The sequence below is a fragment of the Echinococcus granulosus genome, assembly GCF_000524195.1.
Source record: "Echinococcus granulosus chromosome Unknown EG_S00007, whole genome shotgun sequence".
Taxonomy (NCBI): Eukaryota; Metazoa; Platyhelminthes; class Cestoda; order Cyclophyllidea; family Taeniidae; genus Echinococcus; species Echinococcus granulosus.
In genome coordinates this window covers 981248-1044445 of record NW_020170387.1, presented here as the reverse complement: position 1 = coordinate 1044445, position 63198 = coordinate 981248, and the positions used below count along the sequence as shown (strand labels likewise).

The 63198-nt window shown below is 40.5% G+C and overlaps 8 protein-coding genes across 8 annotated transcripts; 1 reads left to right on the top strand and 7 right to left on the bottom strand. All coding sequences in view use genetic code 11, as the record gives it.

Moving 5' to 3' along the window:
• Positions 1-4033: 4033 nt before the first annotated feature.
• Positions 4034-8250, top strand: EGR_01820 (hypothetical protein; the record flags this gene model as incomplete). Its single annotated transcript, XM_024491069.1, has 6 exons — positions 4034-4131; positions 4963-5017; positions 5213-5301; positions 6245-6421; positions 7905-7973; positions 8139-8250. The coding sequence occupies 6 exons, from the start codon at positions 4034-4036 to the stop codon at positions 8248-8250; spliced, it is 600 nt and encodes a 199-aa protein (XP_024354525.1).
• A 7034-nt stretch (positions 8251-15284) lies between these two features.
• Positions 15285-17498, bottom strand: EGR_01819 (hypothetical protein; the record flags this gene model as incomplete). Its single annotated transcript, XM_024491068.1, has 5 exons — positions 15285-15375; positions 15532-15691; positions 15763-15868; positions 15905-16032; positions 17354-17498. The coding sequence occupies 5 exons, from the start codon at positions 17496-17498 to the stop codon at positions 15285-15287; spliced, it is 630 nt and encodes a 209-aa protein (XP_024354524.1).
• Positions 17499-20551: 3053 nt separating this feature from the next.
• On the bottom strand, positions 20552-26835 carry EGR_01818 (Transcription factor IIIB subunit; the record flags this gene model as incomplete). The annotated part of the gene is made up of 10 exons (XM_024491067.1): positions 20552-21061; positions 21398-21453; positions 23172-23237; positions 24548-24973; positions 25273-25396; positions 25469-25620; positions 25694-25906; positions 25981-26259; positions 26332-26379; positions 26661-26835. 10 exons carry the CDS (start codon positions 26833-26835, stop codon positions 20552-20554), a joined length of 2049 nt encoding a protein of 682 aa, XP_024354523.1.
• A 2180-nt stretch (positions 26836-29015) lies between these two features.
• Positions 29016-33068, bottom strand: EGR_01817 (Mitochondrial thiamine pyrophosphate carrier; the record flags this gene model as incomplete). The annotated part of the gene is made up of 5 exons (XM_024491066.1): positions 29016-29252; positions 31516-31613; positions 32283-32479; positions 32541-32899; positions 32940-33068. The coding sequence occupies 5 exons, from the start codon at positions 33066-33068 to the stop codon at positions 29016-29018; spliced, it is 1020 nt and encodes a 339-aa protein (XP_024354522.1).
• Positions 33069-34119: 1051 nt separating this feature from the next.
• EGR_01816 (Adenosine 3'-phospho 5'-phosphosulfate transporter) lies at positions 34120-38718 on the bottom strand (the record flags this gene model as incomplete). The annotated part of the gene is made up of 7 exons (XM_024491065.1): positions 34120-34479; positions 34564-34742; positions 34946-35039; positions 35413-35673; positions 37282-37514; positions 37592-37797; positions 38711-38718. The coding sequence occupies 7 exons, from the start codon at positions 38716-38718 to the stop codon at positions 34120-34122; spliced, it is 1341 nt and encodes a 446-aa protein (XP_024354521.1).
• A 4098-nt stretch (positions 38719-42816) lies between these two features.
• EGR_01815 (F-box/LRR-repeat protein 20) lies at positions 42817-49468 on the bottom strand (the record flags this gene model as incomplete). The annotated part of the gene is made up of 9 exons (XM_024491064.1): positions 42817-42988; positions 43067-43246; positions 43515-43717; positions 43886-44112; positions 44449-44671; positions 44992-45035; positions 46108-46417; positions 48688-48864; positions 49373-49468. 9 exons carry the CDS (start codon positions 49466-49468, stop codon positions 42817-42819), a joined length of 1632 nt encoding a protein of 543 aa, XP_024354520.1.
• A 4639-nt stretch (positions 49469-54107) lies between these two features.
• EGR_01814 (hypothetical protein) lies at positions 54108-58380 on the bottom strand (the record flags this gene model as incomplete). Its single annotated transcript, XM_024491063.1, has 6 exons — positions 54108-54215; positions 54454-54570; positions 54607-54700; positions 56248-56484; positions 57574-57674; positions 58231-58380. 6 exons carry the CDS (start codon positions 58378-58380, stop codon positions 54108-54110), a joined length of 807 nt encoding a protein of 268 aa, XP_024354519.1.
• Positions 58381-58677: 297 nt separating this feature from the next.
• On the bottom strand, positions 58678-59850 carry EGR_01813 (hypothetical protein; the record flags this gene model as incomplete). Its single annotated transcript, XM_024491062.1, has 1 exon — positions 58678-59850. The coding sequence occupies one exon, from the start codon at positions 59848-59850 to the stop codon at positions 58678-58680; it is 1173 nt and encodes a 390-aa protein (XP_024354518.1).
• Positions 59851-63198: the final 3348 nt, after the last annotated feature.

Genomic DNA, 63198 nt, shown 5'->3' with positions numbered 1-63198 from the left:
CCTAATGGGAAGTATGGTTAACAGCTCTGCAAAAAGACTTACTTTGTACATAAATACACGCATCCTCCTCAAACATTGGTCTCTGCTAAGCCAGACAGCGCATTTTATTATTTCTTGGAGCTTCTTGTGGGGAAGGTTGTGTTTATCTCACTTCTACCTTTCCAAAATTCATTCGTTTCTCAAGGATAAAATGACTTGTTCAACATATTAGGGCCTTTTTAAAAAGTTTATTTTACTGCACTTAATTATGAATTGATTAACATAACTGGTTAAAAACCCCTACATTAATTCATTGTTGATTAAAGCCTAAGGTCAACACCTACTTCCATGCGCTTGCTCCTCTTTTAAATTCAATTCACTATCTCCTCCCTGATGTATTAAAGGATTCCTTTATCCAAGTATGCATTCATGCATATTACATTCCATTGATTTCCAAGCAGTGATTTATAATGAATTTAATAGATTTCTTGGACTAGATTACATTAAACTCTCATTTTACTTGAGCAGTTCGATTATTTATGGGGCCTTTTAATGAACGACCGACGAATAGTGTGAGATGGTTTTATGTCAAGTAGGAATCCCAACCAAGAAACTACATCATTTTACTTAGAAGTGAAGTACATGAAAATACTTGCTTACAATTGTATTTGCTTGGCATTTGGCATTTAAAACATTTGAAGATAACAGCAAACTCATCGTATCGAAGTGCTATGTCACTCTTGCAACTGTACTCGGAGTATCATCACATCAACCCAGGACTGGGCATACGCTTTCGCACTGTTGCAAAGTATTAATTAATAAAAACGATGAATCCTTTGCATTAAAGCGCCAGAAACAATTATGATTTGGCAAACGGAGTTAGTTCAGTAAGTTAATGGTATCCATTATCCAACTCATAGAGTTGTCCGAAGTGCCACTCAAATAATGTAATGGCATTTGCGAAATCAAAAGGTACGTAGACTCACAATAATTAATTACCTTTTCTAGTTTCCCTCCAACTATTTGAAGCTCTTCTCAGTAAGAGGGTTCAGGTTTCAAGAATGTTTTGCGAAGTTGGAAATCTCAATCAACAGCTTCCTTCATCACATAAACACACCCGTTTTGCCTCAACGAATCCCACTTGTGAGGTTTCATTTAGCTTTGAATTTAAACTGTCATCCCTAACACCTGTTCTTGCCGCTCACATATCCGAACAAAATAAAAAATTTTATTTAAGGGATCCATTTTATTATTGAATCAAAATGCAGATCAACTATGGGAATGCTTCTCTTATGACTTAGTTTTTCCTTAACCCTAAGTTTTAATGTATTTTTGATAACTTAGGGTACAAATTGACTAAGTAAGGTGTTTATCACAAATAATTTCTTCCATATTGTAGATACTACTGTTACTTTTTCATATGGTTACCATTCTGCTAAGGACCACAGTTTTGAATGTTAAAAAATTTTGGGACGCGCATCAAAGTTTTGTGACCGAGTCAGCTCCCAGAACAACATTGAAATAAATACTTCGAACATGCTCAAGAATTTAATAGGACTTTAGTCAATCACAAGGAAGCAAGATTTTGTTAAATTTATCGGTGGCTAGGCAATCAAAAATCACCCAAGTCTGCGATTGCAAATTCTGTGTCATTGTAGAATAGGGTAGACAATAATACCAATATGTTGCAACTATATTTCAGTTCATGCCCCCTTTTCACACAATATAAGTATTTTGTCATATATTCTTATTTTCTGTAATGACAATCTATAATTTAGCTTTTACAAAGTTGATAAAGTGTTCCCACTTCTTTGGTAACAATGATATCGCCCCCATAAAGTTCACACATCACTAAAAATACAACCCACTTAATTTCACTTGATTTAATGCAAGTTGACAAAAAAAAACCCCAAAATGCGGAACGATTTTCCCTGCATTAGCACTATCATTTCAGCGAAAATCCAAATTTTTACTCAAGGTTACATAAACTAGAAGTTTCCTGCTTTATTTGACCGACTGCTTAAGTCAAAAGTTGAGCTGCGCTTTAAAAGCGACACTTTTGCGATAGCAGCCAAGTAATATGCAAACCCCCTATTAGACGCATAAGTTTTTTAGGAGTACTTGAATAAAGGCTTAGAGGTTCAATACGATCAGTTAGTTAAGGGTTGAATATCTTTGCCATACTTGTAACAATTATCTAGTGGTAAAGTTTAAACCAGTTTTTAGTTTGTCTTGTAATATCCTAATTTAATGTTTGCAGGGGCTATTCCTTTGCCAAAAACGTATATTAGTTAGGGCCTTAGTGAAAACTATGAGTGATGGCATACAATTTAATGTAGTCATGACCGTCACTATGGGTTCACCGAATTGGAGCAACAAGTTTCAGAATTACAAGTGCGTACATGTGCTTGAAAAATTACGGGAAGGATAGGGAGTACATATATTTTTATTCCGTCAATATGAGAGTTTTATCAGTGCACCTTAAAAGGGTAATAAAATACGTATGTAAATACCTCATCCACCTAAAAGGCTTCTGATCCATACCTTCAAACCCACTAACAAAACTTTTAAATTTCAGTTAGACTTCAAAATTGTATCAAGCATACATTTGCTGACAAATAAAATGTGGATTTCAGAGGAGCTTATAACTTCTTGGCAATTTTCATTAAATAGATTTTTCCAGCAGCAAACGTCATTAAGTCATATAGTTTTTGTTCTATAGTTTAGGAAAATTTGTGCACTTTTTCATTAAATACAAAGCCGATTTACTTGGCTCGTTGCACGTTTATGACTAGAGAATTGGCTCAACAGATTTCAGAGGAAAAAATCAACATTGGGAACAATTAACCCCATGAGATTGCTGTTTGGTGCGTCTTTAAAAATTCATCCTTCATTGAATGATTCAAAACCCGCAACATATTTATAACTAAGGTTTGGCACCACAGATTTCAACAAAATAAAGCCAAAGTAAATAAAGACTAAAATAACAGGGGGACAAAGTACTTGGATGCTCTGCACCTTGCGCATTTATTCGAATCTGAGGAGTGTCAAGAAGTGGTCTACATGGGGACTGGCGACAAATGAAAAATTTTTCCCTGACCTCAATGGGTGGGAATTCGATTCACATGCATTAATACTCCGAAAGTGGCAATTAAAGTGGGGGTCATGCGGAGACGATCATCGCCTTGCGCGTCAAACCTACCGCGATGCCTCAATTAGTAGATGAACATTAACATTTTACTGCCAAATTTACTTTACTGCAAATCGGGTGTTGGTTAGGATACATCCGCACGGTTTTGTGGATCTAAAGGAATGTTCTCCCTGGAAATATGAATACCTCTTATTCTCTTCTGTGCTTCAGGCACGCAACAGTAAAACACAGCCGCTTTATCAATGAAAAACGATAAATTTATGCATTCTCCTGGTAAAAATTTGATATCTCTCTTAAAAATATTGTTTTAGATTACTACTTAATAACTACAATATTTTGAGAACAGAAAAAAATGTAGAACCTCAATTTTAAGTAGGCACCTCGACAGCAAATAATTTAAAGAAGTTAAACTGACCACTTTGCCTCTGTGCCGTTCATTCTATATATTTTAGCTTAATCTAGTAGCTGATATGAAGGACTGATGAAAATACATCCCACCCACTTTAGAGTGGTGGGTTTCCGCAGATCGTTAGTCATGATGAATTAACAATTGCTCAAAGTTGAATTAAGGGAAATCAAGGAGAATGTGCCACACTTTTACGGATGTTTTAAGTAGCAATTACAAAGGCTGTTTCATTTGTAGCGAGTTTTAGAACGGATTGGCAGGGATAAAAGCCATGCAATTTTCAAGTATATAGTGTAAATTGATATTGTCGAACAAATATTTGGGCAGAATATTGCATATCTTAAGAATTGCCTCATCTTTGTGGGTTTTAGCTAACATTGACCACTGTGACCGCGAGCCAACTTAGGACAAGGTTGCAAACCATGTCCCGGACTTTGTAGGAAAACCGGGCTTCTTCGTAAAAATAGACAGGGAATGTGTGAGGTGAGTTCGTCTCCATGCTGGTACATTCATTCACTCCTCGTGATAGCGTCTGGCCACTTTCTGCTTCCAGTGCGAACAGCACAAACGTTATTCATAATTGCTCCTTTAAAAGGTAAAAGTAGTGCGCACTCATTTGTCTTCTGTCTGCCGATAGTCATCCCACTCAAATATCATTAAAAAATTCACATGAACCACTGTAATTTGGGTCGGAAGGAGATAATGAGATAACTCTACTTCCCTTAAAGCCCATTCTCACCGAAGTGCGACCTCCAGGTTCACGCTTCGCTACCTTCGCCTTAGGAGATGTTTAGTTCGTATCCAACCGCTATGCAAATTCACCTTACCTACGTTCCAATATACTGCATTCTTCACTCTCCTATGGATGGTGTTAGAACAATATGCCACTTGACGTCCTTCCCGCATAATTGATGTGGGTACTTTTCAAAATGAGAATTTTACATTACTTTCTGCGTAAGCAAATACTTTTAAATGTTCGGGAACGCCACTATTTGAAAACACTAGGGTGATGTTATTTGTTCGAAATTGTAACTGACCAAAGAGCGCCAATGGACCTTACGACAAATGTTTTGCCATGTCTTGTCCAGTGTTGCGGTATAACTTATCCTGTTCATCTGTTAGAGTAAAGTGTAGCATAAAAGCCCTTCGTCAGTCAAAGTGAATACGACTACGATTCTGTCAAAAAGGACTAAGAGTAGCCGTAGTCTTTCTATTCAAGCCAACGTTTTTTGACAGAATATTAAAGTAATCTTAACTAACTCTTCTGTAAAATGCAAATACTTTGCTTAAGTAAACTAGTATAAACAGAACTACAGGTAAGCAGCACTTGTGTAGCCTTACTCGACTATATTTAACTCTATTTAGATTATGCGTTTAAAGGAATGCACAAATTAGGACTGAATAGTTTATTTTTGATACTAATCAGACTTCCAAAAGTCATTGTAAGCACTGACTTTATGATTATGAAGGAGAATAAAGCAGTAAGATTGGTTGTGAATGCGCCAAAATGTCAAAATTATTTATTTGGTTAAATTTAGGTACATCAAGGAAGGTGGATAAGATTCGAATAAAAAGATGTATTTCAGTGAAATACTCGCATTCATTGTGTAGGGGTGAGTCTAAAAAAAGATGAGGTGAAATTAGCACATAGTATTGTTTTTGGTCATGTATGCTAGAAGTTATCAGTGAGGAAATGTAGGGCAACAACATCCTTAAGTTCTCCTGTTGTACCGAAGATGTATAATAAAACGAGAAAAATGGTAAAGTAAGCTCATTTAGGTAAGCAAATTTACAATAACAACGCACCGTTTAGTTCAAGAGGATTTGGCAATTTTGTCTAAAACTGCATTGGTTACCAATAGACCATCCTTTTCCGGTAGTTATGGAGTCTGCCAAATCGATTCCTCATCTTGAGAAACGGTATTATACGGCCATAGGTGTCCAATTCTGCATTAAGATTCAAATACCTTTAAAAATGCAGAGCAAACCCTCGTCGTCTAAGTCCTCCAAACCATCTCGTTTCCAGTAAAGCATTCTTTTGTCTTCTTCGTGACTTTTCGGTTCTTCGGCCGTGATGGTCAATACGATCATAGCCAGAACAGTGAAAAGGACTGCATAAAACGCCTTCATATTTGTGGGAGGTACTGAGCCCTGAAAATGCCTTCGGTTAGGTTTTGTAACTCCCCAATCTCACGGTTATTGGCCGGGCGGCTATGTGTAGGAGACTGGCCAATTACAGGGAGGTTCGTTTGAGTTCACATTTGAGCAGATGACCAATCGAATTCTTCCCAATAGCAACCAGTACACGGGGAGCAAATTTGAAGGTACTTCGAGATTTGAATTAAACTATCTTATTCGTAATTACAAATGTCAGTGCTTCTCACACTCACAATCAGCTAATATTATCTCATTTGAGATGTCAAATAACGCAATATTGGACCATCTTTAGTGTCGAATGTTGAAAATTGCGTGGAAGGTTCTGACTACCGTTCTTTGTTTGATTACATCATTTGGCCTATGTTAGCAATTTATCAATTTAATCAAATTCCTTGCCCTGGGTTCTATACAAGTAAAATTGATAATTTGGTGGAATTTTAGAATTCCAGACTGTCAGAATGAAGTTGTAGGTGCCGTCTGTGCTCACTATAGATTCACTTTAAGGTTCATCGTGTCGCCAAGGCAAGCTACATTTACTTTTTTGGCCTCAGAAATGTGTTTGCGCAGGATTTAAAATCACCTGTAGTGTGCTTTGCGAATAACATTGCACCACTAAATTATGGTTTACTTTTGGCAACAGGCGTCGCAAACTTTAGTAATAGCTATATGGTAAAAGCTCACTGCATGAATGATTGGTTGAAAAGTTGGATAAATAAGAAATTAAAGGGGTAAAAACTGTTTGTAATCATTGTACCCACTCAACGTCGATTTGCGTATCGATGAATGCAACGATTAAGCTTGTGTTAATTTGCATGGCGTAACGCCAGCTCTTCAAGCGAGGCATCTCCAATAACATCGTCTTTTTTGAAGCCATTCACACAATTTTAAATGTCTTTTTTTTGATGCATCTAGAGGAATTTCAAATAATTTAACTTCTTGGTGATATTCGTTTTAATTTTTTTAATAAACAATTGTCGCACAAAGAGTTTAAATGTGAAGCATCAGCGATCCACTCAAAGATATTAACCCCTAGCCGTGGACACTAGGGGTGCCTAAAAGGTAATATATGCTCAAAAAAATAGAGCAGCCTCTTTGTGAAAGAAAAGTCTCAGCAACTAGAACAATAATAATGACACCTCAATTAATTATATCGTCTGGAACTTATGCAGAGTCAGTCAATTTGTTCTCTCCATTGTATATGTGTATGTGTGTGTGCGTAAGCGTTGGGGTTACTGCTCTAAGAGAATGCAAATATTTGCGTGTTTTTGTTTACGCAGCTGTAGCTGCAGGTGTGTATTTAATGGCCTGTCAGGGAACCGCGGTCATGTTGTCGGCGGCGTAATGTGCCACCCACTTTCGCCTCAGTGGCGCGAATGTATACCATTCCTTTTCCTCCCCAACCCCCTACCTGCATAATCTGACAATTCTTAATGGCCCATCCACCCACGCAGATAAACTGAGCCCACTGCTTTATTCCCGTACGAAGCATTCCAAACGTTTCATCGGAAGTAGAAGAGGTATGTAAGACTAATGTTCTGTGTTCGTGAATATAGGCAAACACATCAACATTAAGTTCTCTTTTGCGTATTCATTTTTGATAAATCTATTGATGAAACAAAAATGGAACACTACAAATAAGTGTCTAGAAATGAAAAGCTTACTTCCGGGAAACAAAATTTGGGCTCGTGTTCACTAATAAATTGCCTTTAGAAGAATCACAGATAGAAGACAACACATTGGATTTGTGCGTTTAAAGGTGACGATACAAGAGTGTACTATCACATAGATTTAAACTAGTGAAATCTCATCTTCACAATATTTGGCCTTGACGCTCGTGAAAGCGGATTCAGTGTTTGATCACGTTAGTGTGTACCTATAAATATTTTATCCATATTTTTAACAGAAACTTAAAAAATGACGTATCATGAAGAAAACCAGCAAAATCTTTGTGGCTGCCCTACGCCTTGTTTTTTGGCTTAGTGGCTTCTTCATTCTCGAACCACTTCCACGATTTTTGTGGGTGGGGTTCCTCCTCTCATTGCTATCCCCCATGACATGATTTACAACTACTGAACAGTGGATAATAGGCATGAGCATTGCCACCTTGTAATTGGTTAGTACAAGGCCTACATTCAAAGGTGATCTCTAGAGTTAATGGATGCAGGTAAAAACGGTTTAGCGTTTACCATAGTTAAGTGGTAAAAATAAAAGAACTAATGGTGTTTTTGTGTCTAAAACCTTAAACATCTTAAATAATATCTCAACTGATGTTTTATCCATGTAAGTCAGCAGAAACTACTGCTTTTCCCCTTTATCGTGTTTTGTACAGTGGTAGAGGAATTTCAGCAAAGAAACAAATTAATTTTAAAGCCTTTTATTGCGAAATAATCAGCCATTATTGTATAATTTATTTTATCATGTATTAAAACTAATGTGACTTTTTAGATGCATATCAAAATCAATAGTAGTAATGGCAACTAAACAGAGAATACTACCAAATAGCTTTTCATGGTTGCATCAGTCTGACTATCTGGAAGACGCAATTAGTTTAAACTAACTAATATTACCTGCCTTTGTTAATTGAAAGCCTTCTTTTAAAGTATTTAATGCAGTGATCGAAGCCCTGACTTTTCTTTTAATTTATTATGCTTGAAATAATAACTAAAGGAGCATAAAAATACCGCCATTAATGTGCGATTAATAAGAAAATTCATTCAAAGACAATAAGGCATAGCATAGTGAAGAAGGCTTTGGTAGTTTGCAGCCGGACATTGGTAGCCCGGGAAAGTTCTGATACATATATTAGGTTTCATAGTGGGGTAGAAAAGTTTCCAGTTAAGAAAAAGTGTGTGCGCTTTGGATTTAAGTGCCATTATCGCGAAAAAAGTGATTAATTTTACTGACAGGCGTCACACAACCTGACGGTGCGGATCTTCCTAAACTACCATTTTTCATGTGACTTACATCAAACACGCCCGATTTAAACTGAATAATTTAGTACCTGTTTCGCTGATGGCAGTGTTTTTATAAAAAAAAGCAAGTTTATTTAGCAACAACTAGTTCGATTATAAGGGGCCATCGCCAAAGATTTTTAACCGTGGCCCAATCAAAGAACAACAATGAGAAGTATTAATTTTGGGATTAGGCTAAAAGTTAAGATACTGTTATGAATCCAGCCATTAGGTCTCCATATATTTAATTAAAATTATTCCTTCATTCAAACTGTCGCCAAGAATGAAACTCATTGTAGCCATCTGAAAATGTCAAAAATGCTGCCTATTAATTCTGCATGTATGATTGGGATGCAACAGGTTCTAATCAAATAAATGATACAAGCAAGAATATTCCCTTTTGAATCCTTACCAATGGTTGGGATATTTACATGGTCTTATTATGAAAAAGAAAAACAATGCATTTATCCCTGGATGGGCATTTCAGGTTGAATCCATGGCTTTCTGCGCAATAGTATGGTAAAAATAAACCATTATATGACCAATAGTTACAGCAATGTTATTAATATTTCCTTACTAGAACACGTCAATCTGACTTCTTTAACAGCGGGGATCTCATCTTAGAAATAGACATTCTAAAATCCTTGGGCTTGATACAACTTTTTGTTGCATAGTATCATGAGGATTAGATCCGTTTTAATGCGCTTCCAGTTGGTTGTTTAACTCGTATTACAAAACCTACTTTTAAAATAAATAAGATTTGCGAGTAAAGCGGCAGTTTTTGGCCTAGTTCTGAATGTCATTGGTTTGGTGTGAAACATTATGTAAAGGCGTAAATGTGGGCAATTGCCCAATCACCATTCCTTCCATTCACATCCCATACCAAATGTTTCGTTTCACACATTCTCAAAGGTGTTTTGCTTGTTTTGCTGGGGTACTTAAACTAATGCAAAGAAATCACATTTGTTTGTTTCTGCTTTTTGCTCAATGTATGTGAAGTACTGTTTTACATGCTAGTTTAAATGTAGCTTTAAGGTAAGAAGCGGTCTGCATTCGCCAACCTCCTGACTGAGTGAATGCCAGTGCCCCCTTCCCCTTCCAATGGGGAAAGAACCCAGATTTCCTAAGATATGAAAGCAACGGCGGGAGAAAGAAAGCTGAATCCATTACACTGGTGCATGTGCACAGGTCATCAGCGGCAAATGGTGACCGCTCAGTCACGCAGTTGGCGTATGCAGACCGCTTCTCACGTTACATTACAATAGTTCCTTGTGATTTTATAACTATCATTAAAACCTATGTAATACGATGGTGGTTTATCCCTCGGTATCGGTGAGACGCCACTTTTGTACTTTTGAGTTAGCCTTCTTGTACCTCGCTGGGTGGGCTGGCCTTCGGGCCATGCCAGTAGTCCAGACACCTCTGCGCTGAATATATATTCTGCCCGAGTATTGTGTCTTCTTTCGTCTTCAAGGAGTCCAGGGACGGTACACTTATATACACCCCGATTCGCATTCTTGTATTATTGCTGCTTTGACTGGGAAAAAATAGCAACTGCTGATGCACCTCCGTTTCTGGCTCATTTCCGTGGCAAGCGTCACGACGACAACTGCAAACTCCTCAGCAGGTATCAATAGGAAATGCCCTTTTAGGAAACAGTTTAGCAGAAGGAAAAGAGATGCATTCTGCCAATTAGAATATGTACTAATATATAGTAATATTTGTGTATTAATTAGGAATCACCTATACACCGAAGATAGGGTTACATCATACCAAATTTTCGATATTTTGCAACAGAAATGGGTACAAATTGCCATCAAGTAATTGTTTTTTATTTGAAACCAGCTGCTCTTTTCAGCTTGGGTGAACAACAAGCAGAATGCTCTCCCGTTTGTTTTATTTCTTCAAAAGTGCCACCCGTTTGTTTGCCAGCAGCTTTGAAGTCAATCAAATGTGGCGTAAAAAAATCCATACCGAATTTAAGAGACAATATTTCATCGGCAATGTTTGATGTTTCCAAAAAGTAACTAAGCATGGACCTGCCAAAGTTCGCTTGGTGAATTTGTTTAGGGGGTTTTCTTACTATGGATATTTTATTATAGTGGCTTATTCTGTGGCAGAAAGTAAATAATCTGCCGCAGAAGTTGATTCAATCGAAATAATTTGACCACAAAAGTGGGATTCTTGTGAGGTTTGCATTTGCCTTTTTGGCTGTCTATCATAATTAGACGAATAGGAAACCCCACGCTCCTTACACAGGGTTATGAGCACCGTACGTTTTTTTGATAGCAAGCAATAAATCCTTCATAGATAATGCAAGCATCAGCATCGTGGAGGAAATGTCGGTTTCCGTTCGATGCAAACTATCTGGGCACCGGTCGGACATGGTAGGCTAATAAATCCTAAAAAGTGACAGACTGCTTTAGATTTGCAAAGAAAACGGAATTGGTGTGCTCTCTACCCATTACATTAAGTCGTGCAAATTTAAAATTGCACCAGTTAACCACGTTGTCAAACAGAGAAGACTTGTAGAAGTTCATGATTTCATCCTTTGATGAGCTAACCAAAACCAGTGCCACTGTGTAGGCTTGACAAGCAGGAATGGATAGTTGGGGTAGTGTCGTTAAATCCAACCAAAAACTTGACTTTTGGGACAAGAATAGGGTACATCATTTCCGCTTTGCGAAAGAGAAGCTGGAGTCAGGGATTAATTCGGGTAAAGGTGAGTTGGATGAGTTGATGTAGGAGGTACGCGCAATTACTGTTTGTTGTGTCCCAATGGGGGTGCATTGTGCTGTGACACACGTTTGTTTGAATGCACCATTTAGGTGACAAGCAGCCAGATTATTTCAACCCCGTGATTGAGGGGACGTCGTCGTTCCCCAAGGTGAATGACTCAAATACCCCAAACAACATTGCTTATTTGTAAAATCGCCTTCATTTTTACATTTTCCTCCATCGAGGGTTCCAAGCTGGAGGTAGAAGGGCAAAATAGTAGAAATATTAACACACTTTCTGAGATCTTGCTTTGTGTTGCCAAATGTATGCTTGCTCATATGTCTGTCGATTGCGCCTATATTTGCTTATTCGGGGAAATCTGGAAAACCGATGCCACTTTATTCCAAGAGGTATGGCCTAACATTGAATGTGACTAGCTCATCACTTTTTGATACCGTGTGGAGCCTCTGTCTACACATTCTGCATTCCTCTTTTCACCATTTTGGACGTTATAGTAAGCTTCGATGGCCTATTTGATGTTCCTTATAACTTTTGCGAATTATTTGATCCACAGATTTGGAAGTGATGCATGTTTGTTAATAACGGTGCTGAACCTGTAAATGGTGTGTTTAACATTACGCGATGTATTTGTGCTGTCAAAGCGTTATGTGGTACTTGTGTTATTTAAGCGTCCAGTGAACACCGACGTCGTGGCGGAGGCAGCAGAGGGTTCTAAACACAGGACCTGTACGCATTCTCCTTAACGCTTACCAATAAACGTGCCCTCACCGAAGCAGTCTCTGCGTTCGAGGAGTACGAAGGACAGACGGGAAGAGCTAGAGGAGGAATCTACTACAATTAAGTTTATCTAATTCTCTGACATATAGTTTAACTTTTAATTACCACTCTTAAGTTTGCGGAAGCTACGTTTCCAATCTAACGCAATTCACCGTATTCCATTGTTCATGAACCCAAATTATTCTGCCTGATTCCAAACATAAAAATAAATGGGAGTTTTAAAAACCTATTGTGTACTTGTTTTAAAGTTCTAAAAACTTTTGAAGAGAAAAGGTTGGTGTTGGCATTTCAAGCTATTGCACTCGTGTTTCTTACTTTGGCATCTCAGTTACGCATACGACAGAAATTGGCGTCTAGAAGTAAACTAGACTTGGTCAAAGTTTGATGCGAACATGTAACTGTGTTTTCAGGTGTAGTTAGCCCAGGCAACAAAACAGAAACATGTTTAAACTAAGAATTAATTAATTTGCTTCAAACTGTGGACTATAGAGGTGCATTAGTAAAGTTAGTTTAAATTGTTGCGCGACTGCGACAGTGCCCAAACCTCCTATGCAATGTGACAATAATTCGACCATATCCATTGAAGCTACTGCAATTTATGCATTCTTTGGCGCCAGTGTAAACCATTCTATTGCCTTTTTTCCAAATCTCTCGCTCATAATAGATAGCTTTTCCCTTGATGGTGTGTAAGTAGTGCCAATTTTCGATGGTCAATTACTGGTAGATACAGTGGTTACTTTTCGTGCCAGCATACATTGATAGTTTATTTAACCCAAAATTTGTTTACACCGTCACTTCCGCAGATTGTATTTCCGCTCGACGACATGGTCTCAGGGGCATATTACGTATATCGGCTTGGCACATGGGGGTGTTGAATTTATAGGCATTTATAATATAAAGACCGTAATAAGAGGTTTTACAAGCTACTTGTTTTGACAGTCCTAATAGGTGGTCCTTTACACGGCTATTAGTATTAAGAGTGGGCCTACCGCCAAAGATCTTTGACCTCAGACCTTCTTTACATTAGTAATATATTTTCTGCCATGGTGCTGCTACTTTTTACTACGTCAGGGAAGGCTTCGGGTGCTCCAGTACATGAATACCTTCTCCTACATGGGTATGTCTTGTGGTTGGGTCTTAGTGGGCTTCTAACTTTGAGAAGTATAAAGAGGTTTAGATTAAAAGTATTGAATTCAATTTATGGTAGAGCGCCTTAAGATTTCCCCGAAAATAAAAGAATACATAATGTTCGGGTAGAATATATACATTAAGCATCAGAAGGATTTAGAGCTACTGGTGTAGCCTAGAGTTCAGCCCAACAGGTGAAGGTACAATGGAGGAGCACCTCGGTGGTCCTTTTACCACAACCGAGAGTCAAACAAGCGGCCAATTAATTGCACATCACTCAATAATTTCTGCTTGTATACAATGTTATGTGGAGTATTGATGTTTGATTTAACTGTGTATTAAATAAATGGCCAAGCTGTAGTAAGTTGTGCTTCTGCCATTTGCCATAGTCTTTGGCCCAAACCAGCAGTCGCTTAGCCCTTCGGTTCTTCAGTGACATGTTTTTCCATAGTATTCGGCTTATTGAGACCTCAGGGAACTTGGGAAGTCAGAGTCAAGTGCCGAGCATTCAAGGGGTATTTAGCGCAGTCGTCCTATTATGGGTTTATATTTGATTGGATTGGGGTAAAAGATAAAACTTTATTGCTCAAAAGTCACCAGCTTTGTGTCTTGTCATTTTTCTAACTGTGATTTTTCACATCGAAGCAGTACTAAGTTCTTCCTTTTAATGAGCAATATTATAGCTGAGATAGGTGACGAGAGTGATTTAAAGCTCAATGCGCGTTAAAAAGAATATGCCGAAAACGCATAACTATTACACAAGGATATATTGATGTAACAATTTCATGTTTGCACTGATTACTGAAATGTTAAGAACGCTAAAGTGAACCCAAAGCATTGCAATCCACTTTTGAAACTACTTGCGTTTATGTGGTTTAAGCAGTCCCTTTCATAGGTTACTACTAAGCCATTTATTCCTTGTTTTAATCAGCGTCTCCCCTCCGTGCGACCTTGGGGGACTAATGTGGACTTCTGCGGTTCGCCCCGGGGTCGTGCGCATTCGTTGTTTGCCGTACGTAATGAGGCCAGATAGTTTTTTTTGTGGGTACTTTTACCTAGTACTTACGTATAGTTTCTTGTACAGCCCCTTGAGGGAAATGCATGTCTCTGTCCTTGCATTAAAGGAGAGCAGTTATATCTGTTGTGTATAAATCAAGCCATTTGACTTGATGCTGTGATTTGTCTAAGTTTGCTAACCCATTGTCGCTACATTTGTAAAATGCTAGTTGCTCATGGTACCAAAGTCCTAAAAGTTTCTCTTTATCACGACATCGCGATATGGTCTGTGGTGTCAGGTATTTACTAATGTAAGCGTTCCTTAAGTAATTCGTTTTGAAGTGACATTAGTTCATTTCACTAATTATCTTGCGGGTATCCTCCATTTTTTGCCTCTATAACGTGTCACGTCTGTGATCGTTGTACTATAGCACCAAACCCTAAGTTATAAAATGACCGATCTCTTTAAAATAATTGTAGTCGTGATGTACAAATGATGTCCTATTCTGCTTATTCGCTTATTCTTGCTGCATTCACCATTGTCTTCGCCCTATTTCTACTGTGGATGGGAAAGACCCCTTTGTCGGTTTATTATCAGCACGTGAGTATAACTGTTGTTATTGACAATCGCATATCGTGCATTGATTAACAACAGTTAAAGATTGTTCTATAACTTACCTATATACATTTATGCTATTTATTCTTTCTTATACCACCCCTTCTCGTTCTTGAAGCGGTTTTTTTATCTCTGCGCATTGTTTTAATAGGAACTTTTCCTTTGTTAAAGCATTCTGTAATATTCATTGCATCGCTTGTTCATACTGCTGTCAATATATCTTTAGTACTTCACCTTGATTATAGTTTGCGGTTACCTCAGTATGTTTTGCTTAGATTTCCATTTCTCATAATGCACCTTGGTAATATTTGAGACTTGGGTCTGAAACAGTTTCATGCGCCTGTTTGAGCTTATTTCAACTGTCCTGTGATGGGGGCCGCTACGCTATCCATAATGCGTGTCATAGGGAATGTCATCTAAGCATAAGACTTCTTCAGTGAAATATCTTTTGTAATTATCCATATTAGCCGTTTTCCTAAGTATTTATAATAGGACGATTGTAATAAGGGTTTCACAAGCTATTGGCTTCCAACATTCATCGGTGGCTCATTACATGGCTATTAGTTTTAATGCTGTGCTTGTAGCCACATTTCTTTGGCCCATTGCTTAATACAGAAGCCCTAGTTCTTACATTGTATCGTTAAAAGGACCTCGATGTTGACTACTCAAGGGTAAAAAACCAATCATTTGTTTTTTTGCAGTTCTCGAAGTCATGTCCCCTAAACCAGGTGGTACTTTGGCGAGATGAAATTTGATGGTGTTAAAATGCTTTTGTATGCGTGTAGTACGTTCTTGTTTTTAATAAACTTTATTTTAGTTTTAACATTCCACTTCACAAGAACGTCTATGTGCATAGGCCAACCTTCTCTTCTTAACTTTGGCACACTTTGTAATCGAACTTTCAGTGCTTCGATCCATTTCAACAGTTCCGAGCTGACTACTGTTATCATGAAATTACTTTTTGCATGCTAAAATTGGAATATTGAATTTGCTTAATTCTCTACAATTATCGTGTTTCTGAGTGGTCTACGCCTTAAAATCGGTGTAATTGTAGTCACTAACTGTGTTGCTTTTTCTGCTTTTATAACAAGTGGTTTTTTGAAGGGATAAAGTAGATACTGTTTTCTTAAATCTTCACAAAAGCTTTTAACGGGTTCAAAAAGGCTTTTTCAGACCCTATTTGCGAACCTGACGTCAAATATATGGTTCATATGTTGTTTTCACGTTCTGCACTTGCTGTTTACATGTGTACCGTTGTGCATGTGTCTTTGATGCTTTTCGCCTTAAAACAGTTATTGTCGCTAAATTGTGCCTGCCATTAGGTTTCAATTTCGTGAAACAGTCATCGTTCCTAATTCGTGACATTGGTCCATGAGATGTGCCATCACTCCAGCTCATGTGTAAACGGATGGACAAGGAGGGGGAGAGAGAGATAGAGAAGCGCACGACGGGCTCTATTGCAATTTTGCGGGTTTTAGTTGCTGAATGAGTGGGCTACAGCGTTAGACCTACGTCGACGGCCTAGTTTTCCAGATGTGGACCCAGCGTTGATACGATTTCTTGAGGAGACTACTCGGCACGGCAGTCGCGGTCTCGCCCATGAGGTGTTTCACCTCCCCGTGAGCGGATGCAGCGCCCAGGAGCACGTTCACCTAGCGCACATGAGCACCCACTCGCCACATTTGGCAAAGCACGCTGCCCGGTGTCTGCGCTCTCCGTGCCACGTTAGACATGTCCGATCGCGTTCGGCGGTGCCCCCTGCGACTTGCGACGTTCCCTAAACTAAACAGCCTTGTATGTGACCGCGCACTAACCTATTCCTCCTGCCCTACTCGAAAATTTGCTTAAAAACTCTGATGCAGCGGCATCACAATTTTTGTTTGAATTGGCGATATATTTTGACCGCGTTTCGTCTGAAGACGAGTGCTTCTTGGGCCGTAATGAAGAGACTGGCGATAGGTTGGCAATACACATTACTACTTGGAGTGTGATCGCGAATGTGTGCGCAATAGTATGCTTAATATTATGCGACGAATAACAATTATCTTCAGCTGCTATCTATTGGCGTTTCTGTAGTTCACTAAGTTTCGACTATTTTCCGTCGTAGTCCGTGACGGATCAGTGGGTTGCGACTAGTTTCACATTATTCTTCTGAACAACAGTATTAACACATGATAGAGGACAATTTTTTGTTGTCCTGCGCTGAATTAAGTTTCTTCAGACATCGCGGTGACGCGCCTTGCTAACCAGCATAGCAGTGCGACTTAACAAATTAATGGCAATAGCGTGCATTCGTGGCATTTTTTTACCCGAGTGACGCAATTGTCTCCATTTACTGTTCGTCTGTTAAGTTCCTCCTTTATAGCTTGGGTCTGGTAAGTAGTGCAGAGCTTTTTTCATTTCATTTAATCTTAGTTTGCCATTCTTATGTTATACGTTGCGGCAGACCTTACCATCGGAGGCTGCCTCCCTCATTACCAATTTCGCCCCAGAGGAAAGTTTTTGCTCAGATAAATTTCCAAAGTAATTAATTAACTGCAAAATATATATTTCAGAGTCTGATGCTCTTGGAGTGGGATTTGTCTCGATGTATCTCATTTGTCAATCCGGGTTTCGTGTATTTGCTATGAGTTAAACTCGCAATGATACTGAATTGTCACCTTAATGCCAAGCATTCTACCGCTGGGCTTTGTAATTGCCGATGTGGTTGATATTTGCCTTTGAAGGATAACACTCCAAGATGTTAGATGTATCTTGAAACCTTTCGATGCTTCCCTTCAAAGCCTTCTATTTGCGCGAATTTCTCTTGCCTAATCTATGACAAAACTGTGATTAGTTATCGTGGGTTTTAGGAGTATGCTAAGACGCACTTTTGTATCATTCTCTATTTTACTCATTCGCATTTGTACTGTGATTTTTTCGTAAAATATTCCGAAATACTAGGTAGGTATCCGTGCTTAGGTCGAAAGATCGGTCGGGGTCATCAAATTGCGAGGAATGTAATGTCCTTAATTTTGAAATGAGGATGAACTTTTGCTATTTGCTTTTTCATTAAATATGCTTTGTTTAGTTATAACACAAATAGGTTTGGTTGCGTTCAAGATTAAACGGCGTTGATGCTACTTTCATCGCAATAGCCAGTATCAGAGTAGTACTATTATTACCTATTTAATAATTATATCGTTTGTAATCTCTTGTAATTTTGTGGACCAAGTGTTTACTACGATCGAAATGAAATCGGAGTGGAAAGCGTTCTCTGCAAGACTTGAAACCATACCCTTAATGTTGTTCCATCACATTGGCTTGGAGAAAGATGCACCCACCTGTGCCTTTTCCCTGTCTTAGCAACTTTACAGTATGGAGGTCAAAAACACTCATTTCTTTTCATTTATGTTGACTTTCGTTATCATGTACAGGTTCTTGTTGAATGTTAGCTGTAGTGTATTTAAGAGCTTCAACGAACAGCTTTCACTGCAATTTGTTGTGATTTGTCGACACCAACGAGTTTCTGCATTCTTAACGCAGGAGAAGCTATGTAAGTGTTACCGCTTATTACCTGTCTTTCGCACTTTAATCCTAAGCTGAATATCGCAGCCTGGTGTCTCATCACTGTAATTCTCTTCCATTGCAGTTCCCTGCCGACCCGGTTGCAGTTAACACCGAGTGATTGCGCTGCAGCTGTAGCTCCCACCCTCTCAGTCCTCAGTCCTCCCCCTTTCTTCTGCCGCGTGCAGGTCTGGATGACGCCTTTTGTGTCCGTACCGTCATAACATCGCAGCACTCTTTTCCCCTCCCCTCTCTGGTATAACTGCTTGTCTGCTTGTTGTAGATAAATCGACTTCCTTTTCCCTTGCAAAGTTGCGCATACGATTGTTCACCGACTAACTCATCGATCATCCAACTATCCACATTGACCTCATATTTTATTAATTCTTTTTGGATATAACCGGCAAGTTATTCCACCCCGTTGTGAGGCTTTGATGCAGTTGTTTTCCTCCGCGATGTTACTTTAATCATGCAGAACGATGTAAATGCAAAATGGATCCTAGCAACAACTAGACAATTGTTGTGGGGTGAGGACTCGGTGGGGGTTTTCCCCCAATACTCGTTGTGTGCTGCGCGGTTGATGTCACAACTGCCATTAGGGGCGCTTAATTGGTGGAGTTTTCGTGAGGCGATAGACATGCCAAATGCATTCAATTGACTCCCGACCGAGCTCAATGTGTGGGTGTGGCACCGACGTGGTTGCTGGCTCCCATGCATCTCACGTGACTGTCACTGTACCCATGTTCTGTTGGAGTAGTTGCTGCGCTCGTCACCTTAGCGACCCTTGATCCAGATTTTGCTCATGGTCAGCTCAAATGTAGTCCAGATTGTTCAAAACTTTCTCCAGTTTTAAACGTGTTTGCCATTTTACTTTTATTGGCTTTCGGATGAGATGTTGCTTTAACACTGTCAATTGAGTTGGTTTAAGGATCCTAAATGTAGAACTAGAAGTAAAAAATAATCTATCCTGTGGACAGAGTTTACTTGAGTCAACTGGCGCCCTCACGAAGCACTGGTTTGAAACGTGAATTGGGAGAAAACGCTGAAGTAACGGTCAAGAATAAATATACAATGCAGCGCTGTTTTCACTGCTTAACGATGAAGTGAGGCTGTCAAGAGGCTCGTCTGCATAATCTTACCAACTTATTTGTTGCAAACGGGCAATTCAAAGCTGCCTATAGTGGTTTCTGCTGAGGCGAATCGCTCATGTGCCAATGAGGTTGGGGAAAAGCAGTTGTGTGCTTGAGTTTTATGCACAAATTAAGGAATGCTAGGATCTAAAGGGCACCACCCAAGCTTGGGTAGATAACTAACGTGTAGTGCTACCCAACATATCAAAATTAGAAATGAGGCCAGAGGTTCCTCGAGGTTCCACAAAATGCATGATAAGTAACTCCGAAGTATCACCTGTCAGGAGTTTCGGCTGATTCGGGTTATTCATTTTCAAAATCACAACCACTAGTATTTTGGAGCAGTGACATGAGGATAAGAACCAAATGTGCACATCCCATTGCATACCTTCTCCCTACAGAAGACGCCATCAGCTCTTGTTATTCCCGGATTACCCGGTTCGTGTTAGCAATCGTCCGCATCCTACCCATGTGGAGACAAATTGACATCAAACATACCGGAGCCTGATTACGCGTGCAGTTCAAGTGTACACAACCCACCAACGCGCGCTTTCATCTGCCGTTTCTCTCTTGATCCAAAATTACCCCTTATACTGTCCTGTTACTTTACTCCATCATGAGTACACTCTACAAAGCATACCTCGACTAAAGGCACAACGCATAAACATTCAAACTTCTTACCACCGTCAAAATCCACCTTTTGCAATGGCGCGGGCACCTATGTATGTGTGCGTCAAATTCCGCAAAATTGTATTTATGCGTCACTAACTGGCATTTGTTTTCCCGGTAGGTTAAAACAACAGCACGAACATTCAGTACTAGATTAGCGAAACTCATTCAGAGGGTACGAAATTTTGAACACTCAAACAGCCCTAAATGAAGCCCGCACACAGTGACAACATTTACTAGTATGAAATGCGCATACTTAAAAATAATATGTACAAGGAGGTGAGACAGCCTCTTGGAAAGAATGCTTCACCAACACTCATCACCTTCGGACCAATCTGAGTCTTCTTGCTGCTCGTTGTACAATTCATCCTCCACATCATCCTCTTCCGATGCCACTTCGTCTTCCTCTTGTTGATCTTGCAGGTTTTCCAGCAGTGCTGGAGACGACACCGAGGACGGAAGGCACTTGGAATGTGCGGTAGAGACACAAACAGTCTTCTCGAGCAGACGGTTGGGGGCGTGGGAGCCAGGCGATGGAACAGCCGAGCCGTCAATACCAACGCCGATCTCTGGTGCCAAGGAGGAGGATGAAGAGGGATTAGTGGCAGAGGCAGCACCCTCTCCGGCAGCAGACGATACCTCCGCCTTTGCACCTACGATAGCTTCCAGTGCTGCGTAATTTATCTTCTTTGAGATGGGCTGAGACTGACTCTCCTCAGTCTCGTTCAGACCACCTTCCGAGCCGTCTTCCTTGCTGGACGCATGCCATGGCATTCGACGCTGGCGACGGTAGATCTTGCGTGGACCACGACGTGACTACAGAAGTAAATAAAAGCCACGTTAACCTTCTACTTTGCAATACTATTAGCATAATCTTCCAGTGGTAATACAAACACTCAAATAAACTCAAAGAATAACAAAGAAATTTTAAAGATTGAGAAAGGTTGGGCAAATTAAGAAAACACGTTTAATCACTTCAATTCAGCTTGAGCTCCTACTTTTTCAAATGTTCATGGCTGAAGTATTTTGTATCACTACAATGCGAACAATTCTTCTCCTTAATAGTAAAAATGATCGAAGTAAATTCATCACTTACACAAACTGAAGTTTTTGCTCTTAGACAGATCAGGAATGACGAGAAAGTGGACTTACACGTTTGGGTCGCTTGGCCATTTCCTCTTTAAGCCGTCGTTTTTCGGCCTTTTTCCCTAAAATAAAGAGACGGAACACATAATTTGGATACGCAAAACTTGTGATGCAATCAAAAACCGGGATTTGGTTATCCGGGTGCAGTTTGTAGGAAAGGCAACGCAAACTGAGGAGTGAAAAGGGGAACATACGCCTTTGTTCTTCCAAGAAGGGTGCGTTTTCACGGAACCACAAGGTTGCCTTCACCATAACCTCCCGAGGGGTTAGGAAATACTCCTGAAAAACGTTTAATAAATGGAGACTTGATAAAATGAAAAGCAAATTGAGGAGAGTGTAGATGATTGTTAAAATTCAAGGCATAATTGTCGCTAATTCTGAATAACCGCAAAATAAGCTAAATATACACATCATTTGAACACTGGGATTTTTGGCCAGGCAGTGTAATAAACTATTACTAGGGTAGGTGGCATCTGAGACCGACAAAGGCTAACCTGACAGATTGATAATTGAAACAGGTTGGTAAATTCTGTCTCGAAGTCTGAATTTACATAAATAAAAGTCTGTTTAAGAGTTTAGAATTACCATGAAGTGTGCCCTTTTCTCGGTCGTGATTCAAGACCTATTTCTTCCGGAAATTAAATAGTCTTTAATAAGCCCCGTAGATGTTTGTATATTGAATAGGCATTCACATTTGAGTGGTGCCATCGAACCCAGTTAATAGGAATTATCTGGAGAATTATTGTTTGTGTTCGGACGAAACATTATTAACTGTGCTATCATTAAATAATGCATGGTATTGTTAAGTGGCGTCTGAAATAAATATGACATGAGGTCGAATGTACATGTGACAATGCCTGAAAGACAAAAAGGAATAACAGACCGGAAGCACATACAGCTATCACACTTAGTAAACAATTGTAAAATTCGTGCGATCATAATCAGCATAAAATAAAGTAGGAATTAGCGCAAGTTAACTTGCCCGATTCAGCTCCTCCTCGTCTATGTCACTGAGATCAATGCTGTAACCTACAGCAAACACAAATAGTATATTTGACATGCATGAAATTGTGGATAGAGTCGAACTTCAACAGAACGAATGGTCACTACCTCTTTCCTCGTTTTTCTCTGTAGAGTCATCTAAAACAAAAACATTATCAATGGCCAGTTAAATCGAACTTCAAATCAGACACGCTTCACCATTAACAAGTGACACCTATGCACAGTTGAAATTCAAGCAAATGGGTTTCAACCATCTTTGATTCGATTCCATGCTGCTAGTGTCATATTGAAGAACGTTGATATGCAGCACAGGACTCGTTTCTCATCGCTATGACGGTTTGAAAAAGATAACTCAATTTGCTGTGAACTTAATGCCTAATTATGTTTAAGCTGAACCAGAGTTTTAGATATATTTATAAAGCATCGAGTGGATTTACTACTTAGAAATTCATAAGTCGCAATGCAAACCCATCTGGATGCTCTCAGTGATGAGATGAGGATAAATCAGACAAACCCTGATCAGCTACCATCATATTGTCGACTTTTATCAGATTAATCACACAAACACTCCATATTGTAGTCTTCTGCAAATAAACGCCAGAAATATTGCGAAAGTAACTTTGAAGTGATTATTGGATGAATTCCAATGCAACCGTCAAGCTGCACAATACAATTCAAAAGGACATTCAGACCGATCCAACTATGAATAGAAAGCTAAGTAATATTAATAGTTCGACCAGAGCGCCAAATGGATCATCGGATAAGAGGAGTGACTTACTATGAGTTTCGTTGGCGGACTGTGCAGATTCGAGAGGAGTGAGAAAATGCGGGAGTTTGAGGGAGTCTGAAATTAAAATTTAATCGGTTTTCCCCAAGAAGGAGCACACAAATTGCACCGAGTTATTGGGAAGATGGACCATAGTAACATCCAATCAACGAAACGAATAAATTAGAATAGTCTACTCCTATCACATTATTTTTTTCACACAGAATGTGGTAGAAACTGTGAAATGTTGTGCGTTACAAGTGAGGTCATCTCAACCACCGATCACTATGGGAAAAGCTATACTTGGCCCTATGGTTGAGTATCCATACCTTCTTTTGAAAGTGTCAGGAAGTGGCCGTACAGCAAAATCCTCTCCCAAAAGCTGAATTATTCAGACTAATGCAACTAAGTTACAACTAGGTACAGGAACACGAAAGCCGGGTTAGAAATACGCAGGTTTAAGAGTGTTGAGAAAGTGATCGGGCGACTTCCACCATCTTAAGCGTAGCCAAAGCGAATGGTAACCTCGTGAAGCACGCCAGGTGGTGAGGTGAAGCTGTATGAAAACATTGAGTTTTTACGATTATCAGACAGCTTTTTCTTCTGCGCAAGCATACTTAGATCAGTTTTGAATGTCCTTTGTTAAAATTTGCGTTATTGACTATAAATTCCACCTCCTGAAAAACTGATAAGATTTGAAAGAACAATAAATCTGGACAATGGTAGGCACCAAGCGAGTTTCCTTTGTGTAAACACAGTCAAAAAGAAATGGCTTGATGTCATAATGACCACTAGTTAGTGACTCAACCCCTATAGAGATTAGGTTTTAATGAATTTAAAATCCAAACGAACCCCTTCTTGGCAGAAGCTCCATAGATTTGAATACCATTTTCTAAGAAAAAAAAAGGCAACTCAACTGGCATAACCATGTGAATTGTATTTTCCTTTAAAAACCACTGCGCTTGGCGCTTATGTGCACATACCTCAAATAACCCAAAATTTCATCAACAACGACAGCAAGTTTACAGACTTCAAAACATCCCATGCAGATTCGCAGACACAGAGTGTAAATTTAAAGATATCGTGAGAGCATAAAAATGCAAAATCAATGGGTAAGTTTTCCCATGGATTACTTCAAACGAATTTGAGAAGTCTTACTCGAAGTGTAGCGCTTCGAGTAAAACTGTTGGCATAGAAACAAGTGTATTCTACATCACAAGTATTTTAATGTATCAACCGCTCTACTTATCCGAGGAACCGAATAGAACTATTGATTAATGCTTGGAATCCACCTGACGCCGCGTTTTTTCTCAAATCAGGCAGCTACAATGGATTTTCCCTTAGGGAAAGACAGTGTGCAAGGCAGCGGAAAGTGAAACTAGACGTACCTTCGGTTGGGATGAGGGTGGATAGTGAGGACTGGGAGGTCGAGGCATCAAGGCGCTTGGCAGCGATATCGGTGGTGGCGGCAGCAGCCTCGGCGGCGTCTCGAGCATTGCGCCACTGGTGAGTGGCGCGTACCAATTCACACAGTTTGGCCCCCGAGTGTGCGGTGATAAGCTCAAGGTCCTCCACACAGGAGTCGAGGATCTCGGGATCCACCACTCCATCGAGAACTTCGCGCAGCACCTGGCGTGAGGAGCGACCACACGTTGCTGCTGACAGATATGGCGGCGAGGATAGTCCCTCTGCCACTACCTCCACTGCTGCACCAGCCCCTTCGTCCTCTTCCCTCTCCCCTACTACTTCATCGTCTTTAACTAATAGACTGTCCGACTCCACCAGATGCCGGAGGCCCTTCGAGTTGGCCAAGCCTGGGAGAGAACATAAGTGATTAGTGTAAATCTATTCAGCCGTTTTAGGTATGAGACAGCTGCATGAGTAATGTTAGTACAACAAAGGCCTAAGTGCAATAGTTTCAGCCGGGGAAAAACGATTAAAATCTTACTAACCTCTAATTGAAAAGACAACATATGATAAGCTAGTTAATACGCTTTTACAAAGAGCACATTAAATCAATTCGATGTTTTGTTTAAAAAATAAAGTTGCTGCAGTGGTAGGGACAGTAGTTCCAATTGTTCCGCGTCAAAATAGTCAACCGACAATTGCTTACCAATGTCGTTAATAGCAACGCTCACTCTCCGTTTATTAGCGAGTTCATCAAGTTCTTGATCGATCCGACGGCCGAGTTCCTTTATCTCAGCTGAAACTTGTTCCATATCGAGGTCTTTGAGATCCTTAATCGACAAGATACGAATCATACGAGAGGATACAGAATGTGCAAGTTTGGTGTGATTGATTTAACTTACAAATCGTCTCCTTTGTGTCGGCTGTCCAAAGCAAGGAGGGTCTTGTTCTTCATCATAATCAACAGTGAAGAAGGCATCGATACTTAGCCCCGAACTTGGAGTTTTACTGAACTCAATTAATCGCTTTCTCGCAGTCATTTGGCTTATACGCGCTAGAGAAGGGTTTTTTGAAGAGATTACATTTCAATTTGAGTTTCGAATATGCAAAAGTTGCGCAATACTCACCAACCTTGGCGACATCTTCCTCCGTTCTATTGAATTCGTGAATTCTGGCGGCAACAAGAAGTGATGCAGCTGCAAGTCCGCTTGGTCGTCGACCAGTGCTAATCCAGTCCTTTTTCATACGCTGCAGCAACCGCATTGCTGTTGTGGCTACGATAGCGGTCTTCTCTTCAAAATCCAACTGACTTGCGAAACGTTCCACAAACAAGCAAGGATCTGAGTAGAACAATAAAACAATATGCTATTCAGCAGAATACGCTGAACTATGATATAAAGGAAGAGATACCCACCTACTTCAGGAAGGGAAAGATTAAGACGACGCTTTAAGTCTATGTACGTGCGTCCCACGTGATAGACATTGATTGCAACGGCATCGCTAAGATCAAGAAGCATCAAGTTGACTCGAAGTTGCCTGGCTGCAACGTAAATGCATGCGGCCGCCAACTGCAAAGAACTCCGGCCACGAGTAAATCCACGAAAAAGGGCACTTTGATAATATCGGAATGCAGAGACGGCAACATCAGCACCCAGACGAAGTTGACCGCAGATCGTTTCGATACGCTTCCGAGCTGAAATATACAATGAAATTGGGGCTTTCTGCTACACCGCCAACTCAAAGAGACTAAAGTGTCGGCAGATACCTTTTTGTTCTGTGATGTAGCGCGATTCACGAAAACCCGGCATCTGGCCTATATGGGATTCGAAAAAAGGGATGTAGAATTTTAATGGTATAGACGTTTCAGGAATCGGAATTCTGTGACTTTACAGAACAAATAACTATGCCAATCCAACGTAAAATAACGGCTATATATGTCAAAATGGCGTATTTTAAGCGACTTGATCCATAAACCATGAAAGGCTTGCATCTATAGAAAGGAGGAAAATAACCAAGAAACAGTCCACTTGAGAGCTGTGTTAGACTTAAGCACACATGTAAAAAGGGAAAAGCACCGATAGTGGAAGAGCGTACTTTCAGAAGAAACAAAGTTGCCAAGGGCTGTGGTTGTCCCACCAGGGTTCTCAATGTATTCAACAGATGATGTAACGGCATTTTCGCTTTCTACTGCACCACATTCGACACATACCATGTCACCTCTTGCAGGGTCCTCATCAAACCTGCACCCACCGCATTGGGAACACTTCATGGCTCTGAAACGCCTCTTAATACGGTTGCCGCTGCTGTTTAAATCGGCCACATCCTTACCCGCTATGTAAAACAAAAAACTCAACTTTAAAAACCCACGGCCAAAACTTAAAATATGCTTAAAAATCAACGTCCTCGACTTGATTTTAAATATAAAAATAATTTTGCTGGCCATTTGATGTTCCTACGTCTCACCCTGCAGTAATTCTTAAGTTAATTTAACGCCAGATGCCTTTACAGCAAATGCGAACAAGTGATCATTAGGCCTGAAGAATGGGTCTGCTAAACACTAAATCGTACCTAAAAAAATTTGGAAATTTTAAACAGTCTTTGGAAGGTTCCTTCTTAAACGTTTAAAAGGCGCACTCGATATCATAGACTTCTGCTTGCTTGTCTGATTGACGGACTGAACCACGGAAAGAAGTGACTTGTGCTTCAGCGTTCATTGAGCGTGCAAACATAGCATCAGCTACCATAAGCGATCCTCTGTACAACTCAGTTTGCCCCATCGATACCTGCCAAATGAAGGCTATCATCTCTTCATAGTATTAGCCACTCATGTGTGGAATCGAATAGATAGTTGAGGAACCAAAGTGAGACAGAAACCAAAGTGGTTAATGCTAGACTTTACTCGTGGAGGCAAGACTTTTGTCTCTAGTCCGTAACCTGGGAAAACTGAAGTACCTGTGGTAAAACATACGGTTAAAAAGAATCAAATCACTAAATAACGATAGACTACAATGGCGCTTATTTTAGCAGGCAAGGTATTTTGAAAACTTCTTATATTTCCCCATGGTTACCATAAAGGACCACACAAAGCTGCTTGATTATCATTTTTCAGCGTATCACTGTAGTTAAAACAAAATTCAAAAGAGCCGCAGGTATCCATTCAAGAAAGGATAAAGCTTTGTAAGGAACCGACGTGGTTGAAGTTTTGCGAGTCGAACACACCGTGAGACATAAACTCATAAATTGCATATAAATGATAAAATTGGGTCTCTGATGGCACAAGGTGGAGAAAAATAGCCTACAGGAATTCCTGCTTTCCACTTACTGGAACGGCTGACCATTGAGTTCGGAGTGACTTGACCATTTGCTCCATGTGTTATATGGTTTAACGCACTCGATCTTTCGTCCCAATTACGGGGAAACCGGAGCTACTAGTATTTATGGGACGGTAGCTCCCCCAGTCGCACATACGGTTTCGCAAGTTGATTTATGCTTCGACCCAAATAGCTCATTATAATTGTTCAAATGGCAAAGTGTGTGATGATCACTGCCATTGGCGCTCCACCGTTCTGCGTTTACTCCTGATTATATTATTCATGGTGAGAAAAGCATGGTTATTAACTTCTCATAAACTGAAATTAGATATGCAAATGCCCTTCCCCCGGTTATATTTAAGAAGTTGGCCCTAGTTCGGAAGCGCAAAAGTACATCGAATCGGCAACCACGCTGAGTCAAGGTGGCTGAATAACCTTCGGGCCCCGCCTGTTTCCATTGCTCAGCTAACTTGTCTAATCATCGATTGTACACATTTGCCTCTTGCCGTTTAACCCGTAAACACACACACACATACACACACACACACATGCACACACACACACACACGCCCTGACCAAAGCACAAATAGCCGCCACCCCACACTGTATCCTCAACCGTTTCGTAAACAAATTCTACTTCAAAGTGTCTGTAATTAACTCAACGAGGGCCCCTGCCAATCGTCCATCAGTAGTTTTAATAAGCCAATTTAACACAACGCACAATGCCTTGCACGGTGAGCACTCAATCGCAAGCTAGGGGCGTGATATTACCGAAACCAGAGTTACAGCATCAGCGACATAACCCACGCACACTGATTGGTCTGCGAGTGCGTAGCCATTAACCAATCAGAATTAGCATCGGGCTGCGTAATTTAGGATATAAACTACCGCTTCCCTTTAAGACTTTGTTTGAACGCAAACAATTGGCATCTCATTGACTGACAATCGACATATCTACCCCGATGTTTTGAAGCAGAGCAAAGTGAAGGGAGGGTCGATAAAATAGGCATCTCATGATAGCATACAAAGGAGGTAGTGAGAGGGAAGAGGGGCATAGGCTGGAATATACAAACTTAGATCTACGATAAGTGTCTTGGGTGAGGGGCAGACATGAACGACGGGGCAGGTAAAAAAAAGATTACTGAGTAATTTTAGCAGTGGCAGCTCTGGAGGTGTTCCTGTAAGAGAGGAAGTTGCAGATCTTCTCGTAGACGGCGAATCGGCAACCCATGGAGAGACAAGCCTTGAAGATGGAAGGCTGGAGACCTTTGAAGAGACCTGCCAATCCCTCAATGCGCCACGTCTTCACAATGCAGTCACGCAGTCCTCGGACAACCAACGGAGAGCCAAAGCGATTTCGCGCCTCCTCAAAGCCCTGCCAAGCAGAAAATTCTAGTTTTGGCGCTACTTGAGAGGGTATAGATAGGCGCAAACCCCATTTCCCAGGGACCAGTGCTAACTTCATTGCGTGTCAGAATATTAGCCCTATAGAGTCCGTCGTACACAAACGGGACCTAGTTTTTAGTACTAGGGTATTTAAACAGAGAAAATAATATGTCGATGGCCGACCAAAGTGATACCATATTTGCTGACCTCACCATAGTTATAGGATTTCAAAAAAAGTGCCCGAAAAAGGTTAAAATAGCGCAGAATGCGCAGCTAAATTGGTCGAAAAATGGCGATATTTCTGCCCGTTATACGTACCTTTACACTCACAGTCAAAAAATTGCCTAGACGGATTCGCAGGAAGACTTAAAACCGCTGATTGATGTAGCAATACCTCCCACTCTATTTTGCCCACAATCTACTACAATATTTGCTAGCTGGCTTTTGAAATAACCATGACTATTGAAAATAACGTTTTATCTCTGGTTTTGGCATAAGCCTAAATGTTAGTGAAGCGTTGTACAGAAATTACAAATATCTTTAAAACATTGGAAGTTCCTCGAAAGATTTGACAAGATTAGCATCCACCGAGAAATTGTAAAGGTGAAAACCTCGAGTTACCCTTGGGGTAGTATTTGGTTTCAGGAATAGCAGTCTCACATTTTCATAGAAGGGAAATGTTCGTATCTAGAGAATGACGTATGCATATATAGCCACAAAACCCTAGGCACGAATAAGATCTTTTGAAAGAATATTTGTGTTCCAATGCAGAATCATTCGTTTATAAACTACTACTTTCCAACGCGTTATTGGTTTACTACATACACTTTCTTTACATTACAGGAAGTTTGTAGCAGTACTTATACATTATATGCAGTGACCTAGAGGCTGATCACTAAGTTATTCCGTTTTCAAGGGTTGCAATAAAAATAATGGCCATTACCAATTGGCAAAATAACACTACTAACATTCAAAACTCCCTTATAGCGCAAAGCAAGATTATATAAAGTCTAACTACAGCTATTAAAAATTCCACAAAGTGCTAAATCAAAAGTGCGGTATTATGTTTGGATAAGGAAGGTGTATCAATGCGTTGGTTGCATAAACTAGTGTTAACCTGGATACTATGCACCACACAGCGGCGCTTGAGGTTACTGATGAACAGGAAAGCTTTACTTCGCCGAAAGTAAAAGAGGTAACAGTCAAAAGGAGAAAAACGCGTGCTACAGTATCACTTTAAGTTCCCTGTAACTGCACCGGATGCTCCGGTCTCAAATGGCACAGAAAGTAGAGTTAATAAACCCACATCCAAGCTAATACACTAGACAAGTGCCACTAAAATGGACAAGTACATCATCATCTTAATACAATGCAGGCCTTCAGAAAATAGGTCATACACACGAACCAAGAAAATTTAAATACATTTTAGATAAATCTGGGAGACAGTAGAAAAGATACCCAATGTCACTGATGAATGCCCACAAAAGTGCAATCGAGGGATAATTAACAGAGGTTGCTATCGCAAAAAATGACCATAAAACGCGACGGATTATTTCGACACTGGCTCGAGGCCTGTCACATTTGCCACGTAAAGTTGTGCATCCTCTATGCTTAGCATAAACACCGCACAAGTGATTAAGAGCTCCGAGTGCAAAATGTTCAGACAACGACGACGACAAAAGCGAGCGGAAGACGCATTAAAAGCGCCTTGAAAGTAAAAAGCGGAGGATACCACCCAGCTAAAGAGCAACACATGATCGACAAAACAGTTTCAGACAAAAGTTTAAGTCACCAAAATTGAAGCAACTCTTCTAATTGTAAAGGGGATATCTCCCACTTTTACATCTATCACATAAATGCAACGGTACTTAATAATTTTTGAAAGCGCGTTTAATCATTAAATTACCATGAATTGAAAATGAGGAAAGTAAATCAGAAGAACGTGCTCGGAGGAAAAAGTTGACAACCACAAAGTCAGTCCTTTTTAGAAGCAAAATAAACACGCTTAATTAATTCCCAGCTAGTGAATGGAAGCGAATATACGACGGTTAGAAATGTTTAAACGATCGAAACAACCATCCCTGAGCGTGTAAAAGATAAAATACATATAATTCAATAAATGACGCGGAGTCCTCACATCGGTTTGAATCCTACATTTCAACGCAAGTGCAGTAAACGAATTCTATGGGGGACACATGTGTCACGTTGTGAAGGCAATGGCTAGGCCAGCAGAGAAGCAGTAGAAGACTTACTTGTACTTGAAGACGCTTTTTAGCGACATCCATTGGATAGACCATGCATTTTGAGACCATTCCCGCGAACGCACCAGCAAAAACGCTTTGGACAAGGCCTGAAACCAAAGCTCATTTTAATAGTTACTTGAAGCCCATTGTGTCACATAATCGTCACAATAAAACGACCATATTAAACGTTCACGAAAGCTTATATTTGCAGGATACTAGATGATCTCGCTCTTTGTAATATCAGTTTGCATAGTCAGATAAAGTGAAGTGCAGGTCCATTAAAATTAATAAGATTCTGAATGTTGGCCCGTTAAGCAAATTTTGAAACAGCCATCAGACGAGTGTGTAGCACATGAATTCCTGGAGGAGTTCAACAGAAGTACCAAAGATGAGAAAATGAGTGCAACGGTAGCTGCGATTCCACATCATTTCCAGACGGAGCTCTTGGCGAGCCTAACTAGATGCGTTTCCACATGAGTCAAAGCAGAGTCCTCGCTGAAACGTGTGCTTGTATGCACCGCATTCCTGACCTTCTATTCAATCTGTCTTAACTATGCGGGCGTTTGTAGGACCATGAGACAGTCACAACTGCGTACCAAACCAGACATGCATCTAAAACGTTCAGGCTATAATGTCCAAAAGAAACTCAAAGGTGTATCGCTACAATAGACTAATTGTAATTCCAAACTAGTGAACGTACATGAAGTTCAACTGCAAAACAAAATTTGTTCCAATGTGCGAAACAGAAATGCATTCACAATTAAGATACGACTTACTAGCATTGGCAGGGTCGGATGGAAGGCGCCCGAGAACACGCGTCTCCCAAAGATTAATAAGATAAATCGTGAGCTTGTAAACTGCAAAGTTTAAACCTGTCTGAGGAGCTGTCAAGAGCATTGACGGACTAAGACCACGAAAAAAGCCACGAAAACCTTCCTTCCTTGCTATAGTAGTAATCGCCTCACGCAGATTGCTAAAAGGAAATAGCCCAAATATTGGGAAGAATATTAGAGTGGATGAAGCAAACAACTCACTTATATACACGAGGCTCTCCCTGGGCAATAAAACGAGTTTTTAACACATCCAAGGGTTGCGTACAGGTTGCTGAAGTTACTCCAGCAAGGCAGCCACAGGTAAAATTCACGGCAGATGCAACTGTCTGGTGAGTTCCACCATTTTCATTGGGTGCAGGCAGTAAATGAGCACACCACCTCGTATACAGCTCAAAAGAGGTAAACTGAACACCCGAATAGGAAACAGCAAGGATTTGGGAGGAAAGGTGTCCTTTCCAAAAGGCACCGAATCCTTCCTCCTTTAAAATACACCGAATGGCTTGAAAGACACTTCGATATTTAGCAGACGCTTGCATTGCCGAAATCGGTTCGACTTGCAGCTGTGCGAGAGCAAATTCGGCATTAAAAGTAGTGCTATACCTGAAATCTGACTTTAACAACATCGAGTGGCTGAACACATGCTCGGCCACAAAAGCCACTGATACAGCCGGCAACCAAAAAATCAGAGTTTGATACATTCTGATACCTGGATACGTCAAATCCAACCATCACTCATGAAAGCACACTAGAACCTAAAGCACGCAAGTCAATACATGTGTTCAAAAACGACTCCTATTCCAAGTGAACTTGCTGGTCGATTAATGCCTACGGAATGCAAGGTCACATAACTTCTGGCATTTTAAGCTAAGAAAGTATGACACATTTCATTGCTTAAAATGCACTACTTCCTAACGAGTAAATTTTCGTTAAATTTGTGACAATTAATATGTCAATGTTTAAGTGCGCTCTTCTGAGTTTGTGCTCGGAATAACCACTTTTATCAACAGTATGCTTTTTTTAAGGGGGGGGGGGGGAGCGCAAACCTGTTCAATGTATTTGGATTTTGGGTTATGTGCCGCACCTTTGCATCGTCCCCGAATTGGCACTTCGAACACCAGTTGGACTAGGTAATTATGGACCATCCGAATGCTATTAGGTAGCAATCAAGCCTTTCCTTGGCTCGTCCTGAGTTTTAGTTCGTAAAACTTTCCATAATAAACTGCCTTTGCCTGAGAGACACTCTCCACAGTTCGCGCCGAACATGAAACCTTTTTATCCTGATGGCTGTCGCTATTAGTAGAAAGCTTTCATAGAAAGCAGAAATGAAACCGTACGCCACTTCAAATGTGACATTTCCGTAGCTTAAGAAATATCTGTGACTGCATAATTTAGATGTGATGACCAGGTTTGATTGGCCGAATGACCAATAGTGGAATTGACCAAAGTAGGACGTAAGCTTCCTGATTTGCTTCAGATATTTCAATCACCCAGTGATTTGGATCAGACGAATTACCTTGCTTTTGGGCAATTACTCTACAGGCCATCGTCGTCAAGCGACTTTCAACCACACACTATCGTCGATTTTTAGTGGCAAGTATTCATCAGACGGATTTGGTGGTTGGAGCTGCCTCTACACTGACCAGTACAAGGCACCACAAGGGCAGCCATTGGGAGTCACCGTGGAAATTTATCACATGGATGATAAAACCAGATACGAAATTTATTAAATAATACAAAAAAACCTGTCGATAAAGATATAAAAGTCATCCTTCCTAGCAGGCTAAGCCTGCCGTGTGGGGGTCAGCCCTTTACAGACAATGCGAAAGAAGACTGCACCAAAGGTGATTAGCAGGCCCAGGGCGCCGACCGCATTTATGGGATGGGTGAAGAGGAGGCAAGAAACGAGGATGGACAGACACTGTCGGATTGTCATGATAATAGAGAAGGTGACGGCTCCAAACTCGGCTATGGTAATGAAAATCATTATCTGCCCGAAGCCGGAGCACACTGCGGAGCCCACTACGTCGAGAGCGAACTGGGGCTGGTCCCACGCAAACCGCAGCGAGGAGGTCAGCGTCCCGTCCGCCAACAGTGGCGTGACGGTGAATAGCACCGCCCAAGTGCATACGCCCCGCATCATCTAGAATACCAAACGGACACACGTACGATCATCGTATGCCGACTGTGATCCTGAAAACACTAGGTGATGAAAGAGGTAGTATACCTGGAGAGGTGAAATTTTGTAAATACGAAAGAGATTGTCTTGGAATGTGGATGTGTAGGAGTCCAGAACGATGTAGCCACAGATGAGGACAAGCCCACTAACCGAATTTACTGCAGCCCTCCCACTATGCTCCGGTGGCGATGATAGGATAAATACGCTTACACCGATGCTGACAAGTGCTAGGAGTCAACAAAATTACTGTGATGGATTTCTGGATTAAAAAATCTTACCAGATTTTGTAGAGTTCCTTATTAAGCATGGAAATGGTGTTTGAGGTAGCATCTTTCAAAAACTAAATAACAGCTAGGATTAGTTGAGGGCATTTCCTAACAGAAAGTACAAGAACGACAGCGCATGTTTAAAAGTTCTTACGAAAACGTACCGGTTGTGATGTATTCCTGGGCCTTGTAGGAACGACCGTAGAGAATCTTACTCATCAGCATTACAGGAATCGTCTTACAAGACTTTGAAAGGACCTGAATAAAAGTAAGTACTAAAAGTGATTTAGTGACGTTTTCTGATTCCTATTTGAATATTGACTAAGAAGTCATCCAAGTATCGAGGCTAGCGAGACAGCTAAAATTAGACGGTCAAAAGCGAACAAAATTTTTCTTAAAGGGCTAATCGATGACATTGACACCGTCTGACGTCGGTATTTTTTTCTAAAATGAAAACACCCCTTTGATATGAAAGGTAGGGGTGTCAAGCCACACATAAGGAAACCAATTTGTATGCAAATTTAGATGTGTTTCGGTTAAGAAAGCTAGACATATAGTCCGCCGAAAAAAGGCGCTTTGGCAGATCAGATTTTCAGTAGCAAAATGTAGGGGAGAGGGGGGAAGGACTAACTTGGACAGGAAAAGTGATGAAGAGGAGGGCCTCATACTGGCACCAACTGGAGAGAATGTTGCTGAGTGCAGGATTGGCGTAGCAGGAGAGTGGTGCCCCACCCTGTCCGTCTGCAGCCGCCACCGCTGCCTCCAACCGTCGAGGTCCTATGAGGTGGATGCAGACAGATGCCATGATGAGGGCGCCTACGCGGTTACAGAAGACAAGGAACTGTGGCTCCCGAAAGCGTCTCCCTCCGTAACTGCTGGTCATTATCTTCTCCTGTGTGGGCGAAGTTTATTAAAGCAATAACCCCCCTAAATAGCTAACATTTAACAGGTTTAGCAATTTTTGAATCAACATTTCTGGGGCGTTGGAATACACCCTTGGCGTGTTATTAATGAAGTTCAGAGCTGCATTACTCTCTCGCATTTGAGGCCCAGAAAAACTTCTACTTAGGTGATAATGACTTTCAAAATGAGGAAGCAAAATGTCAGACAGTACTTTAAACATGTATCCAACTGAATGATCATTCACTTGAAATTGGCCTCACTGAGCTAGATGTGTAGTGAAAGATAGTCTTCCAATTGACACTGAGAATGTTTTAAATATGGCTAGATCGGAATGAATGATGGCATGTGAAAGTGGCAAGGCAGGTGGAAGAAAGCAATGGTGACCACAATCACTCACTAATCACGAAAATGACAGGCTCGTAATCACCTTACATTCACAACCAGTCGTTTGTTTGAGGGTGATAAAATTGGCAGCTTGTTTCCCTAAGATAGCTCAGATGAAAAGATGAGGTGCTACCCCATTTGCTCACTGGTGAATACAAGGAAACAAAACTTTGACCCCTTGGGGGTATTCAAAAAAGCTCATATTTACCTACCACTAGAGTGACAGTACGACGGTTTCAAGGCTATCAGTGGTCATAAACAATTATACCCAGCTGTGCGTGCGTGCACACTATAGTTCGGTGATAAAATCAACAATTTGTCGATTTTGCCGCACAGATTTTGAGTTAAGGATACAGCATTAAAGCATTTGGACGGGGTGAGGGCTTGTAATAATGACCTGAGTCAGGGACCGATTAAAGAAGTAGGTGTGAGAAAGGCCACAAACAGCCCGAATGCATTCAAATAGGTGGATTATTTGTTCTATATTCAACCATCCTCCGTAGAAATGCGACTTGAACATCAAGGTAATGTTTCCGTAGCCAATCGACACCATCACTGAACCAAGGAAACTGCAAACCAAAAGCGGTAAATTTAGCTTTTCTTCTTAAAAATCACTATTTGAATCCTACATGTCTGAGGGACCAATCAAGAAAATGGAAATAGGAAAATTCATGGTACGAGGTAGTGTATTACAAGAAAAAGTGAGTCATGAGAAATACAACGGCAAGTTTAATGGACGCTTTAAGTGAAGTGTAAACGCTTAGCACAAAAATAGAGCGCCACCATGTAGAGAATAAGGCGTGATGTTCTTCAGTCTGCAATTGTAAATGCAGAAATTCAAGACGGTTTAAAAGCACCGTACTATTTACTGGAGCATGGCTGTGTCATAACCCACTCCTGCACTGAGGACAAGATGTCCTCATGCAGTGACGTGTAGATGATCCAGTAAACCAAATAACATTTTAAAGAGTTCACAGTTGCTGAGTGAGTGAGACTATTCTGATCCAACTGAATAAGGTACAATAAAACTAGCAAGTGGGTTCCACAATATTAAAAGTAGTTTTAAAAGTGGATCTCATAGTTACAAGCATCCAATTATCATGAATCACATCACCAAGAAGCTTAATTGGATGTGCCGGAGCTTACGAAGCCTCCCTCTCAAAAAAGATAAATTTAAAAGACGTTGAGGGAATAGCGGAGTCTCAAGTCGCACCTGTAAAACGCCCCAGAGAACGTAGGCGAAGTTGAGACCAAGAGTACACCCCACGAGCCCCAACCAGCGATGCTGCTTGGCGAAGACCGCGAGCGCGTCGGAAGCGCGAACGAAAGGGGTGCGCCAGGGTGACGGAGGTGGAGTTATCGGGGGAGGATCGAGGAGGCGATCGTAAGGCAAGTGTTGGAAGAAGCAGATCGTAAGGCAGCGTTGACATACCGATGCCAAATTGCCTACAGGGGAGTAGAGGGGACTTTGCTAGAGGACAAGAGAAAATAAGAGACTAGTCGGTGTTACTATTGCTGCCTACCTGTCTCAGTCTCCCATTGCCGTAGGAGAGGCTGTGCAAGACGCCTAAGGATCCATATCGGCGTATAAGTGAGAGCATAGCAAAGCAGAATGGATGCAAGTCGCACAAACCAGAGATCACTTGAGATGTTGGATTGAATGGAAGAATATATCTGGAGCTGCACCAACCCGGCACAGATAATGTAGACAATCGAAATCGCACAAAAACTGGAATGAAAGTAAGAATTACTAAAGTAAAATGAATCCATGTGCAAAACAACCGAATCGACTACTCGTTATTGAATTTCATCACAAAATTATTTATTTTCAGCCAATGAATCACCCCGAAAACCATGTACACAGAAGGTAGAATCTGGTATGCTGTGATATGGACGAGAATCCAGCAAAACTATCCTAAACAGAATAGACAGAAAGTGCCAAGCACTGTGAATTGCAAAACAACTTGCCTAACAATTAACTTATCACCAATGTATGCAGAAAATACGCTAAGAATATCCTGTTAACTAATTCAAAAAGGCCAATATGAGTGCATTGTATGAAACACCTGACTTTTCAATCACCACCAAATAATATTCAAACGAAATCAAACACTCATAGAAAAGCTTACCAAGTTGGTTTAATGTGCCCAAAACATGATTTGAAAAATGGAACTTCCTTGGATGATTCACCGAATCCCGGGAACATAGGTGCATAAATACCTTAAAGTGAAATCCAACAGATCTTAATTTATGCAAGACAGCGATATTAACGCATACCCACTAAAGTCTAAAGTAAGGGGGACTTTGGCAACCAAAAGCAACTGTAGTACTTATTTTTAAAAACGCACATCAAACATCAATGAAGAAAATTTCACAAAACGAGTTCAAGCATATGGAAGCTAGCTTCGAAGCAAATTAACCTTGACTAAACAAATGTGCACAAGGTATACAGATACGGTCGTTATGGTCCGAAGTGTAATAGTCATTACAAAAATCCAGCGAAAATAGGAAATAACGACAAATAACCACATTCGACCTAAAAAAGCCAAAAGGCAACCTTGAAAAGCTGATCGCCTTAGATGATTTAAACGAGATATTGGTTTAAACGTATTAAGGCAAACTTCCAACAAATAGCAACATACCTGCACATTTCTAGATTACATAGCTTCTACGCTATGGTTTAACGAATATTTTGCTGTTAATAGTCCAATTTTGTCAAAAAATTTACAATTAGGCATTTGGTTTAAATTTCGGAGACCAGTAATGTTTTAATTAGTTTCGTTTTCATTGTCATTGCTATTTTAAAAAACGCTTTGTTTTTTTGAAGGCTAGACTACAAGATACACATTTTCGCTCCGAACTCTCTACTTTAAACTTTTAGTCTTAGAAGCTTCCCATTAATTCGATTTTTACAATGAATCCAACCACTAAAATACATCAAGTAATGATGCAGCAGAAACAGTTACAATCGTTTAGATCCTCGAGACTTACCTGTTGAGAGATCGAGATATACGTGGCGTCCCCAGACCTCCCTGAAGACGAAAGAAGACTTAATATTGGAGCAGAATATATGGATTCAACATAAAGGAGGTATTTGGGCCACTGACATGATCCGAAGACCAGTTCACCTAACTCGGTAGAGTGGCCAAGTCAGAAGCGGCTCCTCACCGGAACCGAGAGTTAAGTAACCAACGTGTTCTACAGCCCCTCTCCTCTTTTCAGCATCGTCCCCGGCGCTCCCCTTGGTCAACCTCCCGCTTTAGCCATCACAACGTAGTCGATGCTAGTCAGCAAATTTCTACACAACTGCGGAGATGCTTGACTGTAACGTCACTGGCAACTTTTGGAAAATTAACTGGATCTAGAGTTTTGGTCCGGTTTGAAAACTGGATTTAGGAACGGGGAATTGCATCGATCATCATGCGTGTCCATAGACTGACGTATGAATATTGGCCTAAAAACAGATTTGTGTAAGGAAGGGCTAGATTCAACACAGTTCCGTGGAGAAAGGATTTCACATCTGTTCCTTCTTGCCACGTTATTCCCACTTTGGAGCTGCCCAGTTATATCTATCTGGGCTTTATTCAGCTAGTAAGAAAATGGAGTTCACTTTATCAACAACTTTATGCGGGTACGGTAGGGAAGTCTGCAACGAAACTTTCAGATAGCCCACGGCTAGTGTCGCTTCAGTTGTTAATAGCTTTTCTGCAGAACACGGGACGGGGATAGTTGCCAAAGGTAGACGTCAATTTCAGTCCTTCCGTTTAGAATCATCACTACTCTCCCATCTGCAGCAAACGCACTTCTTCCTCCCTGCTAAGGTTTATCACCCAGCCGTGAAAATCAGGATAGATGTCCTTTAGGATCTGGTTAACTTTGCTCTGCCTGAAGACTAAAGAAGACATAATACTCAGGCAGAACATATATATCCGATATAGGAAAGGTATTTGGGCTACTGGCATGATCTGAATGCCAGCCCACCCGGCTTGGTACAATAACCAAGTCAAAAGTGTCCCCTTACCAAAACCGAGAGTTAAACAACCAACTTATTACACATAATGCTGGAGCAGATTACATATATTCGACATCAGTAGAGCTTTAAGGCTACTGACATGGACCGGAGAAGAGCTCATCCGGCAAAGATGCAACTGCAGAGCATCCAGGTGGCTCCTTTCCAAAATTGAGATTGGAATAAACATCCAGAGGATTACATTAGCGCTTTGTACTACTCACAAGAATGCGATAAACACTTTTGTTTTAATAGTTTTAGCTATAGTTGCATTGATTGGATTGTCCATATCGTAAAAACGAATAAAGTACTTATCGCTTTTACATTTCTTGGTGTACTAACATCGAACGACAAACTGCAATTCCCATTAACTTTTGAGGCTGATCGTTAATACTTCGCCTGTTTATAAAGCCATAACCAAGCATGAATCACATTATTGTGATCCTGTACCGTCTTAACTGCGTGAATGACACAATTCAGTAGATTGCATTCTCGTTTATGGGTATAGAGTGCCGAGTCTTCTCTGAGGTCGCTGAAATTCAAATTCGCATGGAGGAATACACATTACTAATGTACGGAAGGGGTGGGAGTGCTATACGTTAGTTGTTTAACTCTCGGTTTTGTTAAAGGGCCACTTTGTGCCTTGGATATTGTGCCTTCGCCGGAAGGGCTAGTCTCTGGGCCATGCCAGTTGTCCCAATCCCTACTGTATGTTGAAAATATATGTTATACCCGAGTTTTGTAACCTCTTCCACCTTCAGGCAAGTCTCGGGGCCCTACACTAGTGGCAGTGGAAAGCGAACTCAATTTTAAGGGACATCCATCCTGATTCCTACTGCTGGGTGATTAACCTTGGTGGGGCGGAAGAAGTGCATATGCTGCGGATAGGAGTTCCGGTGACGGCTTCAAACAGAAGGCCTGAAATGGACGCTTACCTTCGGCAACCACCCCAGTCCCGTGTTCTGTATGAGAGCTATTAACAACGGAATCAAAACAAGCCATGGATCATCTGGAGAAGTTTCGTTACAGAGTTGCCTACTGTACCTGCATAAAGATATTGATAATGTTAACTTGAGATACCGCCAACATCTCGCTACTAACTGGATAAATATGACTGAGCAGCTCTGAAGTAAGAACAAAGCGGCGAGAAGCAACAGACACTAAACCTTGCCCCCACGAAACTGTGGTGATACCCGTTCTCCCTTACACAAATCTGCTTTTAGACCAGGGTCTCTACGTCTGGTTATGGATACGCGCAATGACCAGCGCATTTTCCCGTCTTCTAATACAGTTCCCAAATAGAACGAAACTACAGACCCAGTTGAATTATCAAAATAAATCAGTGATGTTGCAGTAAAGTACCACCTCCGTTACATGGAAATTCGATGACTGATACGGGTGGCACGTGGGTGTTTTTCTTTTAGCATTGATTACGTTGTAATGGCTGACACGGGAGGTTGACAAATATTATGGCCCCCGGACGTCTTCAGGCAAGTCTCGGGGCGCTACAGGGAGATTATTAGCATGGGCCAAAAGCCATGCCACAAAGCAGGAGTACACTTTGTAGAAAGTGTAGTACTCTTGTAACAAAACGCAGTTAAATAATGCGCTAAAACAACAAAAATCAATTGTGGAAAATTGTGTGCTAACGCACTGAAATGCATTTAAATAAAATCTCATTCTGAACACAATGAAAAATATTGCCTTCTTATTGAATAATCCATCTCGCAATTTGAAGACGAAACTAATTTGTTAATTCAACAATTTATCCCGTGTATTACCTCTTCAACATCTGAGTATTAGGTATTTTATATTGTAAACAATAATAATCTTCCATCATCTGATTACATTTTCAGCCAACGCATCAATGAATCATGGATAGGTAGCGTATTGACATTATTGGCTCCTGCGGTCCGCTTCTGACCATACTTCTAATCGCAAAATTTATTACCTTACAATCTCATTTCATATTTCACCTTTGCTAGTGCTGTTTTTTATGCTTTCTAGCCAAGCTATAATTAACCAGGTGGTCTCAATCTAACACTGTGGTATCCATTTTCCGTATTTAGCGATAAGCTTACGACAAGTATTGACACCAAGACATGGTTTTTTTAGCTTACTCCTAATTCACTGGTCATAATGCACCTGTAGTACATTAACTGTTTGTTCACCTCTCGGTTTTGGTAACGGGCTAATTAGGGGCGCCATCATTGTACCTCTGCCGGGTAGCCTGGCCTCCAAACCATGCCAGTGGTCCCTCAGCCCTTCTGCACTTCAACAATATATTTTCTGCCTGGATATTATGTCCCCTTTTGTCCTCAGAAAAATCTTGGGACACTAAAGTACTCTCTCAAAGCGAGAAATATGCTCTCACTTGGTAACTCAGATAGATCATTGCAAGGAGTTACGTTTCATGCCTTTGCAACGCCCCATCAACTGATACCTATCAGAGGCTGTTTATTTTTGAGGTTTGCGGTTTTTTCAATGGAGACGACCGCTTCATTCGGGTAATCCTTCTAATAAGACAAAAACAAGAGAGAGGTAAGCTATATTAATAGATTGAAATATAATTCATCTGTTTGGGCAGAAGAAAGGATTAGAGGACCCAAAGGATGGGAATGCAGAGTTCGAAAGTACGTGGGCACATAAGTGGTATTTGTGGTCATGAACACCGAAAGTAGGGCGACCGGAGAGACGAAAAGTTGTGGCATTTCAAGCGCCATTTGCGGCCTATTTGACTTAGTTGAACTGTAAATCCTTGTATCTACATAAAAGAGACACGATGGAGGTGGTGTAAGAATTGCTCGTTCGCACCACCCGTGGGCGTTCAGCTCTCTCGAAATTGCCCTTGACCAACTCATAATACTTTCCGTCACACAGAGTCAGTGACTTCAGTCGCCAACATTTCAGCCTAAAATGTACAAGCTTGGCTGAATTGGTAACGATATTGCACACCTATGCTGAATACTCTCATGTCAACTCAATGCACCTCAGCCTATCAATGAATTTGCGGCTCTTGTCGCTGAATCGGAGGGTCTCAGGATCCCATTGAATTTCCAGGGCTGTTAAATTTGGACAATTCAAGGCGAAGGCATGCAAAACCTGGTCAACGTGTACACGTGTGTTGTACTTGAAAAACCATCCGTCGGGAGATCCGAGTACACATATTCTGGGGAAAGAAAAGTACGCAATATAAACCAAGTCGAGTTCAGAGATAAAAAATCATGCCTCTTTGACCCATGTAGATAGACCGTAAACCATGAGAAAAGTGTTTCCACTTGGCTACATTACGTACAATTTTTCTCAAAATTTTAAGGTAGACCTTGAATTTAATATGATAAAAACTCATTGAGTTCCAGCAGCATATTCTAAAATATATCTGAATACTCAAGACAAATTGTATAATTTCTTTTAAAAATTGGCTTACCAAAACTTACTCTATATTGTGTAGAAAAGTTATGACAGTGGTCCAGAAGTATTCCGCCAGCGTGGGCTTTCCTTGGAGCATGAGACCACGAAGCTGCGAACCATAGGTCTGCAAGAAGTTCATCATCGTCGATTCACTTAGTGAGGGTGTAAAACTCAAATCCAGGGCGATGAGGTCGTTGAACTTTTGCAGGTCCACAAGGTGCCTCAATACCTACAATAAGTGGGTACCGACAGGTCACTGCATTTAAAGGCCGAGCATTCGCACATAAGTGATAATAATGCCTAACTATATGAATATCCCATCGTTTTCTACAACAAAATAACCTTCAATAAAATCTCCCCTCGAAAGTGTAAAATATTGTCTATGTGAGATCTTGACAAAAGAAAATGAAAAACAAATGGCACCGAATTTGCAGTCCCAATGTCGATGAATTCTTAACTTATCATTAAGGAAGTCAGTATGCCCCGCGGCTAAGTAAGTAAATGAGGGGATGCGGGAGAGGAAACTGTCCAGACACTCCGACGAGAGTTCGGTAGAAGTTATGTCCAACTCGCAGAGTTGAGAGTTCTCCCAGGGCACCTGCATTATATACTCATCCTCAAGGCCTAGAAAAGATCCAATATATCAAGAACAGATTTCGATTAGAAAGAAAGTTTTGTTCAAAATCTCTAACCTTTGTGGTTGCTTAATGGAGGATCGGTGAAATAAAGCAACTGGAAACTCTATACATTCCAAGGGTTTCTAATACAACCATTTTTTCGAAAAAAACGTCTTAAATTTTAATCTTAGCATCCCCTAGATCATCTAACAGCCCATATGAAATAGGTTGAATTACGGAATGTGAAATTTGTACAGTGGCATAATACCCAACAAAAACTCGGAAGAAGAAGTAAAGAGATGTTAGGCTTAAACTGATAAGAAGGGTGCAATGGTAGACTGACCGCAGTGGCAAAGAAGAAGGGTCTTGAGTTTCTTGCAATTTGAGATGATAAGAGGGAAGGCGGCGCCCTTGACGTTGAGGCAGTAGTTGAGGGCAATGCATTCCAGCTGGAGGCAATTGGTGGCCAGAAGCTCCACGTGGCTGTCATCAACAAAGCTGATGCCATAGAGGTTGATCACACGCAGGTTCGGTGTGTGGGCGCGAATCTTGCTTATGTTAACCACCTGCAGAAGGAATGGCATTTAGCCCAAAACGCAATGCTCATAAACCTAATTCATCCTACGACCTGACAAATGCAAGCACTGTACTTGAGCAATTTGTCATTTCTTCCATTGAATTGGCGTAATTCGTTTGGGCTACAAGAACTCCTAGGTAATTAGCCTGCATTGTCATCTAGTACTTGGAACCACGAATCGATGGTTTCACTCAGCGCTCACTGGTAAGTACTTTTTTGTCTTAATTTATGGCAAATCGTGTATTCAGAAAGTCATAAGAAAAATCTAAAAAACTAGTTGTTTTTCTCGTAGACATGCAAACTACTAACCTCATAAATTTCCTCCTCCTCTTCAGCGGCCCTTTCAAATGTACCTAGAGGAAGGAAAATAATTTTTATGCACATGCTTTGCACTATTAACGCAGCATTTCACTCAGATGTTTTATAGTTGCATCAAGTTGCTGAATTACTATTTTATTAGTTCAAAATTTGAAATTTGACTCAATGCTTGAAATATTGCTGAAGTTCCTCCAACTTTCGACAAAACCTACACATTTGTTCAAATAACCTTGTTTGAATGAAAAATGGTTAAGAGCCTCATCCACTAAAATCAAGTCAGTAGTGGAATAATTATCTTGGTTACTAGTAAATATTCTTAAAGTTACATTCATCAATGATCGCAAAACTTATCTACCTGCTTTCCTTATTCACTTCCCATATTTGATCCAAAACCCCATATTTCGGACTAAATAATCTAATATAGCTAGAGAAGTTCAGACCAACTCCTATCAATAACAAATTGGTATAACCTACGAATCACAAAATAAGTAAGCAATTATAAATAAAAAAAGCTAGAAATAAACTCAATCCGCTTCCATCTTTTAGCCTGGATGAAAATAGCTCTCTTGACCATTCGACCGACACTGCCAATACAATTGAACTAAGGTAAAAGTGCCACCCATTTTAATCCCTTTTCCGAAGTTTTGGAACCAAACCCAGTTTAACCATTAATTTATTTGTTTTTTTGCTCCTTTCTTAGAAACCACTTGCGAATCTCTCTGAGATATGGCAGTTAAGCATAATATCAGTTTCGGTATTTTCCAAACCATACTTAAACAGACAGTGCATTTTAGGCCTTGACAGTAAAAGGGAATTGTCCGGAATGTCAGTAGGCATTGTTAAAGTCAACAATTTTTTGCAAAAGAATAGCTGTGTGCCTGAACTGTTTGCATTCACGTGGCGCGCTTACGCTAATTACTTCAATAAATTTCCTGAGGTTTAGGGCCACTTGGACAACTATCTAATTGACAGCCATTCAGCAGCAACTATCTCGATAAATATGCCCTTTAGTTTACTAAACGGTAACCAAATTTTAGCAAACGAAGGTTTCTTGTAAAACTAGTGCATCAAAGCGCGTGAATAGGTAAAGAGTGATTGATGTCTCACCAATGAGATGGAGGACCTCAAGGGAGGATAGGCAGGGGTAGATTTTGCGCATCAGACCCTCCATGAAGATGACGTCGCTGAGGCAGATGCATAGGTAGGTGAGAAGACCGGGAAAGGCCATGAGATCATTGAAGTCGTGGAGTTGCATGGCGTTGCTAAAGTCGAGGGTGAGGTAGCGCAGATTAGTGCACTTGTTACCCAACTCCTCGAGCACCGGGATGGTAATTAGGTCGCTGTTCAACTCCAAGTAGCGCAATCCCTCTCCCGAGCGCTGGTTGACGAGATTGAGGAAGTCCTCTACTGTTGGCACCTTTAGGATAAAGTGCAGCTCTAAGGAAGGTCACGATCGGTTCCTTGTTTTAGCCATCGTTCCAGCAAAGATTTTATCAGCACCCAGAGCATTAAAATAAAAAAATTTCGCTTCCAGTAAAAGTTCTGGAGAGGTGTGGGTATACTATCCTAGCATTTAGGCCAATAGCCTTCGCAGTAAAACGGTTTCAGCTAGCAATGTCGTTGAAGTTCGTGTAAATGTAAATTAATAAGTTAGTTTAATGCGAGAGGACTTCCAAATTTTAGGATTATAGATCATTGTACAACCATAATTCTTTCAGTAGAGAGGATGCGGTCATCGAACTACTATTATTATTCCTTAACATTATTGACTTATAAATTGGCGCCTGATAAACTATACTTACCTTTCTACTGTTTATGTGTAGATAGACTTATTGAGAAAAGAAGTGACATATACCAATTAGAAGTTGCTGACAAGTCTCGACTTATTTGAAATGAATGTATTAAGGCTAGAATATCCATCACCCTTCCACAAAAAGGACAGGATTTAGATGCCGTTTAGAGCCGAAAAACATATTAATAATTATGTTGAAACTTACTATTTATGGCACTTTATTATTTTGGGCGGATTCAAAGCCACAAACAAAATAACGGTAGTCTGCATATCATTTCCCTCCACCGAACACGTTTGGGAAGTATTAGCATATTTCAGAGCGCATGGCCAGATGTAGTTCAGCAATTTATCAGGAATAACTCCAATTGCTGCAGGTGGGCTGGTACTACAGGTCAGCCCAAATCTACAGGGTGGTGAAGGGTCAGGGTGACTATGACAAACACGTGCCACTGGCCATCATAAGATAAAATGCAGCGCTTAGACCTTGCCTCACATTTTCCATTCAAATGATGTAAAAATATTCTGCTTTAACTGGATCTATTGTGAAATAACTATAAGAACCCTTTCCATTCAAACGTCGAGATTCACATTCTAATTGCATTAAATTGCCCAGACACCCTTGTACTGACCCGTGTATTTGTATTATTTTGCCTGTTAGAATCGGCTTCGATGCATTAAAACACCTAAACAGGTCAAAGATCTTTCTTTTTCCCGGCAGCCAAGTCATCTTGTCGGCTGCGTTGCCAATGCCAAAGCGGGCGCATGCCTGCCTTATGGATCGATGGCTGACAGCAACGACGCAGGACGATTGCAGGAGATTTGGGCATTGGTTACAGTGAAATCTTCGTCACGGACCGGACATTGACTAACAGAATCGTGTACTCCACGGCGGTTGTCTCAACAGTCAAAATACGAGCACTCTGCTGCGTACGCATAAGTACATAAACCTTCATCCATATTAAGGCACCCAGTTTATGCGATTTCGATAAAGTGGTGGTGATTTCGGTGAATGCTGAAAGAAAATGCAGTTTTGGTGTTCCTAAAAAAAGAAAAATACTCCAATATCTTCATTGGAATGTATTTCCCCTTAAGATCGGTGCCGCTTTCTGTCATTGTATTTAGGCAAAATTTACGCAAAAGATTAACTTTCGTAGAAATTAATCTCTTCAACATCTCATCTTAGTCAATATGAGACAGGGTAGTCGTTAACGGCTTAAGTTGTTAATTGCCGAGAATCAAACCTATAAGTTTTTCGAAATACATTTTTATTACTTTGAGTAAGTTTTTGCTTTTCAGCTGGAATATAATCCGGATAGTAATTTACTAACTTTTAAAACATCAGGTCATTTTACTTAAATTCTAAAGGTTGAATCGAACATTCTGTCACTGCATTAATTACTCCAAGACGATATCCAAGAGTAGGATATTTAAACAGGGAAAATAGGGAACTGTATTGAAGGAACTGAGCATTGTGAGTCTGCTTGTTAAAGTAATCAAAGTGCTATTAAACAATAAATTGAGGTGAAGCAATTAAATAAATTTCTCTGTTTACTGCTTGAGCAGTTTATACCCGCCACTATGCGAAATATAGTGACAGAGGAAATAGATATACCTTGATGCCAAGGGAGAAATCACTAGGAGTTAGGTTAGGTTTAATGTTAGATTGTGGTGGGATTTATACCGATCCGTTTTGGTTTTTCTAAACCAAAAAGCCCACATTTAAGATTTACCATGCCTGACACTTCAGTTATTGTAGAATTTGTAAGAAGCAAATTTTTTGAGACCTTGTGTTAGCTTGGAGTGGTGTAGAGGCCACCAAAATCACTGACACTCTGGCCCATGAAATTGGGGATAAGTATTTGTCAATAAAGGAGAGGAGACAGATTAGTCCTTACAGAGAGGCCGCCATGTTCGGGCCGGAGATTGAGACAAGACCACTGCGATTCATCATAGGCGAGGCGGCGCCACTGCTTCGAAACGCGGGCGATAGTACAGAGCTCGCGGTGCGTGAGGAAACTGAAAATTCGCAACAACAACTTCTCCGGCAGCTTTGTTATGCGCAAATTGCTCGTCTACATACGAGAGAACAATTTTTAAGTGTGTACAGGCTATCACTTTAGATTTCATAAAATAATGCAGGAAATACTATAATATGGAAATGCTTAAAATGGGGGCGGTGTCACTCGTCAAAGCCCTATTCAGGCCCCTTTTACTCAAACAAGGATTTCTCTGAGTTTTCGACACTCCAGACGATATTTTAAAGCCTCCTTAGTGAACACCAAATTTAACCAACGTTATGTAGACCACTAGGCGCCGTTTAGGAATAAACGGCAGCCTTTGCTGCAGCAACGTTAGCCCCATATTTGATCTCTTATCCCGGTACCTTGCCACTCGAAACCACCACAAAATGTAATTTGTACCATAATACACATAACATTCTAGAGCCAACAATACTAGAACCCCTTTGCAAGCAGTAAGCTCAAGTAAACGGTATTTAATGGCTTTAATCTCCGTAATTTAGGCGCCTAAATTACGCTTGATAGTTTAAAAAACGGTAACGTCAGAAACAAACCGATGTACCGCAGGCAAGCCTACACCTTCATGGCCTACAGTGGCGGAGAGCCTCCTTTGCAGATTCTGGGTGACACCTAGAAAAGAGCCTTTTCTGCCGTACATGGTCCCAGCAGATGTCGACTCGGTCAAAATATTCCCGCCTTCCCTAATACGTTCTATTGCTTTTCCCTTGTTGTTTCGATAAATACGGCCTCCGTATGAACCAATCAAACGCATGGCCAAAACGTGCACAGGACTGTGATCCCTTGCAACAATTGGTCGCCTATCCCTTTTGCAACGACCTTCTCTTCCTTCGACTGATGCGCTGTTACTTATACGGTGTGCATTCACTAGCACCAAGGTGAATTCGCGTCTAGTAGTTCAGCCGCGTGGCTGCAAATATCCGCAAAACTTACCTAATGAATTGGATGTGAGTTAACTATGACCGCTTGTTTTCCGTACTCGGCATTCGGTGAAGGATTGTAGCATAAGCCAATAGCTTTTATTTTCTATCACCGTTCACAATCGATACGAGGAAGTGGCTAGTAGTGGTAGATAAGTGAAAACTTCAATGAAAATTTGTAAAACCTAAGACGTAGCATTCCAGTGCAATATCCAAAATGAGAGCTTTTAAAATGTGGCGATGTTTTGGGTTGGAAAGGAAGGGTGGTAAAGATGTAAAACTAACGGGAATAACTCCGGTAGACACGAATATATTTGTTTTATTCGGATTCCAATTAAAAAGTTAAATATTTGGACCAAGCTTCTCTGGTTTTTAAATAAAAGGTAAATTTTCCACCTAGAAATAATACCGTTATAAATGTAGCTAACTCCACTGGAGATCGGGTTCCTGTGCAAGCAAGGCCATGCACATGATTTATCCCCAAATGGCAGCTTTCCAAGCGCACTAACGGTGCTGGAGGACACGATAAATCGGACAAATATTCTCTCCTTTTAAGCGCTTGTTTATCCAGTGAGGCTTAAAAATCAACAGATTTGTAAATGTTGTGGCGCTTTTCCATAAACTTTGTTGCCCCTGCCACAAAATTTTATTTTCCTGGGATTCCTCCCTGCATTCATGACTCGTGATTCATTATTTGGGTGAAGGATGAAAGGGTATCTTCCTTCGTGGTTCTTCCTCGTCAAATGGGAGGACGATAAGTTAAAAAGGAAGCGCAGTTTTATGTCCACTGCAGAGTGAAACAGAACTTCGTAAACTCTAGGCCGTTATATTGACAATATGGGTGTAAATAAGGTGGCTTGTCCTACTTCCGACTTGAAAGTGAAGTATTTCAATGGATGTAACCCTTAATATTGACTACTATGGAAATAATAAAAGTTTCATGAAGCAAATTAAGCTGTTTTTAGTGAAAACTTTAGATGCAACGTAAAATAATTGAAGATTTGACAATTTATTGCAAAAAATAAATACCCTACGCGGGTTGGATATAGGTAGCTATTCAGTAAGGCGTGATTATTATTTTTAAACTTCAAATTGGGCTTACATTTACGCTTAGAGGAATACAGGTATTCCGTTGGTTTAGGCAGAAACTCATACAACTTGCTTTTGGGATTATATGACCAATTTTAAAGACTAGGTTTCCAGATCAGTTCATTCTGTTATCAAGATGCAAAGATCGCTTGTGGTGAGCGCTATCACCGCACTCTTCAGTCAACGTTTCGCATATATTCAACTTCAGAAAGATTAGTCGATTATTTGGGCCGTGATGTGCAGCCTAGTGGGCGAAAACTAATTCATCCGTATCTTTAGGCTAAAGCATCAAAAAAACACTTCAGCGGCACTCCGCATTAGACTTATGTCTAGACATGGTAATGGGCGGAATAAAACAGGATGAATTCCTTTTTGGAAATGCTTTTTATCTTTGTTGTAATCATTCAAGAATGCAAGGCTTGAGCAAGATAACATGTCTCAGTACAAATATACCATCGATTCGCCACTACTGGTTGTGATGATACAATGAAGCATAACAAATCGGACAGGCCGCACCTACTAGTGGCTTCCTAGTTTTTAAATGTTTAAATATGCTATATTAAGTGAAAGCCTCTCATTTACTAGCGCTTGCAACAACTCGAAGATGTGAGTAGCAGTAAGGTAGCCAAAAAAGATCGCGTTTTTTTTTTAAAAAATAAAACTGGGCAACTGTCACAAGCATCTCATAACACTGGATTCGCTGAAATAGTTATCATTATAATCTTCATACTTTCCCACCGACGCATAAGCTTGCTGAGGATTCCACTTTTGAATAAAATTCCGTCTTTGTAAGCGAAAACCTACACTTCTGTCTCACTTTTATCTTTAAAACGTCTACTATTACCATTACTATCACTGGTAGCACTATTCATTAGCCGACGACGCTAATGGTTAATGCTAAGAAAAGGTTATGCCCGTCATTGAGAGGACGAAGGCAAGAAGTGGGAGGGCGTCTTGTCTGACTAAGGTGCGTAGCTTTTCAGGGCTAATTCTTGCGGTCGAATGAGGTATGAGCTATCTCTCAAGGATAGCGCTTTCTTCTGACCGGTTGATCAGTTGCGGCTGGTCCCTAAGGAGTTTTGCTTGCATATCTTTGGACTGGTTCGTATTGGGGAAGTAGGTCCCTGATGAAATTGTTACTTAATCCTCAGAAAGGGAACAAATCATAGTGACCAATTGCCTCTGCAGTCCACCACACACACACACACACACACAAGTGAGTTAGGAAACTTTACAAATTAACATAGTTTTAAGAGATCTGCATTTAAAATTGAAATTACCTTCACTCAAGCACCATTAGTAAACTAGTGTCCAAATGTATATTTATCTAATTTTAGGAAGGACTGCATATCACTCTCTGGAAATATTTTGTATTCTTTTGTCACTTCCTAACAATTTAAAGAACACACTAAAAGATACCGAATGGGACTTAAAAAATCAATCTCGTGGCAAGCGTTACTCTTTGGATGGGTGAGAAACACGGATGATCTCCTCACCAGAAAATACACCAGTCTCTTGATCACCGAATAATCTACCACGCTTTTTTATATATGCACTGAAAAAATCGCAATCTAGTTGTTACCCTTCATTACTAAGTATAAAGGAAAGCCTACAAATCCATAATTTTATTTCCAAAAGACGCTTTTTGGACAAAATAGATTATGTTGACTTTAGAGACTACATTTTCTTGTGAATTAAGTCAGCTATATTTGGAAGTTTGGGGTCATGCAAGCGATATTCATCGAAAACAGGAAGTGACCTTCTCTCTGAAAGGAGATTATTTACTCGCTCACCCTAACCTTAAGGTACACTTCGCCTAAGTAGCCATAATTATTTTTGACAGTTATATGATGAAAAAGTCAAATTTTTATGTCTCATCAACCTGATTGTAGCCTTATATAACGTCCTCAGTTCAGCCCCATTACAGTACTTGGCTTATGTATAAAGGAAAAAATCATATTTGAATTGTATTGCATGAATATATGCACGTAAAAGCGAATGAAATCTGTACTTACAACTTTATTTATCTTCCTTTCCCCAATGTTGAAGCAAGAAAACTTGCGTACATTCTCAGCCACATCGACGATGCTATACATCACCTCTGCTGATACTACCCAGATTGGTTGAAATCGGCGCTATTAGCCTTTTAAACTTTTCGGGAAGCTTGTGGAACCAATCAACTTCTAGTGGATGGTGAACCTTCCAGCCTACCGTTTAGCCATTGCAAAGGTAAGAATGAAGTGGCATGAAAACAGACCTCGTTGACTTTCCACCACTTAACGTGCACAAGATAATTAATGTGTTGGGAGAAAACTGGACGTAGCTGCCCGTTGATTTAACCTGCCAGCTCTGACCCATACTAAATGTTTATGTATATGTTTAATCATATCTGTAACTAGACTGCTGCAAAAATACTACTCGAATGCTAACTTGTTTGATTTGCAAATACAGTTACTAAGAAATATCCCAGATTCCTCGCTGGAATCTACTTTGATTTTCTTAATTTTAGAGTGGTCAATCAAATCCCATCTGCAAATTGAACCATCAAACACTTATGCCTGACTCCGTGTCAACACTGAAAATTCCCCAAAATAGTGGACAATTGGACAATCCCATTGTCCTAGATTCAAATAATATTCTATTACCATAAGTAAAGTGGTTAACACCCTTAATCGTATCCCCAACCTGCATCGAGGGCGACACAAGTTGATGCTCGAAGCTATAACTTCAGTATATAAATATAAGGGTTGTGAATTTACCTTAAATCATTGATTGCGATCAAAGGAGGCTTACTAATTCAATCGAGAGCTCTGCGTGACGGATGATGCGTGGACATGGAAGGCCACTACGTGATTTTAATGAATTGATGTCTCATGTATACATATATTGGACTGAATTTAAAGAAAATCCTGAGCTTACAGTGTTTACGGACTCGACCGCCTTACACCGGGGAATGGAGCCCTCACGCAGGGTTTCAGCAACGTCCGTGAGCGATAGAGCGCCATACACGTTGGGCATTGTGATCCCACTGCCCAAGTGATGCTACACCACCCCCCCCCCCCCATGAAACCTGCTAGTCCTATTGTTGGGACCAATCGGACACAGAAAGACTGCAACCTGTTAGCTAAGTAATGGGATGGGTGTGCATGTCTTTTTGCGCACTCAGATGTGCATGGGAAAGGTTTGCACAAGTTGGAATGTCCATTTCTTAACCCTGTTTGCGTACTTCATTGCAAAAACTCTTAATAGGTGCGTGGACTTTAGCGTACCTTAGAGATCTTCACAATAAGATACTGCTGTCAGCCTAAATGAAATCAACTTGTACATTACACAAACAAGTATGCACAAAGAATGACTGAAATCCAAACTCTTATTTATCTGCATCGAAAAGAATCACACTCACTGTACTGTGAGCACCATAAAAGTGACAGAATATGACAAGTAGCAGTCGTGCATGATTACTACTGGTGGTGGGATATGCACTGACGAGACTACGTTAAAGTTAGGATTTGCATAAATTACAAATTTGGTAATAATTATTTGCATCAGACTTTATCACTTAGTTTACGGTCACTATGGTAACCGAATTTTTAAATCAATGAAAAAGTGCGCTCACTTCAAAAACTTGTGGTTTATCATTACGTTTACATGGAAAGCGATTTGTTTGCTTGCCAAAGGAAGCCGTTTTGTATATTTTCTCCAGTTCAAATAATGGCATTTTTGTGAATATTGTCTGAAAAATCTAAGGCTCATGAATATATTTCTGAACGAATAAATATGAAAATATTCCACAAAATAATTTTATCCCTGCATGTTCATATTTGAAGGATTTACCGAGCAGAAAATCATTATGCATTTGTTCACTTGTTAAGATAATTTACCAAAAGGCATTAGCACTAAGTAGCTGTAATGGAGAAAAGTTACATGGAATGTGATTTGGAAATAAAGAGCAAGGAATTCGACCGTACCAAATCTCTAGAGCATTTCCGGTGGTGCCTGATTAGGGACTGTTTGCGAATAAGTTGTGCATACTCGGCGAGTTTATTCTGTCCCATCGGCATTATGCTTCTTGGCGAATCTTTTTTTCATGTAGGCACATTTATTTGTGCTTTTTCTCCCCAAATGCGCATGCATGCACATGCGCGCCTGATGGGGTCATTCAAGGGCAGGGGGATAATGAACCAATCAGACTCCAAGGTTGGGCAAGTGTCCCGAAGTTAGAACGAGGCTACGACCCCCTCATCTGGATCGCCTCGCAAAGCCATTTGCTGCATGTTTATGGGGAGACACTAGCATCGGTCGTTCCGCTACAGATGCGCTCGCGTCTGCAGGATTCACCACGCACATCGGCCACCAGAATGGTTAGGGCTTAATAGGACAACTCTGTACAACACACCACTGTCTTTCAAACTGAGTCGGTTTCTTATATTTTGATCCTTATCCACTCTACGCTGAGTTATTAAATACTATTATTTGCGATAGAGAGACTGTGTTCTCTGTCAGTGCCCTCTGAGGTGAGTCGAAGAGTTAACAAATTTAGGGTTTGGGGAGACCTCATCAAACGTTTTGGAATACTGAGATGACCTCTATGACCTCAACGTTGTAAGCAGGATGTCCAGACTTCAGACATTCGTAATTCCGCTAATTCGCATGGAACTACAGATAAACTCCATGGGAAATAATGCTATGAGCGTGATTTCACCAATTAGTACCTGGACGAAGAGAACATACTAAATCGTTCTCATTCACTTTCTCTCATATTCAAGTATAATTTCTAATTTCCCACCGATAAGTGTAACAATAGGTATTTAAGTTTACAAATGAGAACATTCCTCATGCGAAAGTTATGCGCTATTCTTACTAGGTCCACAAAAAGGGATCAGTCGCTTAAATTAAGGTCAGCAGCGCAGTCCGTTTCACTAAAATCCATTAAATCTGTCGGTAGAATAGGCTGCATACAATTATTTCGCTCTGCGAACCCCGTGACAAACGAAAAATTACGGATGCCGTAAACCACTCTAGAGTTGGTTATTGATTAAGAAAAATTTAATCTAAAAAGATTATTAATGGGCATATCTTTAAAAGATACAATTTTTTTGTGAAGTTAATTTAAATTACCTGTGTAATGAGATGCCTCTGCTTTTAGGTAAATGCTCACACAAATAGCTATTGGTTTACAAAAAAGTAACCTTAGCCTTGAGGTGTACGAAGCCAGTGATTCCTCTTAATAGAGTTTACGGAAAGGGCGAAACTCTGGAAGCATTAGAATTGACCATATTGGGACAAAATGGTTGTCTCACTCGGAAATTTCATCAGTGACCTTCGGTTTGGCCTCAAGGGAGACTTTAAAAGCCCCTTTTTCGAAACAAGAAAAATTTTAAATTATTGATAGTTTTAATAAAGCCTTTACTTTAGTTTTGGTGTCCTGCTTATGTCCATAGCCCTGCGGCCCTTCTGTAAGTTAATGATAAGACTTGCTTCAGATGTTGACATTAGTATTTCATATTGCCCACGGATATATAACTTCACCTTACCGACACAGCAATCCTTACCCACCTTTGTAAGCTCAAACCAAAATTTTCCAAAGCTAATATCTGTACAACGAACTGTCCTATATATAATTGAAAATAAGAATGTTGTCAATGAACTAAAAGAAATTAGAAATGTTGAACTGGGGAATTCCACCAAATTCAATAGCTAACTTATTCGTAAATACCATCTCGCAATATCTAGCTGTTTGAGAAACATTTATGCTGTGTCCGTGACACACCGCAGCTCGATCTCCCCAATTAATTCCGAATTATTTTAAAGAGTTAAAAAAGTGCAGTATTTTCTCCGACAATGCAAACGCATATCTTAAGGTGGCTGAAAACACAGCAATCATTATTCTCGTGTCAAACATCTGTGCGTGGTAATTTATAGAAACCGCTTTCCCAAATCCTACATAGGTCATTTTGCAGAGTCAATGGTGTTTAAATGTCTAAATGGGTCGATTGTCAGTTTGATACTTATTTAAAATGATGTCTTTTAATGAAATTTGCCAGGTTGTAAAAATGAAAAGCTAGTCAGAACATAGTGAATGTTGAGGAACTTCGCATTCTCTTGTCTGTGGTCAATTCCGGTTCGTAGAGAAGATATCTGCTATTAACACAACGATCAACCTGAACAACTTGTAGTGCCGCTATTCCCCAAGCATTCAAATGGAAAGGTTTTTTTACCGAACAGGATTTATTTGATGTTCTTAATTCGTGTAAAGAGATATTCTTAAGCAGTAAAATTTTGAAATGAAATGCTGTATCCACTGACTTGAGGTGTTAGATTAAGGCAACAATAAAGTAAAACGTACTTCATTCATTCCTCGACCGTGTGGATGAAGGGAGACAGTTTTGCGTGTAATATACTGTTGCCTTATGGTCTGAGGCTGTTGTCATCAAGGTCGGGTGTGCACCAATCCATCTAGGGCGTACCGCCGCCACCCCCCAACCCAGGCGCCCACCCTTCTGTTAGGTAAGCAGGCAACCAGCTAACTAGCCCAAGGTCCCATTGATCCTTTGACATTTACGGTTTTTGAACAACAGACAGCAGCAACATTCTTCACCCTCTTTCTCGCACCATCATACACCCTCAACTGGCGTCAAAGCTTCTCTCCGTTAACGGCCTACTGTTACGCACTTGGGGACAAGCGTTGCTTGTATTCAGACGCAAGAGATGCATTCTCAATGTCAAGCAATCCTACTAGTGTTCCACAGAAGCACTAGATAATGGTTTATTTGGTAAACAAAGGTAAATATCATTATATCTTACTGATAGTAAGTGAATGTATTCAAATTTAATAGGCTGATAAAATTTTATTTTCAGACAGCTTCAGAAAATAGCATATAATAGGTGTGTAAAATACGAAGGACTTCTTTCAAGTAATCTTCTTCTTTTTTCCCCGAATACTTTTTGTTTCGGTACGATACAACGTATGCTTACCTTGGAAACGCGCACAAATTACGCCAATTGATTGTGCTGGAAATATCTACCTAGTTGTCTACCTAATTTCAGTACGAATAGGGATGGTTCGTTCTACTATGGACCGTTGCAATTTTTAGTAATGTCAAAATCTTACTGGAAGCAACTACTTTAGGTGATTTAAACAATATTCAGCCTGTCGAGCTCGTGAATCGCTGCTGGAGATAGCATGCAACACGACTTTTTAAAAATTTACTCACTTCCAAGCATAAACTGAATGAAAGAGGAGATCTACTAAAGTCACTGATAACTCGAGGCGCTTTTCGAGTCGCTAAACCTCGAACTGGTCCCTCCACTTTTTGCATAAAGCGCGGCTGATCCATTACTGTTTAAATTCTGAAATACTTATGCCCGCGTTTTTGTACCCATCACAACTTACTTCTGCAATGGCAACTTCAGTTGAACAAAAGAATGATCTCTTTTGCCTGCGAAAGTGTGTTTGAATAAGAATAGCTGCAGAATTTTGTGCATTCCATTTGTAAATAAAAGAATAATTAAGAGTAGTAGGAGGTGAAGAAATGCATTGCATTATAATTCAGCGGATTTCCTGATTTGTTAGTTTAAAATTAGTAAAATGAAGATGATAAATTGGTTATGAGGTACGAGTCAAATAATTAACTACGGGATTTAGCTGAACCCAAAAGCACCTTTTTGATTGTGGCGTAGTTCAAAATGATCAGCTTATGTTCAAAACTGTTTTGTAATGCTGTGGCAGTTTACTTGAAATTTATCGGGTCAAAGTAGACTTTTATACGTCTACTCCAAGCAAACCTACGAGAAGCTGTGGCTGTATAAAAGTGCGGGTATGGAACACCGAGAAATCTGTTCAAATCTTCAAAAAACTTGGATTATCAGATAAATCAAGTGCTTTTTCTGAAAACTTTTCCTCCTCTGAAAGATGTGTTCTTACAAACTCGTCATAAAGAGGAAATCCGTGAATTAGCTTGGCCCTCAAGAGACCTGTGCAGGCCTTGTAAACGTATCCCCCTTGCTCCACAATAAAGCTGGAGACAAGGGAACCCGGATATCTCGGATCTGCCTTTACCTTCTTTGGGCGGCAAAGACGTTTACGCCTCACTTCTGTCATCCACTCAGGCTCCACACCCCTCAGCAGCTGTCGGTGGCTTTGCAGCCGAATGTCAGTCATCGGATCCTTGTAGAAGTAGGTCGAGAGTGGGACAGGAACATACACAGAGGAACCGATTATACCACGCATTTTGTAGTAAATGTAGGGATCTGTGGTCTGAGAGCTTTTTGATGTCTTCAGAATTATTCTCGCACAATCTAAGTCTACCAAATCGAAGCATACTCGACATATATCACCCTCCGAGTCTATTTTCATCAACAAGGAAGCTCTACAAAGACCCAAATAGTTGAATGGAGCCTCATACTTAAAATAGGTTGCCACGGTTAGGTCTCCCTTTATTGACAGTAGGAATTCCATGCCATCCTTCTCGATGAATATTTGGCTTTCAAAATTTTCATCGCAGTGCAAGCTGGGTACCTGGCTGGATGTCTTATGTTGATTTGTAGCAATGATGAATGTCCTCTTGTAAAATTTGCTATTAAGAATGCCATCCTTGAGTCTTACAAATTTTTCAATCGCATGAGATTGAGTCGAACGCGTTTTCTGAGCTTCAACAGCGGGTCTGTCTTCGGCATAAACGAATGTGAATTCAGGGTTTGCTGGTCGAAACTGCATCAAATAGCGCATCTTATCGGGACCATATACAAAGAGCCGACTTTTGGGTACGCTGTTTTGCCTCTTTTTCTTTACAAGATTGTTCAAATTTATATCTTCAGCACCAATGTCTGCCAGGAAAAGAGTTGGATCGAATTTAGGGAATGTGAAATTGGGAACGAAGTCAGGGAAAGGTCTAGGCGCTAAAAAACTGGGAAATCTAGATGCAGTTTTACTGGGAGACCATTCACCATAGCTCTGACTACTCAGCACCTGCCCTTTCTCCGATTTTGTTCGCGCCGACCAGTCGTTCCCCATTCACCGTCTGCATGTGCCTCTCAGATGGCGCTATCTTATTGATCTCGCTAATTTTAAATGGAGCACATGATTGACGAATGTGAAGCAAGGATTACGAGGGTGTAGTCCTTCTTACTGTCACTTTCATCTTTACTTTCCGGCAGGTTTGGGGCAGCAGATTTCAAGGCCGAGGAGAGCACTGGAAAATACAGGTTTGTATGCCTACTTATGCCAGTTTCAGTAAACTAAGTTTGACAGGAAATATCCAATTAAATGAGCTATTCAAGGTGTTTTTTTGAAGTGGAAGAGTCAAAATTGGCCTACATCTATTTTGGAAATATTTTACCCCAACTAATCGATAGATTTTTTAAGAAAGGAAAGAAAACGTTATATCTCAGCAAATTCTGTGTAGCCCTATCTGTAGGCTATAAAAATACTGTATTGCAAAGAGTTTATCTGCACAATTGTAGTAACAAATCATAAATGGTGGGAGAACGGGTGTTAAGGTCATGTTTCAATGAAGCCCAGTATCGTGTTTAAATTGGAATACTTATGTGCTGTTACTAACTCGCGCCCCTCTAAGGAGAGTATTTTCGGGTGGCCTTTAGGCAGTAACGGTATGAGATTGCGTCCAATGAGTTTCTGAATCCTAGACGTGGACTTAAAAACCCCCTAAGGGCTTTAAGTTTTCAGCCCTCACCGCCCACCTATCCGTGCGGAAAGTGAGGGAAAGTCGCATTTTGGAATGAGTCATGGCCCTAACAACTGTCAACGCTTGTGCGGTCAGTTAAGGTCTACCATGGTAGACACATGCACAGCTAGGTGGCCCGTTATAACGGTAGCCGATAAGGCTACTGGCGCCACATATTCGAAAAGACCACCCAGAGGAGAATGTCATCTTTACTTCAGAATGAAGGTACTGGTAATGCTTAGCTTACATTCGATTTAGAAAAACGCGTTGTTAATTAACACTATATACAATAAAATCAGATTAAACTGTACGAGGTGTGTCGAATATGTGCAAATATTTCTCTTCTGTCAAATAAGTTGTCGGTGTAAAAGCTGTAATTCACTGGTTAACTTATCCTTAAGACACCTTTTGAGCTCAACGATGATGCACGTAAATTAACTTATGTGTCGGTCTGTCGCAGTAGCTAGATGGTTGAGTAAGAATGAATGCTTTGATAAGTCGCTTCCTAGTAAAATAGTTATACGCAGTCTCAGATGTATTTGTAGCGCCTCAAGACTTCCCTAAAGACGAAGGAAGACAGAATACCCGGGTAGAATATACACATTCGGCGTACGGAAAGGCGGGAGGGCTACTGGTGTAGACCGAATGTCAGTCCACCCGTCAAAACTACAACGGCGGAGACCCAAAGTGGCCCCATTACCAAAAGGGATATTTGAATAACCAAAGTATTACACATTTCTAGTCCTTCTTGCTGGGGTATGCTGATACTTGTTAGGCTCAACTCTGAATGTGCAGGGCTTGATTTTCCTCTAGGTAGATCGTCACTACTTTACTAATATTGTTCCTGAGCTCAGGAGTACAGTACTTTACGCACTCCTGTCTTTTAGCTATTTGTTTTCAGTTAAACTATTTGCAATGGAAAAGGTTAAAGCAGAGTCAAGTACGTCAGTTTGCAGGTATGCCTCCTCCAAACTGAGGTAATCATCTGACAAAAACGTATCGCTTGCTAAGTAGACACAAAAGCACACTATATGGCAGTAAGGTAGAGTTTGCTCGTAGTGCGGGGCTAGGTTTTCTAAGTGGAGCTAGCTGTGCTCACATTATTTTGCCACCAAATAGACACGAATAAGGTATGGTAGCAAAGTTAGTATTTTCGTTATCTGGGTCTCATAGGCTAGCAATGATGTTTATGATCAATTTCTAAAATCTTGATATAATGTTTAAAGCATTTGAAGCATCAAGTGAGGTATCGGTGCATCAAACAAACACTTCACATATATAAATAAGTTATTGTGATTACACAAAATGATTAGCTCCAATTGCCCATAAATAAGATGGCTCGTTTCGTATTTGCACCATCACCCATTCAAGTATATAAAATATGAGCTCATCCTCGATGCAAACTTTGTTACTTCCACTTCCAATGAAAGCTCCGAAATGACTTTCCGACTGCTAAAGGGATCTTTAGAAGGAACCACTTTTACGAACCGTGCAAAATGATCAAGAAAGCCGGAGCTCCCGTCGAAAGTAGGATCATCGGCTTCCACCGGTGAGCAAGAACTCACTCTGAATGCAGAGATTTTCTTTTTCAACTATGGGAGGACTCACAACACACTTCAGTTACGCTTTTGACCATTGACATTGCTCAAAATCGGCTGCCATCAGAACAATGAAGATTTCAAATTGGGAGCTACCTCAAACCTAACTACCCTTCAAATCAGTGGGCGTGGGGTATGGGAAGTGAGACAAAAGAACAAATAGGCCATGCCCATGTACATTCATTCTAATGGACCATTATCGAGAGATTCTGCACAGTAAGTCCTCTGTAAAAGGTAATTATTGAAAATTTTGATTCAATTGTTTGAAATAGGTTATAAAGAGGTGGCTTGATGAGTTTTCAAAAGTGGTACTTTTGCTCATAATAGTCGTATTAAGAAGGGAATTTTGGCTTGGAGTTCTGAGCTTACTCTTGGACGAAGTTCGCTTTCACTTCGAATGGTAATAAGCAGATTTTTTACTTTTATCAAGTAAAATAATCACATTAGGATTTCCCCCAAAACTGATACCATCAACTAGGGTTCGTCCGCGAATTGTAGAGGAGTAAAAGACAGAAGCCCACCAACCCATTGACACAGACACGCCGCGGTGGAAGGGATAAGAATTTGATGTGCAAGTTATATTCCTAAAAATTCCCTATAATTATTTCATTTGTGAGTATTTCCGGTGTAGTACTGCATCGTAATCCTCAATTACAAAAACCTGCTAGTGTCGCATCTCTTGTAGGAACACATCACTACGACGTCGTGAATACCTCCAGCTTTGCAAGGTTACATCGAGATAAACTGTAGGCACGGTTGGTTGAATGCAAAATTTGTGCTATCTATGTAGGCCGTATGGCGATACGGACCTTTGCAGTCAGTGGGCCAAAGCTGAGCCAACTAACCCACCCGAGCAGGAAGTGAACACTAAATCGCAGCAAATTCTATCCAATTGGGTGCAAAATTCCTTGTTGTTTCCCTCAAAGGGAAAGTAACAGCATTAGCTGCCTCCATCAGAACCCTGCTGGTACACGAAGCTACCCAGTTTGTGCATAAAGTCTAAAACTGAAAATAATTTTATGCTACTTATCAGGCCACCAAAATACTTCATGCGGTTTTTGGTACAACTCACCCCATCAA